Below are 69,020 nucleotides of genomic sequence, written 5' to 3' on the forward strand. Positions count from 1 at the left end.
AATATCCACCAGTCCATATTGATGGAAATAACTGAGTAAATAAATAAACACGAGGAAATAGAGAAATCCCATATGCAGAAAAATGCCAAATAATCTATGTAGATATTTCCTCACTGCCTAAGCATGGGCTGCATATAATGGCTTCCCTTCAAAGAGCACACTACAGAAAAAGAGGGGGAAATAGGAGTAACTTCAGAGTGGACAAATCTGGCAAACACTACTTCAGCTGGATGATCATGGTGAGAAGTCATGTTAAGAGCATGCACCCTTGAGATGATGTAATAAAAACGACACTTTACCTCTGTGGTCTTCTACCCAAGAACCCATACCCCAGCTGAATCATGAGAAAAGTAGGCAAGTCCCAACTGAGAGACAGTCTACAAAATACCTGACCACTCAAAACCAACAAGATCAGAAACAAGGAAAATCTAAGACACTGTCACAGCTAAGAGGACCCCAAGGAAACATGATAACTAAATGGAATGCAGTGTCTTGGATGCGATTCTGAAACAGCAAGGGAATATTAGGTAAAAACGAAGGAGATCTGAATAAAACGTGGACTTGAGTTAATAATAATACATCAGTATTAGCTCATTAATTGTGACAAATGTAAGATGTTAATTACAGGGAAACTGGGTGTGGACATATGGGAACTCTGTTCTAGCTCTTCATTTTTCTGTAAGTCTAAAATTATTCTACAATTAATATTTTATTTTAAAAAGAGAGAAGTCTGTACTTATTTCTTGAAAAGCCCCAAGCTCTCCCTTCCTTCTTCATCCCCTCTCTCAATGCCCACCTCCTTCTCTGCTGGACTTAGAGTCTCCGCCAAAAGCATACCTATAGTTTAATAACCATCAGTGTGACAAACAAGAAAAGTGAAACTGACCACTCACTCCTCACTGCTCTTTACTGTGAAGCTAGAGGGAGTCCGAAGGGAGATAGTATGACAGGTAACCTTAGTCTCTTCAAAGCAGTCAGCCATTAATGTGAGCTGATGCTCTGAAAAAGAGGTTCCAACAGACCCTGTTCTGTACTAACTTCCCACTGAAATAATTGTCTTGATTTAACAACCTCTGTCTTCTTCATTTGGGAGCTCTGGTGGCATGGTGGTTAAGAGCTTGTCTGCTAACCAAAAGATCAGCAGTTCGAATCCACCAGCCACTCCTTGGAAACACTAAAGGGCAGTTCTACTCTGTCCTGTAGGGTTGCTATGAGTCAGAATTGCCTCGATGGCAATGGGTCTTGGGCCTTCACTTGGGGAGTCCTTGGGTAGTGCAAAAGGTTAACATGCTTGACAGATAACCAAAAGGTTGGAGGTTTGAGTCTACCCTGTGAAGCTCTACTCTGACACACATGGGTAGGAATGACTCAGTGGCAATTGGTGGCCTCCATGTGACTATTAGCCATTCTCCCTGATCGATATCTCAGTGACCCCTTCTACATTGGACTCACTGTTCTGGTCCCTTACAGGCTATTGAATCTGATGCTTCACACTTAAATGTCTTCCTCCTCTTAAAAATAAAGATCAAATAAGGGAAGCTCATCTTTTCCTTCAGTACTGCCCTAAATGATGTTTATCCTCCAACCTTGAATTTACCACTTGAAGCCTTCAGATCTACTCTCTGGAAACATTTCAAATGAGCCTGTGGGAGAATTTAACATAAAAAATGCACTAAAACAGTTCAAATCTATGTCAATGGCTAGAAAAAGAGAATTTGAAAATCTCCCAAAAGGTTAAACCTAAAAACAAATGCTGAGTGTTTTTCAGTTTCAAAATAATCTTAAGCGGTTTGTATCAGAGTCGTAGGCTGCACTTTAGAAGAGGTCCTAACGCATTTGAGCAATAACAACCTCGCTAGAGAATATGAGACAATTCAACAGGGAAAACAACAGTGGTCTCTCTGGGTAGGTCTAACAGCATATGGCACCTTGCTCTCAATGTTTGGAGAAAATTCCTGCCGCGGTTTGTTCAAAGTCAAGGTACCAGAGGTCCCTAGAGCTCAGAGCTTTACAAAGCGTTCAACAATGTTTGAGACCTGAGAGGGGAAAATGTATTGGCTTAAAAATATTACAAAATGACTGCAAAACTGAAAAGAAGGATAATTTCAAAAGCAAGATTTAAAAATCTTTATTTTTTGTAATAAAATTTATACTTTTATATTTTATTTAATATGTCTGAAATGATGAGCATCGGGACATAAAAAAAGAGTATGTAGGGTCTTAAGCCAGCCTTAGCCCCTGGAAAGGGTCACTTTTTATCAGCTCTGAGGACTTCAGACCCACCCTGACCTGTGACTGCCACTGAGTCAGGTGGACATTGCAGGTCCCTGAGGATGGCAATGTGAATGCATTTTGTTAATTACCAAAAGCTGAACACAGAAAATACTCTAACCTGTAGAAAGGCCACACAGACTATTAGTTCCTAAAACTGTATGGGGCAGTTCTATTCTGTCCTATAGGGTCACTGTGAGTTAGAATCAACACCACAGCAACGGGTTTGAAATGGGTTTTCTGGTATACATAAACACAGGAGTCCCTGGTTGGCACGAACGGTTAACCACTCAGCTACTAGCTGAAAGGCTGACAGTTTGAACCCACCCAGAGATGCCTCGAAAGAAAGGCCCGGGGATCTGCTTCCATAAGGTCACAGCCTTGGAAACTCCTATGGAGCAGTTCTACTCTGCACACATGGAGTCTGCACAAGTCGAAGTCAACTTGACAGTAACCAATAACAACATACACAAACACAAGTTTCTTGTGAACACGAAGAAATATACCAAGTAATAAATGTTTTCCCAAAGCTTATTCTTCTCCCCAAAGATGCCACTGTTTTCAGTTAGGTGGATATTTTTCCACATCTTTTACTATATATTTACATAAGAAATTTATACTTCTTATACTTTTTTAAATAAAAGGAATCACATCCCACATGTTGTTTTGCAACTTGCTTTTTTACTTCATAATAGGTCATGAAAATCTTTCTATAACAGTATATAAGGCTTTACTTCTTTTTTAAAATTTTTATTAGTATTTTATTTATACACACTTAAATGCACAGATCGTAAGTGTACAGCTCAATGAGTTAATTTTTGCTGGTTTTTTGTCTGTTTGCTGTTTTTGTTTTAATTGAGGCAAATATACGTGCGGCTTAGTGGTAGAATTCTTACTTTCCATGCAGGAGACTCGGGTTTGGGTCCCGGCCAAGGCACCTCATGCCCAGCCACCACTCATCTGTATGTGGAGGCTTGTGTATTGCTCTGATGCTGAACAGGTTTCAGCAGAGCTTCCAGACTAAGACAGACTAGGAAGAAAGGCCTGGAGACCTACTTCCAAAAAAATCAATCCATGGAAATCCTATGGATCACAGTAGTTTGATACAACACACAATAGTTTGATGCATCATGGGGATGGTGCAGGACTGGAGAATACTTTGTTCCGCTGTACGTGGGATTATCACGAGTTAGGGGCCAACTTGACAAGAGCTAACAACAACAACGACAAAAAGTATGTATGTAAAAAAACTATTGCCATTTCGACATTCCTCCCATGTACAATTCAGTAACATTGTGCAACCATCACCGCTGTTTTTCCATCACCCTTAACAGAAGCTCAGGGTCCCCTAAGCAGTAAGTTGTCCTTCTCCACTCCTATCCACCCCCGGTAAATACTAATAAACTTAGGTCTGTATACACTTGCCTATTCTAGGTATCGGGGTTTATTTCACTCAGCATCATGTTTTCAAGGTTCATCCATGTTGTAGCATGGATCAGTACTGCATTCACCTCTTTATTTTAAATGCTACATCCTATGGACATACTACAGTTTAGTCATCCACTCCCCTATTACTGGACACATAGGTTGTCTTCCCGTTGGCTTTTACAAACAAGGCTGCAGCCAAGCACCCTTTACACAAGCGTTTCTGGCACAGATCCCTAGAAATAAATTGCTGGATCAAATCGTGTGCACATTTAAAAGTTTGATTGCTATTGCCAAATATCCCTTCCAATTAATCATATCAATGTGTACTCCTGCAAACAGGGCAGGAAAGCATCTGGTTTTCCCCCCCAACCCAGAGGTTCTGCTACACAGCGGAGCCTCATTCAAGTGCTATGTTCTAAATTGCATGATCTCATCATGAGCGAGCAAATAAGCTTTCATTTCAATATCGGTGCCAATGGATGCTGTCTAAAAATGGTACTAAATTTTGCTTTTGCCTTTTTCAACAAGCTGGAACCTCCACCTTGTTGTCCCAGTCCTCTTTCATACCCTCTTTAATCCTCTCCTCCCATGCCAGCCAGCAACGTGCTGTTTTATAGAGATACCACCATCAGACTGGTAAAAACTCACAGCTGTTTTGGCAGAATTAGCATGGCCCACTTCCCCACCCCACCTCCATCCCGCACTCCTGCCCCAGTTTAACAGCATACAACAGTGTGTGTAAAAGCAGCAGCTTTCGAATGCGGCTGGACATTATCTTAATTACAGTCAACATGTTTATAATGCTAAATACATTTGACCTGAACACTCAGCCTCTAAACAGCATGCATGGGGCTAGATAATCTCCGAACACATTTGTGACATTTGGTTGACATTTCTTCTCTTTCCCGTTAAAAGAGTTGATTGCTACCCATGCATATCGGTATGAGAGAGAGCCCAATATTGCAATTTAAACGCTGCTTCAATCAGTTTCACAAAGGTATTAAACTAAAGGTGACCAATTTCAAAACTTCGATGTAGTAAAATTGGTCACTTTAGTAAGTACAAGTAAACTCATGCTTATCTTACTTACTGGGCAATCTATCCCTGTCAGAGATTGTAAATTTGAAAAGAGGCTTTGATTCTGTCAGAAGATGCTGTGGGGTTCGGCGAGAGACAAATGCCAGCCATACCTAGAAGCAGAATCTTTCATGTGGTGAAAAAACGTGCAATTGTTAGCTGCAGATGATCTGGTAAGCAAGGTAAGCACTGTGCTTACCTTGCTTATTGGATAATCCACCCCTCAAGAGCTTGAGGGAGGCTGACACCTGAGATCTTAAACAGATGAAGACGACAAGGAGGAAAGCTGTCTCCCTGCCCTAATATACCACAGTATATTGGAGAGCAGTAAACAGCGCATAGGAGCCCCTGGGTGGTACAAAGGATTAATGTGCTTGGCTGCTAACCAAACCCAGAGGCACCATGGAAGAAACTCTCGGCGATCTACTTCTGAAAAATCAGCCATTAAAAACCCTATGGAACACAGTTCTACTCTGACACACACAGGGTTGCCATGAGTCAGACTGACTCAACGGCAATTGGCTTGGTTTTAAACAGGTAAGTATGGCTGGAGGAGGAAGTGGGAGGTAGGGAGGGACTTGAGCTTTCACCCAGCAATTATCACACGACCATCTGGTTAATTTTCTTGCTCAGATGCGCTGTCAAAGAATCTTGCAGAGGGTGAAGACCACCCCAGAGCCATTAATTTGACAGCCTGTGGGACCCCTTTTGAGACAGGCCTTCTGTTGTTGTTAGCTGCCATCGAGTTGACTCTGACCCACAACAATCCCATGTATAACAGAACAAAACGTTGCCTGCTCCTGCATCGTTGTCACAATCACCAGCAGGTTTGAGTCCATCATTGCGGCTATTGTGCCAGTCCATCTCACCAAGGGTCTCTCTCACCCTCACTGGCCCTCTGCTTCACCAAACATGGTGTCCTACTCTAGCAACTGATGCCTTCTGATGATATAGCCAAAGCAAGCAAATCAGATAACATTCTGTTGTGATCATTAAGGTTTTCATTCGCTAATTTTTGGAAGTAGGTCACCAGACTCAGACAGATCATAGAAATATTTCAATCCTTAATTAAGCCATCTCCTGGGTTTGTTATCTTTGAACTCCACAAGCCATGTTTTTTGAAATACGAATGTCTTAAAAGTCTCCTTGTCTTAAACCTTGAGCTCTAACCAAAGACATGTACCTCATGTTGTCATTGCTAATACAACTGTTTCAAAGGCCATCAACATTAGTCTTGCTAATTTTTTAAGCCGATGTTTTAACATGAAATGGGCACATGGGGATTCATTATAAAATCCTATTTGCCTTTTTGTATGTGCTTGAAAATGCCAATAATACAAAGCACTTTTTTAATTCACCAACATTTGAGCCGATTTGGAGTCCCCTTTAAGAAGCCACTCATTTGATTAAGGCTATTTCCTGGTAAACACAAGTTCATCATTAAGAGCAGGGCTCTGAACAGTTTTGCTCAGGCTCAAACCCCTGCTGAGAAATGGCATTTCTAACAAGTTCCCAGGCGATGCTAATGCTGCTGCTTAGGGACCAATTCAGAGAACCATCGATAGAGCAGTGGTTCTCAAAATGTATTATACATAAGAATCAGCTGGGGATCTTGTTAATGTGTAGGTTCTGATTCAGTATATCTGAGATGGAAATGAAAATTCTCGACAGGGGTTCGAACAGGAATGAACTGATTCAAAGCTCTGGTTAAGAAAAAAAGGCTGTGAAGTTAGAGAACCCTAGGCTCAAACCTGGGTCCATCACTTACTAGTTGTGTGGCCTCGAACACATTACATTCCCTCTCTCAACCTTAATTATCCTTATCTGTAAAATAGGGATGAAGATAATAGTTCCTACTTCCTAGGTAGGGGTGAGAATGAACTGTGATAATACACGGATAGTGTTGGCATTACCAGACACACAGTTTCTGGGGCTCAATGAAAGGGAGCTATTGGCATTACCTGGACAAAAACAGTTTCCTCCTCTCTATGTTATACTTTTAAAACACTCTTTGGTAGTGGCTTATTTGTACATCTGTCTCCCTCCTTTCTACTCTCTACTATAGCTCCTCGAGACTGGGATGGTTTTTTTTTATTCGTTTCTGTATCCCTAGCATCCAGCACACAGCCTGAATCACAGGAGGTGCTCAGAAAAGATTATTAATGTGCATTAATACATATACAGTGATCTCTCTACCACCATGTTAGACTCCAGGGAACTGCAGGCCTCAGAGACCACACGGAGATTGAACCCAAAGTTGTTACAGACAGCTTAACAGACCCACACAAATATGCCAAGCAACCTAGAAACAAACTTCACTAAAATTGTGGATCCAACATTTCCTGTTTTGACTTGTCCATTCTTTCATTCATTCAATAAATGTTTAATGAGCAACTTCTATAAGCCAGGCAGCATGCTGGGTACTTAGGAATGTATACATATATAGAGAGAGAGAAAATAAAACAGTCTTTGCCCCCAATATGCTCACAATCTAGGGAGAAAGATAAGGAAGTAAGGAGATTATTTCATGACAATGTGAGAAGCCCTTGGCAAGAAATAAAGAGGACGGAGTTGGGGAGAAAGTACCACTGAAGTCTTTTTGACAATTATGCCTGACTGAATCTTAAAGGATGCATCAAAAAAGAAAAAATTTATGGTGACCCTTGTGTTATAGAGTAGAACTACCTCATGGGGTTTTCTTGGCTATAATCTTTATGGAGGCAGATTGCCAGGCCTTTCTTCTGCTGTGTGGTTGGGTGGGTTTGAACTACGAACCTTTAGGCTAGTAGTCAAGTGCAAGCCGTTTGCACCAGGCAGGGACCTTAAAGGATTCACACTGCTGTTGTTGTTGTTGTTGTGTGCCATCAAGTCTATTCCTACTCATAGCGACCCTTATAGGACAGAGTAGAACTGTCCCATAGGGTTTCCAAGGCTGTAGTTTTTACAGAAGCAGACTGCCACATCTTTCTTCCATGGAGCAGCTGGTGGGTTCAAACCACCGACTTTTCACTTAGCAGCCAAGCACTTAACCACTGAGCCACCAGGGTTCCTTTTTAAAGGATTCCTTTTTAAAGGATGCATAGGAGCGGACAAATACAGGCAATAGAGAAGGGTGTCCCAGGCAGAGGGAATGGCATATGCAAAGGTATAGAGACAAGAAAGGACTTTGTACATCCCACAAGCTGCACGAAGTTCTAAATGTCCATACGGATGGGTGCCAGGGGGTAATGGCAATAGGCGAGGTTGCAGGTCATCAGGGGCTAGATCGTGAAGGGCTTTGAATGGGCTTGATATTTTTTCCTGAAAGCGAATGGGAGCCATTGAAGAATATTAAGTGTGGGGATGAAACAGTCATATTTGCATTTGATAAATATCACTCTGTTCACTTTCTAATAGCAAAGAGAATGAGGACTGGGAAACAAATCAGGAGAAAGCTATCAGAATCATATTTTTTCCAGTAAAGGAGCTCATAGTATTTTCAAGTCAGAAAAGACCTTAGAAATTCTTTCATCCAACCCCCTTATTATACAGGTGAAGAAAACTTATTTTCAAGGGATCTAAAGTAGCTTTATCCAAGCTATGCATCCTTTTTAAAAAATGTTTAAATGAAACGAGACACTTCAGCCTACAATTCAGTCTTTCTAGGTCCTACTAAATGCCTAGGGACAGTGGTGGTTCAGTGGTAGAACTCTCGCCTTCCACACAAGAGACCCGGGTTCAATTTCCAGCCAACACGACTCATGCACAGCCACCACCCATCTGTCAGCAGAGGCTCGGGTGTTGCAATGATGCTGAACAGGGTTCAGCAGAGCTTCCAGACTAAGATGGACTAGGGAGAGAGGCTTGGCAATCTACAGACAACGCCCAGGTTGTGAACATCCGACTTATGTACAAGCCATAGTTACAAACCAACCACCATAAAGTCTATTATATTAAAAATTTGAGGTACATACAATGGTTCATAATAAAAAACGAGTGCTACTTTTTGACATGTATCAAAACATTATTATTATATTATTATTATGTTAAAGATGTTTTAGCATATCTGGAAGTGTTTCTTTCATGTTTTTTATGCATAAAAACGTATACTATTCCCTAAGACAAACATTTGGCTAATTGACATTAGATACGAACCATACCTGTTTTGACTTATGTACAAATTTGACTTAAAGACGGACTTAGGAATGGAACTTGTTCATGAGTTAGGGACTGCCTGTACTTTGGAAAACCAGCCAAGGAAAACCCTATGCATGACAAGGATCTGATCTGCAACTGATCATGGAGCTGGTGCAGGACTGGGCAAGGTTTCACTTCATTGTGCATGGGGTCACCGTGAGCCAGGGTGACTCGACGGCAGTGAACAACAACAGTAACAGGCCCCACTACCACCTGCCCCTTTGCTGGCGTTTCTGTCCGTGGATAGCCTTGCTGCTCTGAACATAGTTCAGCGCAAATCCTTTTCAATGGCTGAAAACATTCACCAATTTTGAGAGCTGGAAGAATCCCTATTCTCTGAGCAGAAGAAAAAATTCTAATTGGTTTTATGCATCTTCTCATGGCGATTAGAAAGTTAAACCCTTTTAAATCAGAGATTATTCTTGAGCTTCTCATACTATTTAAATTACAACTCTCAAATCTTGAGTGATGTAATGGACTAAAATCCAGATGGTTTTTTAAGTCTGTACGTTACATGGAAGTTACTTAACGTGACAGAGGCAATGTAGGCCGGTCTGCTTACAAAATGTTCAAGGAGTTCAGTGTTCATCCGCCCCCATCCTCTGTAAAATAAACAGATTGGTTATTGTCATGTTTTCTATCCAGGAAATCTCAGAGAAATCCATAGAGGTGCATCTAATCTGTATAATCCTCTGATCTGCTAATCCACTGGGTGAGTTCTTTCAAATGACCGGGGTAGCCAGATCACACAAAGCAGCTCAGGGTTGGCTGGCCATCTACTCATTATTCCTGAAACAAATTCTGCAAGGTAAGTAGATTTTACCGACTCAGACATTGTGGACATATTTGTTCAGCCAGTCGCTAGTGCTAAATAAAGGAAATTTTCTCAACTATCCAGATGTAAAAAGCCATTTGCTTCTGGGATACCAGATAATCACAGCAAAAGGGAATAGTGTCTGGGAGAATCCCAAGCTACATGTGTTCTACAAGTCATTTCTATTTGCTTCAAGCAAACACTCGAGGAAGTCAAATGCATAGCACGTCCTTTATCATTAATACAATACCTATTAAGTGATCGACAGTTTCAAAACGGCCATCCTGCAAAGAATCAGTGAGTCCAACAGCTCGGTGCTCAGTGTTCTTACAGATTTAGCTTCATTGTACCCTCACCAGAACCTGCATGTTTATTTCCATTTCACAAATGGGCAAACAGGCTCAGAGAGGTAAATACATTTGTTTACTCTCACATAGCTTGAAAGTGATAGCAGCAACGTGAGCCCAAGTTGTCTGACCCTAAGCCTATTTTCTAGGACCCAAACATGGACTGGCTGTTGGGAATGGAAAGATCCAGGGGAGATGCCACCAGTGCAAGCCTGGGAGAAAAATCATGACAGCCCCCAGAGTGGAGAATCTTCAGAAAATCCCTGAAGTTAGACAACATATCAATTTGGTTTTTTGGGTGACCCCTTCATTGAAAAGGGGTTGCCCAAAGGAGTCCCTGGGTGGTGCAAATGGTTAACGCGCTCCACTGCTAATAGAAAGGTTGGCAGTTGAAGTCCGCCCAGAGGTGCCTCAGAAGAAAGGTCTAGTGATCTCCTTCTGAAAAGCCCATCATTGAAACCCTTACAGAGCACAGTTCTGCTCTAACACACATGAGGTTGCCGTAAGTCAGACTGGACTTGACAGCAACTGCTAACTGGTCTACTGAAGAGTTAATGCAGAGGTTTTGCTCCTCCCACTTTGTGGATCAGGACGACTGAGCCTCAGAGATTGTGACTTGCCTAGATCCCAGGAGAAGCCAGGGACTTTCCTGAGGATAATCCCAAAATCTCTGGATTGAAGCCAAGGGCTCAGTTTCCCTTGCTTACAACATCCTATTGTGTCAGTCAACTCCAAGAGATGATATCTATTTGATTAGGAAAGGCATCTTGTTAGGTACAAAAAGGAAAAAAGAACACCTCTTTTCTCTTTCTTACTAAGGTGTTTTACATGTACGTAGCATTACTAAGACTTACTATTGTAAAGATGAAATTAATCATATTATACTTTTGCTTTTCTAGTTGTAAATTAAATTCTCTGAGAGGCCCTTTCAGTAAAGTTAACATTTCATGAGATGCCCTTTATTGATTCAACATCCCAGGAACCCGAAGTATGGTCTCACCCTGCGTATTGAATTGTACAATTATTTAATAGAATTTCTAGACAGATCACTTATTTTTCACTCTTTGGCCAATGAAATAAATGGGGAAGGCTTTTGTGCCATGCTTCATTGATTGTACAACGACAACATGAACATCAGAGCTGGTGTCGCTGGATTTCTAATTTAAGAACAAAATCAAACTGCAAAGAATAAAGATATCCAGAAAGTTCTGAAGCAGCAAGAAAAGCTGTCATGTGTATGGGCATTCAGACTAGATATGTTCATTACATGTGAAAGCCCAGGGAAGGCAAACATGGGGTTTAAAAAGACACCATCTGTTGTGCGATGTTTCAAATTATGAACTTAACCCTTAATGTCTACATCACCTGCTGTTCATCCATGCTCCTTCCTCGGGATGGAAAAAGAAAAGAGAAAAGCCTTAGCACATTAACTAAGTAGGTTTAGCAGGACCTATGGATAAGGCCAGCATCCCACTCTATATTTTCTCTCCAGAGAAAATCACTGCGCGATTTAACTTTTAAAATAACCACCACACTGCAGTGGTTGCCATCAGCTGAGAGTCCACAACAACCCCCTAGCAAGCCACAGTCTTTTCTGTGATTTTTACATTCTTTAAAGTCCCTGGGCTCCTTGGAAGAAAAAGCAGAGCTTTTAGAAAGCTTTCAAATCTGTGTAATGAAAGCTAGAGTAATTCCTCAGGTTAAGAAAAAAAGAATTCAAGACAGACGGAAAATAAGACTATGTAGCCAGAATCAGAAAACATGTTGTGTTTAAATATTCAAAGGCAACACGTGGCATACATAAGAGGAGAAATTTCCATTAAAAAAAAAAAAAACATATATTTGAAAATGCCCATGTTTTCTTACTTGTAGAGCTGAAAATATCCTTATTTTAAAAACACATTTAACAAATGCAACACAGCCCATTCAGGATCTATTTGAGTTCACAAAATAATTTTATTATACATATGAAAGCTTACAGGCAATAAAATTAAGAAAACATTCACAATACATAAATAACACAGACCTGATGCAGGATGTACTTTTCAGTGGGTTTTTTCCCCTGTTACCAATATCATCCAAATGTTAAATAAATTGCTTATCCACAAGAACACTTTGTAAACATTTCAAAGAAACGCTCCTGAAATGCCCTCATTTGAGTTAGTATCTGGCAATGGAGGCTTATGATACTTTTTACAGTCAAAGGGATGACGCAGGGACTGGACTCCAAAGCACAAAGAAAGGACTAGCATTTTTGCAAAAGAAATCCCAATAGCTTTGGGGTCCTTAACACACCCAAAAAGGAAGGGTCCCCTGTTTTTTCCACCAACAGAAGCGTCTTACTCAAGGCTGATAATGAAACACTATTAATTAGTCAACATACCATTAATATTTAAAGACTGAAAAAAATCAATTCTAAGTTCAAACGAAAGCACTACAAAAAGGAGCCCCACTGAGCACTGTGGTTCAGCCCGGGTAAGATGGACACAGAGGGTTTGAGCTTTGTCCACTGGTGAGGCTGTCGTAACACAAGAGTTAATGAACCCCACTGTCTTCACTACACATCTCTAACCAGGACAGCCACTTGTTTGGTTCAGAAAAGCTATCCGACATGGGAAATGAGGAAAGATGGAGAAAGCTGATTATTTTACAGAAATACAACATGACATATACTTATTATTACCACTTAAGATCTTAAATTAGAAGTTAGAGTCTTCTTAAGCTGGTTTTTATTTAAGATATTTACAGAACTACAAATCACTCTCCTGGGAAAGTCTCTGTCATTTAAAAAAAGAAAGAAAAAAAAAACTTTGAATGCAATAGTAGCTATGCTTTTTCAATTTTTTTTTTTTAGTCTTTCTAGAAAATGAAAAGAACATTCATAACATTAGTCAATTCTTGCCTTATTTACCTATGAATTTTAAAGGAATCATCACAACTCAAGTTCACTTCTTACCAGTCTTTGCTGCGTTTCTAGACGTTACACATGAGTACTTAGGACCTCAGAGGGTCTGTGTGTTTGTTTCATTGGCTTATAAAGTGCTAGTTAAATGGGCAAAAATGTGGTTTTAAGGTCTCAGATATCTCATTAGTTTATCCTATTAAATACGATAAATATAGATCTGTTATAATAAATTAAAATATCCATATAATACAATAAATAAATAAAACCAATATCAACAAAGCATCTCTTGACTCTGAAAAAAAAAATCCCCCTTTCTACTCTAAGGCTCAATTATATTTTGTTTTACAAATAACTTATGAAGGCATGCACCTACCTTTTACAATCTGAAAACTCTGCCTGGAACAGTGTTAGCACCTGTTTGTACACTGCAAACTCAACCCTTCTCATTTCCTTCCTGGAAAGATTTAATTTTTAAGCGAAGCTGTTCATTGTTAATCCCCCTCCCTTTGTTTTTTTTAAATCCTAAAATAAGAATCAGCTTCTAAAGACAATTTTGGAGCCAAAGACACATCCTTTGTGAGTGTTAGCTTCACTTGTGTTCCTGTTTGACTCACTAGAACGACACAGAAAATAGACTGGGGTGTATTTTAAAGTATAGTTAGTTGTGTGTTGGAAGCAAGCAGCAGAGGAAGGCTCGCCTGAGACCTTCGAGTCTCACTATACTTCAGTAAATTCTTAACAGCAAGCCCCAGAGAAAGATCCTCTAGCTTTAGGGATGAGCATGTCTAGCAGGATTCGTCTCGGGGTTCAGGTTGGGTGCTGTCCATTTTGCGTGATGGGTTGAATCTTCTCGAGAGAGACATCAGTGTCATAGTCCAATATGACAGATAGGGCGGGGGACAGCTTATCCAAGGGTCTGGCTATTCCACCTGCCTCCTCCTTCTTCAGGTCCTCAGAGGAGTCCACGGCATGTGGGATTAGGTAGACCAGATTGCACTCCTTGGAGATGGAACCTCGTGGCTCATGATGGCTGGAAAACACCACGGCCCCGTTGTTATTGATGCTAACTGTCTCGATGGCATTGTTAGTTGTCGGGCAAAGTCGATAGCATCCTAAGAGGGTTGAAAATGCCTTCCGGAAATCAGCATTAAAGGCATAGATGATGGGATTCAAGGAGGAATTAGCCCATCCAAACCACACAAACACGTCAAAGGTGATAGAATCAATGCAGAAGGGCTTGGTCTCCCCGGACCCACAGAAGGGCACCATGCAGTTCAAGATGAAGAAAGGCAGCCAGCAGCACACAAACACTCCCATGATGACAGACAGGGTCTTCAGAACTTTAGTCTCTCTTTTGAAGGACATCTTAAAGGAGCTTTCTGGTTGGGAGCACTCAGGGGGGTTTCCATTCCCCGTAGTGGTCTGGCAATTCTTGGCATGTACTGCCGCCCTCTCTAAGGCCGAGATGCGCCGTATTTGTTTCTGGGCGATCCTGTAGATCCTGGTATAGGTAACAATCATAATGGCCACAGGGATGTAAAAGCTTATTAGGGAGGACGAGATGGCATATGTTCTGCTCAGGCTGGAATCACAGTTGTCCATGGTCTCATCCAGGGAAGTGGCATTCCCATCTGAGGGACTTGTGGGTTTTGCCTTGTGCCAGCTGAGCTGCACAGGGATGAAAGAGATGAGCACGGACAAGGTCCATGCCAAGCTGATCAGAATGAATGCTGCTCTGGGGGTCATCTTCCTCTCATACCGGAAGGGACTAGAGATAGCCCAGTACCTGTCCACACTGATCACACAGAGATTGAGGATTGATGCAGTGGAGCACATGATGTCAAAGGCCACCCAGATGTTGCAGAAGGACCCAAAGGGCCAGAAGCCAGCAATCTCAGCCACTGCCTTCCAGGGCATGACCAAAACAGCCACCAGGAGGTCTGACACAGCCAAAGAGATGACAAAGAAGTTGGTCACCTTGGACCGCAGATGTCGGAACCTGATGACGGCAGCACAGACCAGTGTGTTCCCCAAAAGTGTGGACAAGATGAGCAAAGACAGGAAGCAGGCTGTGAGGATGCGGAAGGAGAAGGCCCTCTCCACCACCAGCCCAGTCCCGTCCATGGTGGAGGTGTTCAGAGTCCTCATCCTGTCGAGGTAAAGTACATCAGAGACTCTGACACTTCTAAAGCTCCTAAGCAGGGATCAGGGGTCAGTCAGCCTCCAGGAGTCCTCTCTCACCAGGCAGCCCTTTGCACATTAGCCCCAGGTGCTCCTCTGGGTGGAGGACCTCACCAACATTCCATCAGAGGGCTGTAACAACTGGGTGGCAGGGGCCTCCCCTTGGCAAGCCAAGTCAAACCGTGGAAGGTCCCTCTTGCTTGTTACAACTGTCTTCTGATTGTCCTGCTCTCGGTCACTACCACAGGGACCAATTGGCCCCTCACTTTTTGGCATATTCCAAGCTATCAATTCAGAGACTCTGGGCCTCTGCTGAGTTAGTCAATTGCAGTCAGTCATGTTTAAGGGCTGTTGTCTCTCTGGTGGGGACAGAGAATTCTCTCCTGAGGCGGGGCTGAAATTACAAGCCTTGCTCCTCCAAACCCTTAGCTCCTCAGTAGCTCCAAAAGCCCTAAAAAGCAAAGGAAAGACACGGGGGGGTCGTTCGCCAAGACTTCGGTAGATCACGTCTTTACTCAAGTCAACCCCAACCCAACCATGCACTGGGCAAGCTTTCCGGGCCACCTACCTTGTTTTGAGTGGTCTGTCTCAAAACCCCTGGAGCTCTGAAATCGAACTTGGCAAAGGCGCCGCAGCTCCACAACGCCCTAGAGACGCGCCTGGGTCCTGCTGACGCCGCACGCAACCCGGGTTCGGCTCCCAAGGCACAAAAATCGCCAGGTCGGGTTTGTGAAAACGATCCCCGCCAGGGCCCCAAAGGGCCGGCGCCGCGCCGCTGCCTCGAACTGCCTCAAAGCGGACGCGACACTGGCGCTTGGCGCTTATTTGGAAGAGGGCAGCCCCAGGACTGACCACTTCAATGGCTTTTCCTTGCTTCCTTCCTCCAGAAACCTAGCGCCCGGCGCTCCTCAGGAGGCTCCGGCCCCTCGGGGCAGGGCCCCGCGCCTCCCCACAGGACCGCCAGCGACCTCCAGGAGCCTGGGAAACGCAAGGCAGAGAGCCGAGCTGGTACCGGCGGGCGCATGGGCCGGCCCAATTCCCGCGGGGCACAGCCCATCCACCCCCGCGCCCCCTCCCCTGCCCTGGGGGCGGGCTGCGCTTGACAAGCAGAGTTGCAGCGACAGCCGCACGTGGATCCCCTGGAAGGTGCTGAGGGCGCAGAGGGTGGGGGACTCCCAGGTGAGCGCTCCCCCGCCCTGGGTTAACCTGCCAACCCTGGGTCCCCGGACCGTACGCAGCAGGGCCCGCAAGACAAATCCCGAGGTTGCAACCTCAAGCAAAGAGATCCCTGGGCGCACAGACCTGACTCGACATCCAGCGCCTCTTGGCGAGGACCCCAAGCCCTGTACAGAGCCCTGCACGAGCGGGGACCCTCCTAACCCTCCTCAACCTCGTATGCACGCCAATCACTAGAACCGCGGGTTCCTGTCCGACCGCGCTGCCTCCAAGGGCCCCCAACTTGGATGAGACGGGTACTGCGAGCGCCTGTACTCACCGCTTGCGGGGAGGGCTCAGCGCAGGGCGCACCGGACTATGCTCCCCGCTGCGCCCTAAGGGCGCTCACTTCGCGCTCCGCGGGAGCGGCGGGCGCATCCCGGTTGCGGTCAACCCCGGACTGCCGCCTGCGCCCCGAGACCCGCGAGCGCCCCAACCCGAGCGCCCTCTGCGGGCGGCTACGGATCCCAGAGCCCAGGCTGCGTCCGCGCAAGGACCGACTGCGCTCGCACCAGCTCCAGCGCCTAGGCGGGTTGGCTCTCCGTCCCGCCTTTCCTTGTCACAGGCTGCCAGAACCTGGAAAAGGGGAGGCAGAAGCTTTTTCACTCAAGACTTTCTCAATCTGAAATACCGCTAAAAACTGACAAGGATGAAATATTCCTTTTGCTGGCACTGCATTCATTGAACCAATATTTTCTCCTGAGTGTGCCAAGCCCTGGGGTGACAAAGATAAGCAAGGCGCAAGCCTTGTTCTCAGAAACCCGAGGGAACTGGCATTTACTGAGCAGGCTCTGTGTCCCAGGCCCACACGAGCCTTATACCGTTCACCCCTTAAAACAGGCCGTCATCGGCCCGGAAAGGTGTAGGGCCTGCTCAAAGTTACCAGGCTAATGAGGGTACCGGTTGCCTACTCCCAGCCACGTGTTCTTTTCACTTTCATGTCACTGCCTCCCCGCAGATCAGAGTCTAGTGCGGGAGCCAACAAACTAATTAGCTACTGGACTAAAATAAAGGGGATAGAAAGATGGAGAAAGAAAGCCCGATGGAGGAGATGCCCCCTGAGCCCTTCACAGTTGCCCCGACAAGGCCTCCTGGGTCAGAGTTCGCACTCCTTGTGCCTAACTGGCGGCGCCACAGTGCCTTCCTAAACATGTGAAGAGATAAGAAAGAGTCTCTGAAGCCACACTTCAGGCTTCCTATCCCCACCCCACCCTTGCTGGCTATATGCACCCTCTTCCAACTCTGAACACTCTCCTGTCTCTGAATTCGGCTTCTTCCTCTGTAAAATGGTGATGGTCTAACAGGGTTGATTAGAAGTATGGAATGAGATGGTGTTTGCAGAAAGTTTGAGGCAGAGCCTAAGACCTAGACAGCCCCGCATGGGCAGAAACCCCCGGACTCATTAGAAAATTAGTGGACTTATCTCCATGAGAACTGCCAACAACATCAGACACCAGGATTTTCTCTGTAAAAACCCAATCTAAATAATAACCCCATCCAGGTAGTGCAAACAGCAACTCAGTTTTAAGTGAAAGGACGTCCTTGCTCACGTGGGTCCCCCGTGCTTGTGCCTGCAGCTCTGCCCTTCCACTGCCAGTCTCACTGCTGTTGCTGACATTGTCCCGTGGACTGATGGTCAGAGACACAATTTCCACGACACACGTGCTCACAGAGCCACAGTCCTGCAGTGCCTTAAGCCATGCTTCACATAATGTTTCCAGATCGTTTTCCTTGCAGCAGTCATCCCCTGAACATCTTCACTTTATTTCATCTAGCTTCAAATTAAAAGACATACTGACTGGTTTCAGATGGTCACGCGAGCTGAATGCTATCTCCCCATCTTCTGCCCACCCCAGCCTCAAATATTTCCACTGAAATTACCCAGAAATATACAGTGAGGGAAAATTCAGCGTTAGCCCTTGAAAACAGGGAAGAGTAGGATCTTTTTTTTTGCAGACAAAAGGGAAGATGGAACTGGCCTGGAGAAGAATGTACTCTCCTGTGATTCTCCAAATGGGGAGGGGAAGTACCCCTCGGGACTGGGGGAAGAAACCCCAAAGAACACACTAATTCCCTCAGGATCAGGCTGAAGCCAATATAAGGGGTAAAACTGCTATCTAGTGATGCTCTTGGGAAATATCTCAATTCCCAAGTCCCCCCAGAGGAGGCAACTGTGGCAATGCCCACTGCTGTTTAAAATAAAATGGTGGTGACAGCCACAACCACAACACCAGGGCCTCCGGGACCTCATCTGTATAAAGCTGAGTAGCTGATTTAGTCTCAACCAGTGGCCCATTGAAAGAAACACCAGTTTAGCACTTGATAAGAAATTTGATATTTCTTTTGATAAGAAATTTATGTATTTTATAAGAATATATATTTGATAAGAAATTTAAATATTAACCAAAACTTATATGGAGGGAACTGCCATTCATGACACACTTCTTAACATCCTTGATTCTCTCAAGCTTGGAAGCTGCTCCAAAAAATCTCTCTATTTCCTTGAAAAGTCCCCAGAATTCTCTCCAAATTAGACCATGTTGACCTTTGTCTTTCTCTTCCAGCCCATTTACCTGTCAGGTCCAGGTGATCATATTGGCATATATCGCTTTGGTAGTGGTTGAGAGGTATTTCTCCTCCCTGAGTAAATTTCTGCTATTTTGAATGTCAGAACATCAAATATCATCCTTACCCAGCTCAGCAGAAACCCAGTTAGCAAAGAGAAAATCCTCCTAAACCAGTGAAGGAGGAAGAACCTGTGAACACCTGAGAAGGCAATTTTGTTTCCAGCCACCACAAAAACAAGAGAGTGGACAATTGCTCTATGATTCTGTAACTCTGAGATCCCTTTCTAGCCGACCTAGGTTAATAGTGTTTGGACATCATCGCTAAGGGAATAAGAAAAGGTAAATCGTACCTTAAATCCCAGGAATTTTTGAACTTTGCACAGGGTGAATTTCAGAGGAATTTACAGGTTGGCTAGAGGTTTGGAGGGTTTTTCCCCAGGTTTTTCTTTTGTTTGTTTCTTTTTTGTTTTTTCCCTCTCTCTTAAAGCCAAGGTGAAAGAAAGCCTTCCATTTTGTTCTATAGAAATCTCCCCCACATACACTGAGAACACAAATAAAAAAAACAGGTAGATATTAGCATTAGATCATGCTGGGATTGTAAACCCAAACACAAAAGCACCTCTGTTCTGGGTTTGGCATGTCTTTTGAGCTCCACTGTGATTTATGCATTACAGGGAGGAGGAGGTTAAAATGATGCTTTTCAACAAAATTTTGTTTGGAGGTTGCAAAAGTAAATGAATAAAGAAGTCACGCAATCAAATGGGGAGCTTAATCTCGTGAAAGAATAAATAAAACAACTGAACTGTCAAGCAAAACAAATGATATATTAAGTAGGCTTAAGGATTATTAAAGCTGATTTTTGTACCCAAAAGGAGTGTTGTTAATGTCAATGAAAAGAGACAGAGCTTGGCTGACCTTGATCAAGTAGCTGGAATGCTTGTTTCAGACAATAAATATCACGTCTCAGAAATTCCTAATCCCATTTGTATTTTCTGCTCCTTTAGTTATTATAGAGCTCAAAAATCAATACTATTAAAAACTTAAAGATCAGCTTACATCACTTCTGGTGGTGGTTAGAGGTCGTTCAGTGTGTGTAACTTGTTTTCTACTTGTTACATCTGATCTTTGTCTCCTTTTTCCTTTTCCTCTTGTTCTGACTTCTATAGGCTTAACTGAATAGTTTTTATGATTCTATTTTATTACATTTGTTGGCTTATTTTCTGTAATTCTTTTTGTTATTTTTATGGTTGTTTTGTTATTGCTGTTGTTGTTGTTAGCACCTGTCAGCCCCCGACTTAAGGTGACCCCTCTGCGTAATGGGACAAAATGCTGTCCGTGTCCTGCACTAACCCCTAAGATCAATTGCAAATTGGACCATTGCGATCCATAGGATTTTCACTGGCTAATTTTTGGATCACCAGGTCTTCCTTCCTAGTCTGTCTTAGTCCTGAAGCTTCACTGAAACCTGTGCAGCATCATAGGAACAAAGAAGCCTCCACTGACAGACGGATGGTTGGTGTCCACACAGGAGGTTGCTTTAGGGCTTATATTATACATTGTTATGTTATACTTCTCTTTCGCAGTCTACCTCAAGTGATGTTATGCCACTTCATGTATAGTTAAGAATCTTACAATAGTATTCCTCCAAATTCTTCCCTCCCAGTCTTTGTGCTGTTGTTGTCCAACGTTTTACATCTACCGACTCGATGGCAACCAGTTTGCACGAGTGTGTTTATAAAATACCACAATACATTGCTATAATTTTTCTTCTAAAATATTTAAAAATAAAAAATATTATGTATTTACTCATGCAATTACCATTCTGATGCTCTTCATTCCTTTATGCAGATGCATAATTCCATCTGGTGTTATCTTTCTGCCTCAAGGACTATCTTTAACATTTTTGTAGTGCAGATCTGCTGGTGATGAATTTTTTCAGATTTTGTATGTCTGAAAAATCTTAGTTTTGCCTTCACTTTTGAAAGTTGGTTTTTGCTGGGTATGGAATTCTAGCTTGACAGTTTTTTGTTCGTTTGTTTGTTTGTTTTAATGCTTTAAAATGTTGATCCACTGTCTTCTTACTTGCACTGTTTCTAGTGAGAAATCTGCTGTCATCCTTACATGTGCCCCTCTGGACATATCATTTTTTCTCTGTTGCCTTTGAGTTTTTTTCTTTATTACTGGTTTTGAGTAATTCAATCAAGATGTACTTTGATATGGTTTTCTTCAAACCCTTGCCATGCTTGAGATTTGTTGAGTGTCTTGGATCTGTGAGTTTATACTTTTCAACACATTTGGAAAAGCTTTCTTTTCTCCCTGTTTCATTTTGGATGGTTTCTATGGCTGTATCTTCAAGTTCACTAATGTTTTTCTTCTGTGGTGTTTAATCTGTTGCTAATCCCTTCCAGCATATCTTTCATCTCACACATTGTAGTTTTCACCCCTGGAAGTTCAATTTGTGTCTGTTTTACATCTTCTATGTCTGTAAACTTTCTAAATGTATAGAATATAGTTTTCATAACTGGTTCAATGTCCTTCTGTGTTAATTCTAACCTCTGTGTCAAGTCAGTTCAATTCATTGATTTTTCTCTTCATTATAGGCCATATTTTATTTGTATGCCTGATAATTTTTTATTGGATGCCACATATTGAGAAATTTACTTTGTTGGGTCCTGGATCTTTTTATATTCCTACAAATATCCTTGAGTTTTTTTCTGGAACACAGTTAAGTTACTTGAAAACAGTTTGATCCTTTCAGGTCTTTCATTTAAGATTTATTAGGTAAAACTATAATAGTCTTCAGTCTGGAGCTAATTATTTTCCACTGCTGAGGCAAGGATTGCCTAGGTACTCTACCCAATGTCCCATAAATTATGAGGTTTTCCAGTCTGGCTGGTGGCAACAAGCGCTATTCCTGGCTCTGCATGAGCACCAGTTACTCTTCCCTCTAAACCTTTTGGGAGTTTTTTTCCCTGGCTTCAACTAATTTCCTCACATGGAAGTACTGATCAGTTCTCTGCTGAGTACTCAAAAGGGACTCTCTGCAAATCTCTAGAGATCTCTGTGCAACTTTTTCCTCTCCAGGACTCTTCCAAATGCTCTAGCTGCTTTGGTCTCCCTGAATTCTCAGATCTATCTCCTCTATTCAGAGTTCTCCAGACTTCACCTATGTTCCCTTCTCTGCAGCATGGCCTAGAAACTCTCTTGAGCAGTAAGATGGGACAATTGTAGGACTTGCCTCATTTGTTTCCCATCTCTCAGGGATCATTGGCTTTCATGCTTGTCATTTAGTGACTTCAAAGCCTTTTGTTTCATTTTTTTTTTTAATATTATACGCTGTTTCGTGGAAGACAAATTCCAGTTCCTGTTATTCCATATCCAGAAGTAGAGATCTTGGCTTTTAGATTTAAAATCTAAGAAGAAACAGGAAGCAGTGAGTTTATGTTAATGGAGGAGGAGCAACTCAGAAAAGGAGGGTAAGAATGTCACTGAATTATACATGCAGAAATTGTTCGATTGGTGTATGTTTTCCTGTGTATATTCTCAACAACAACAATTTTTTTTTTTTAATCTAAAAAGAAATCTAGGCAGGCAAGGGAAATTGGGGTTGGAAATAGAGATTGGTTCAGCTATACTGGTTTTCTTCTTCTTTTTTTTTTTTTTTTTTTTTTTTTTTGCACTCAATCATACATTGTCTCATGAACTCAAAAGTTTACGTGCACTTGATAGCAAAATCACACCCTAAACTAAGAGAAAAGACAGGCTAATTCACAAAAATTGTTTGTGCTATGTACTATAGAATTTATTTTTCACTTTAGGGAGTCTTCCTTAGGCCAGCTGCAGAAAGCATGAAGCCCAGTTAAGGATGTTTACAGAGGAAATGCTGAAATAGGCTCTGGAGCCTGGAAATCATTGCTCTGTGGAGAAACAAAAGCTGCTAAGTTGCCTTTTGGGCCCATGAGGCAACATATGATTAGAGAACCCCAGAGAGTATCCTTCAAATCTCAAAGGGATTCATGAGCCAAGGCCTCTTCCCCCAGCCCACCTCTGCCATTGGCTAAATCACTTTCCCTCCTTACAATGTAATCATTGTTTACTCTTCACACCCCCCTCCCCCAGCTTCTTGTGTCCTAATTCTGTGAGAAAGTAGTATGGAGCTGCACTGGAAGGAGCATTGAATAGGGCAGATCTAGTTTTGAAGTTTGGCTCCATTAATATCCACTTGGAGCCCTGGTTGCACAGTGGTTAAGAGCTTGGCTTCTAAGCAAAAGTTTGGCAGTTCAAATCTACCAGCTGCTCCTTGGAAACCATATGGGGCAGTTGAGTGGCGCCAATGGTTAACACACTCAGTGAGTCACCCCATCCATATAGACCCTTCAGACCAAGGATTCCTTTGATGGTGCACTCATGTTTTTGTTTTTGGTTCTCTTCAGTATTTTTTCTCTCCTCTAGCCCCCTGGGTAACGTGAACCACAGCCCATGGGCCAGTAAAATCCATTAACCTGCACCAATTCTGATTCTTGGGCATGACATAGGAGCCTGTACCCATCCTGTCTGGATGAGGAAATGATACAGATGTAATTGGTTAAGCACTCACCTGCTAACCAAAAGGTTGGCACTTCTAGTCTACCCAAAGATACCTATGAAGAAAAGCCTGAAGATCTACTTCCAAAAAAAATCAACCTCTGAGAACACTGTGGAGCACAGTTCTACTCTGATGTATGTGGGACTGCCATGAGTCAGAATTGACTCAGCTGCAACTTGTTTGGTTTGAATCTTCATTTTACCCAAGAGTAGAGGCTCAGGAAGGGGAAGTGATTTATCCAAAGTCGTATAATGAAATAAGACTGTGGATCCAAAAATTTTGCCAGAAATCTCCAAAGACCATAATCTCTACATATTGGATGGAGGATGGCTGATAGTCTGTATGTAAGAGGTGTAATGGTTAAGGTTAGGTGTCAACTTGGCCAGGCCATGACTCTCAGTGTCTAGGCAGATATTACATAATCATTCTCCATTTGGTGATCTGATGTGAGCAGCCAACAAGTTAAAAGGTCTGTCAGTCAAAGTGCAATCAGTTGAAAGCCAATCAGTTTCCTTGTGGGGAGGGGGTGTTGCCTGCATCCAGTGTATATGGATATTCTGGCAAAGCTCTCTTTGGGTCCTGATTCTGATTCATCCTCCTCTGATCTCCAATTCTCAGGATGTGAGCCAGCAATCTGCTGCCTGACCTGCAGATGTTGGGATTTGCCAGCTCCCGTAACCCCATGAGCCAGCAGCTTTCTGCCTAATCTGCCACTTTTGGGTTCGTCAGCCTGTGCAACGATGTGAGTCAGGAGAAGCCTCCAGCCTGATGCCTGACCTATGGATTTGGGACTTGCTAGCCTTCACAACTGCATGAACCATTTCCTTGAGATAAATCTCTCTCTTTCTTTCTCTCTCTCTCTATCTGTATATATGTATATGTAAAAAAAAAAAATTTTTTTTTTGTAAGTATATGTATATATATGTCTCATTGGTTCTGTTCCCCTAGAGAATCTAGCCTAAGACAAGAGGTTACTATTGTATCAAACACAGGAAGAACCAGGGATAACTCTTCAAATCACATTCATTAATTTGGGGCTAAGATTCATTATGGTTATTAAAAAAAGAAAAAAAAACCATTTTTCTTTCTACTTAAGGACATGAAAAACAAATTCATAAATTGAAACAAAGCAGTCAGTATATCAACAGATGTCATTTTTTTTAAGCCAGATTCAACACGTTAATTAGAGAATACAAGACATAGTGGCAGAGCCAGAGGTCACCGAAATCCACTTGGGTAAATCACTGTGAAATATAACCAATCCCAAACGAATGGGGTTTCTGAATAAAAGCCAAAAGAAAAATCTCGCTTCGTATTTGCTGCAATATAATAAATGTCATGTTCATGCTCATATGTGCTAAATGAAACAAGGACACAAAATGATAAAAGTGGGAAGAAGACTAATGTTTTTTTAGTGCCATCTATGGGCCAACTCTGATAAAGTTTTATCATCCTTGTTTTAAATTTAAAGAGTCAGTGATATTTGTTAACTTGCCCAAGATCACATATATTAAGAGGCAGGGCTAGGTTTCACACCTAATTCTGTCTGATTGCAAAACCTGGGCCCTTTTCATGTTTCAAGTTTATTTATTCATTCATTTTGTAACAATTTATCAAAAACCTACCATAGGCAAGGCTTCTGTTATATGTGCACACACATATATACACACATGTACCCACACCCCGACACACATATACACATACGTATCCATATATATATATACATATATATATACATATAAGCACACACAAATACGCGGGCTCACATACACACATGTACACAATATACACACTTATATGTACACGTACGTACACACACCCACACACACGTGTGCACATAGTTTTTAAATAAATGTGAGTTAATTTACAATTTCCAATTATAACAAGTACTATAGGGTCACTATGAGTCAGAATTAACTCGATGGCAATGGGTTTGGTTTTTTGGTTTTATAGGAGTCCTGGTGGCACAGTGGTTGAGAGCACTCCGCTGCTAACTGAAAGGTCAGCAGTTTGAACCAACCAGCCATTCAGTGGAAGAAAGGTGTGGTAGTCTGCTTCCATAAAGATTAAACCAAACTTGCTGCCTACCCTCTAGCGACCCTATAGCACTTATAATTGCAAACTGTAAATAACTATAGGACGGAGTAGAACTGCCCCCATGGGTTTTCCAAGGCTGTAATCTTTACAAGGGCAGTCTACTACATCTTTCACCCGCAGAGCAGCTGATGAGTTTGAACCGTCAACCTTCCAGTTAGCAGCCTAGGGCTTTAACCTTTGTGCCACCAGGGTTTGGAAACCCTGTAGGGCAGCTCTACTCTGTCCTGTGCAGTCACTATGAGTTGGAGTCAACTAGATGGCAACAGATTTAGTAAGTACTATATAAGAAAGAAACCCACTGCCATCGAGTCGAAGGCAATGGGTTTTGTTATATAAGAAAGGGAAGCCCTGGTAGAATAGTGGTTAAGTGCTACAGTTGCTAACTAAAAAGGTCGGCAGTTCAAATCCCCCAGGTGCTCCTCAGATACTCTGTGGGGCAGTTCTACTCTATCCTGTAGGGTCTCTCTGAGTTATATAAGAAAGGGAGCCTTGGTGGCACAGTGGTTAAGAGCTCAGGCTGCAAACCAAAAGGTGGCAGTTTGAATCCACCAGCCACTCCTTGGAAACCTTATGGGGGCAGTCCTACTCTGTCCTATAGGGTCGCTATGAGTCAGAATCAACTTGATGGCAATTGATTTGGTTTGGCTTTGGTTTATGTAAGAAAGGAGGACCCCTGATAGTACAGTAGTTAAGCACTAGACTGCTATCTGAAAGATCGGCAGTTGGAACCCACCAACCGCTCCTAGGGAGAAAGATGTAGTAGTCTGCTTCCATAAAAATTATGGCCTTGGAAACCCTATGGGGGCAATTCTGTTCTGTCCTATAGGGTCGCTCTGAGTCAGACTCAGCAGCAATGTGTTGGTATGGAAGAAAGCCAACAAGAGGAACTGAGAGAGAATACAGAATGGGAATGATCTTTAAGGTAGATTGTATTGTTGTTCAAAATACTATGTGCAGCACCACCCTGGGAGAATACTGTACTTCCCCAGCTCATCAGTTTCAGGCTTGGCGTGGAATTTGAGGTGCCGCACCTTATGGGAACATTATACGTCTCCACCCAGTCGATATCAGGAGTGTCCAAGTGGCAATAAAATATGGCTGGAAGTGATGTGTATTGCTGCAGGCAGAAACCTAAAGAGGAATTGGTGGTTCACCATCTGTCCTCTCTGCCGTAAGTCCAGCAGTGTCCCAGGTAGAGGCTATCCATTAGCCTGTGTCCCAGAGTGAAGCTGTCATGGAACAGAGTGGCAGCTGACTCTTGATGGACATGTTGTAAGCCGCTGTGATCTTGGAGCCATTCGTTAGTGCACCATAATGCAGCCAATCCTGACAGATATACCTTCTTAACGCAGGGTGGTTAGCGAAGACCTCTTCAAAGAAGTGACGTTGAGCTGAGGCTTGAACGAAGAGGAGGTTCCAGCTAAGAGAAAAGCAGGGCAAGAGACCTTTCCAGACAGTGCAAAACAGCCAGTGCACCTGCCCCAAGGTGGGAAAGAGCTTATCATTTAAGGTAATGAGCCCCAGGGTGGCTGGAGCTGCTAGGAGTAGCAAGAGATGAAGCTGCAGCTGTGTCTGGGCCTGAGCATAAGTACCTTGAGAGTCACAGTGGAGTTTGGATTTTACTCCATGTGTGATAAGCCATTGAAGGATTCCAAGCAGTGGGATGAAGTGATCAGATTTAAGCATTTAAAAGATCTCCCTGACTTCTGTGTAGTGAGGCAAGAAAGGAAGTAGAAAGACTAACTGGGAGGCTAGTGAGGGTCCAGGCCAGAGACAGTTACTATGGATTGAATTGTGTCACTCCAAAATATATATTGAAATCCTAACCCCTCTACCTATAAATCAGAAACCCTAGTGGCTCAAAGGTTAAGAGTTATGGCTGCCAACCAAAAGATCTGCAGTTTGAATCCACCAGGCACCTCTTGGAAACTCTGTGGGGGCAGTTTTACTCTGTCCTGTAGGGTCATTATGAGTTGGAATTGACTTGATGGCAACGGGTTTTCAACGGAGTACCTATAAATTTGACCCTATTTGTAAATAGGGTTTTTTGTTACTTTAATGAGGTCTTACCAGCAGAGTGGGTCCTAAACCTAATCACTTCTGAGCTACACAAAGACCAGAATAAATAAGCATACACGAGGGGGAAGACAGATGCTATGTGAGGATGTCTATAAGCCAAGGAACCAAGGATCCAGCATCTCCTGGGGCGACAGACAAGTGAGAAATTAACACTGATTTGGAGTTTTAGCCTCTAAAACTGTGAGAATCAGGGATAAATCTCCAAATCATATTCATCAGTTTGGGGCTAGGATTCATAACGGTTATTCAAAAAAAAAAAAAAAAAACTTCATTTTTTAAAAAATAAAAGCATGAAAAACAAATTCATAATTTGAAACAAAGCAGTCAATATATCAACAGACGTCATTTTTTAAAAGCCAGATTCAGCACATTACCTACAGAATATAAGATATAGTGGCAGAACCAGAGGTGACTAAAATCCACTTGGGTTAAATCAGTGTGAAATATAACCCATCCCACTTGTGGCATTTCCGTTATGGCAGTACTAGGAGACTAAGAAAGCAATGTAGCCTTGTACTGGGGTGATAGTATTGGGAGTGGTTAATACAGATTAATTCAAAATTTGTTTTTGAAGGTGGAAATGACAGAATTTGCTATTGAATTAGACATAAATTAAAATGGAAGGGGAGGAATCAAAGAAGAAACCATTGAAATTGTATATCAAGCACTCTGTTCAATGCTTTCATGGATCGATACCTCTTTCATCTTCTCAAAAGCCCTATGTGTCAGTTGGGTCCCCTGGGAAGCAGACACTGACATGAAGTTAGGAATACAAGAGGTTTATTGGGGGTAGAAAGGGGAGGAAGCAGAATTGAACAGCGAAAGGCCTGTGATGCAGATTTGACAAAGTTTTGCTGATTCACCCAACAGGGTGTTCCGGAGCAAAGATTTCCAATCACAACAGTACCACTTTGGACAGAAATAGACAGGCCCTAGTATTCCCACTATGCTTGGTCACCGGCTGTGGGCCACCCAGAAAGTCCTCTGTTGGAAAGTAAAGGCTGTGAGCTAACTGAACTCTTTGCACTGAAACTACAAGTTCTTTCATGAAGGAGGACCCAAGGAGCACACCTCTAAAACCGGATTTTTTTGACATGTTTTACAAATTATGAAACTGAGGCTCTAAAATCCTACTTCAAAACTTTGCCTTGAACGAAAAAACATAGACTCTGGCTCTGATGCTTGAATGGTATAAACCCAAAAGCAAACCCATTGCCATCGAGTCAATTCCAACTCATAGCGACCCTATAGGACAGAGTAGAACTGCCCTATAGAGTTTCCAAGGAGTGCCTGGTGGAAGGAATCAAACTGCCAACCTTTTGGTTAGCAGCTGTAGCACTTAACTACTACGCCAACAGGGTTTCCTTGAATGGCATGGTCACTGCCAAATTTCAGGTTAGTACTTGTTGCAGATTCTGAAAGCTGGTTCACTCGGCACCAATTCCAATTCCAAGTCCCTCCTAATTTGCCTCTCTGTTCTGTCAGGGATGAAAAGTTAAAAACCATATTTCCCAGAATTCCCTGTAGCTAAGGTACAGGTGGGCAACCTGGTTTCAGCCTGTCTGATAAGAGGCCTAGATGAGGCAGCAAGCAATGGGGGGTGAGGCTGCCAGCGGGTGAGTAGATGATCTGGCAGGCTCTCCAAAGGAGACATTTGGTTCCCAGCACTACAGCTGCTGAGCAGCAGGTGGCAACAGCAAAAGTGTTTTTGCTAGAAGAGGCCTTGATATGACTGGCTATTTCTCCCTACTGTGTTCCTGACAATACGCTCCCAAGCCTGGTTCTCAAAACACCCAGGAGATTCTGCAAACTATCTAAAATCCTTTAGCAAATCCCTTTCTGTTTAAAGTAGGAGGAGGGGATTCTGCTGTATGCAACGAAGAACTCTGAGTGTTAAGGTACTGTATATAGTACACTGGGCAGTAACGACACATATGCACCATCAACAGAGAGACAGGCTTTAGACCCCAATATGCTCTCCAAGCTTGGCCACACTTCTGTGTGGCATTTTCCTCCAAGTGAATCAAATACAGTCTGCTCTTTGCAGCATGCAAAAAAAAATCAAAGCCATTGCCCTCACATCAATTACAACTGAAGGTCACCCAATGTAAAAATATCCAAAAAATCAAATATACACCTGAAAGGCAGTGTTTTGGTCATGAAGAGTCTAGATATTTTCAGGTCTGCTAGAAATTGCCTTGAAAGAGCCATAATTTATGACGGTGCAGTAGTTAAAGCTCTTGGCTGCCAACTGAAAGGTCAGTGGTTCAAATCCACCAGCTGCTCCACTGGAGAAAGATGTGGCAACCCGCTTCCATAAAGATCTAGAAACCCTACAGAACAGTTCTACTCTGTCCCATAGGGTCACTATGAGTCAGAATTGACTTGACAGCAGTGAGTTTGGTTTGGTTTCTATGTAAGTTAACCATCAGCATCTTTAAACAAAGAAAAGTAATAGTGCTGAAAATTTTGAGTGCCTTAGCTATAACACAGAAGATCTGTTCATGAGATTTTTTTATTCAAACCCATTAGAAAGCATCCCTTTTCAGTCTTTGATGTAAATCAAAGAACGTGTATGAGTTCCTCTTCCCTACACATCCACCAATAGCAAATCCAAAGCAGTTTTCCTCAAGTGGTTTCCCACACTATACAACAGCAAGAACCTCAAGGACTGGCTCGTGAGCAGAGCCCAGTCACATTCCAGACTCTTTGCCATGCAGGTGGGGATGTTGCAGAGAAGTGTGATAAAGTAACAGAGGGAAAGGAAGAAACTGGACCCAAGTCTTGGCATGCCACACACACACACACACACACGCACACAAAATCCCTGTTGCTGTCAAGTCAGTTCTGACTCATGGCAACCGCATATGTTACAGAGTAGATCTGCGCCGTAGGGTTTTCTTGGATGTAATCTTTATGGAAGCAGATCACCTTGTCTTTCTTCTGCAGCACTGCTGGGGGTGGGGTTCAAACTACCAACGTTTAGGTTAGTAGTCAAGTGCAAGCCATTTGCACCACCCGGGAACGCCAGCCCTGCAACATAAGGCTGACTAGCTCGGAGCAAACTCACCCCCTCCCAAAGCCTCTGTGTCCTCCTCTATAACTGTAACACTCCCCTCGTGGAGTCATTGTCAAGGTTGAATTGGAAAAAAAAAAAAGCCCATAGAGTTGCTGACAAAGCAGGAAGTTAAGACAAGGCGATCTAGAGAGGTCACTGGATTGAAAAAGAGACAAGGTTCAGAGGCCACTTCCACCCGGAGGAGCCTCTGGGCAGAACCACCCCCAGCCCACCAGTTAGACCACACATCTCCAAATCTATCATCAATACATCCCAGAAACAACAGTAAAATCCAAACAACCCCATTGCTATCAAGTCGATTCTGACTCATAGCCACCCTATAGGACACAGTAGTACCACCCCTGGGGTGTCTAAAGAGCAGCTGGTAGATTCGAACTGCCAACCCTCTGGTTAGCAGCTGTAGCTCTTAACCACTGCACCACCAGGGCTCCAGAAACAACAGTACCAGTACCCAAAGGCCTCCTGATCAAAAACTCCTTCCAGTGTGGCCTGTGTTTCAGCACTTCTTGCCTCCTAAACAAACCATGAGATGCTCATACAGTGGAATGCTACTCAACAGTAAAACGGAGTGAAGTATAGATACATGCCACAACATGAATGGACCTCATGGTCATGGTGCTGAGCAAAAGAAGCTGGACTGAGAAGATTTATGCCTTATGATTCCATTTATTTGAAACTCTAGAAAAGGCTGAACTAATTTATAGTTGCGGAAAGCAGATCAGTGATTGTCAAGGGGGTTAAGGATTGATTGCAAAGGGGCACAAGGGAAATTTTTTAGGGCAATGAAAATATTCTGTATCTTGATTATAGCTGTGGATACACAGGTGTGTATACATTGTCAAAACTGAATGAACTGTATACTTACTGTGACTATGCATTTTATTTATATAAATTACCCCTTGATGAAGCCTACTGAAAGATACTATTGGGATAATTAGAACTTTCTACATGAAAACTCCTTTTCTACTTGTACCTCTTCAAATACATGCCCTTGTCACCTTTTTGAAGATATAGTTCCTCTGCCAGCTAAACTTGAATTATAGTTTTCCTTATCACAGACTCAAATCCTGATGGCATAGTGGTTAAGAGCTATGGCTGCTAACCAAAAGGTCAGCAGTTCTAATCCACCAGAAACCCCATGGGACACTTCTACTTTGTCCTATAGGGTCACTATGAGTTGGAATTGACTTAACCTCAACGAGTTCTTTTTTTTTTTTTGGTATCACAAACTCAAGTGTTAAGCTTTTTCTGAAAAAATACATAGGCTCTGCCACTTACTATGTCTGTAACTTTAAGCACGATACTTCACCTCTGAATCTAGGTTTCCACACGTGCAATATGGAAACAGACTGTATGTGCTAGCTGGAGGGCTGACTTCGTTTACCCTCAGCTTCCCTGGGTCTTAGTCTGATCAACATTCTTACCAGAAACTGGCAAGTCAACTGGAAGTTTCCTTTGCAACCTCTGCCTTTAGGACAAGTCTGAGGCAATTTCTCTTGCTCTTCTCTTTGCCTGAAATGATCTCAGATTTCTCCTTGGCTTACTTCCTTCCTTCATCCAGGCCTCTTCTCAAATGTCACCTCTGCAGAGGATCAAGCCCTCCAGAACAGCCTGTCTAAAATAGCTTCCCCAACCCACCTGGCTCTACCCTCGTACCCAGCTCTCTCACTCCAACTCTCACTCCCTGAGATGCTGCGTGAATGGGTTTATTGTCCATCTCCCCCACGGGCACGTAAGCTCCTGGAAGGAAGGGACTCAGCCTCACTCACTGACACGAAGTCTAGCACCAGTACGGAGTAAATACTTGTTGGATAAATGCATGGATTGGATCTAAAGCCCAAGCAGGGCATCATATTCTTCTCAAAAGAATTAAGGAAAGGGAACACTGAGTGCTAAACCAGAGCAAAAAGAAGCATGATCTATTATTTCTTCCTTATTTCTGTGCTATTACATTAAGATTATTTTGAGCTGATTCTTTAAAACCCACCATGGAGTAAATCAGTTTTCTCAGAATAATCAACATTACCTTTAGCCTCTAGGACCTGTTTAAAAGATGTAATCGGCCTCCAAGTGATATTTAGCATTGCTTTATATTTAAACAAAGAGTCAATTCATGATGAATTTTTCAGATGTTTTGTATGTGAGATAAACATGAGGAAGAGCAATCACACCTAAATCCAACAACGTGGATGAATCTCAAAAACATGTTGAGTGAGAGAAGCCAGACACACACAAAAAGTGTGTACGGTATGATTGCATTTATATAAAGCTCTATAACTGATAAAAGTAGTTAGAAATTGGAGCCCTGGTGGCACAGTGGTTAAGAGCTCAGCTCCTAACCAAAAGTTCAGCTATTCAAATTAGAAATCAGTGATAGAAGCCATAGAAAGCAGGCGATGTGATCAGGATAGTATTGCATCTGGAATGGGGGGAGTGTTGTCTGATAAAGAGCTTGAGGGAACTTTCTGGGGTGATCCATTTCCCTATCATATGTGCCTAAGTGGGAGGCAGAGATCATTGGCCTCGCCACAGTGATGCCACTGGCATGTGAGCTCATCTTAGTCAATATAGTGGAAAACTCATTTCAGTGGTGACTACTCAACCAGTTCCAGTAGCAGGAGTGACTCTGGTGCAAGTTGCAGTGTCTGATACTCACTAGCGGAGGCCACAGGCCCTTACCACAGTGGTTCTGTGGTGTGATTGGAGCCTTGAAGGTAAGTGTGGCAGGCTTCAAGGATTAGAGAATGCAGAGGGGGATAAGGCAGAAAGTCCCTGCACTTGTGGTGGAACTTTCTAACTGAAGAGACAGAGGAGAAACTAGTAAACAAATAAGTAAATAAGGTCATTATGGCTAGAAGGCAGTGGTGGTTCAGTGGTAGAATTCTCATCTTCCATGCAAGACAGTTGGGTTCAATTCCCAGCCAATATACTTCATGCACAGCCACCAGCCATCTGTCAGTGGAGGTTTGCATGTTGTTATGATGCTGAACAGGTTTCAGCAGAGCTTCCAGACTAAGACAAACTAGGAAGAAAGGCATGGTGATCCACTTTCAAACATCAACCAATGAAAACCCTATGGCTCAAAACCCTAATTCAAAACTGATCATGGGGATGGTGCAGGACCAGGCAGTGTTTCATTCCACTGTGCATGGGGTCTTCAGGAGTCAGGGGTCAATTCCATGGCAGCTAACAACAATTAGGGATACCAAAAACCAAACTCATTGTCGTTGAGTCAGTTCCTACTTATAGCAATCCTATAGGACGAAATAGAACTTCCCCATAAGGTTTCCAAGGAATTGCCAGTGGACTTGAACTGCCGACCTTTTGGTTAGCAACCAAGCTCTTAAAGTGCAGTAAAAGAAATAAAACAGAGTAATGAGCTCAAGTATGAGTGAAAAGGGCTACTCTAGGCAGGTGAACAAAGAAGACTTCTCTGAGGAGGTGACATTTGACCTGAGATCTGAATATTAACACATAAGGGAAGAGCATTCCAGGCAGAAGAAACAGCATATGCAAAGGCCCTGAGGAGAAGAATAAGTTGGCCTGTTCAGAAGTCAAAAGTTTGGCAATATTAAAATGAAAAAAGGGGGAATAGCATATCATGAAATTGGAGAAATAGGCCTCAGGGAAGAGCTCATATTTTATTGATGTAAAACTGAAAGCCACTGGAGGTGTTTAAGCAGGGGACAACATGAACTAATTCACATTTTCAGAATACTGGGGAACGGAGTGTAGGAGGCCAGTGTGGAAGTGGAGACGTAAAATCAGGAGAAGAGTAGTTACCTGTGTTAGGCTGAGTTCTCTGGAGAAGCAAACCAGCAAAGTGTAAATAGGTAGAGAGAAAGAAGAGACTGATCTCAAGGAAATGGTTCATGTAGGTACAGAGGCTGGCAAGTCCCAGGTTTATGGGTCATGCGTCAAGCTACAGTTTTCTCCTGACTCACGTAGCTTCACAGCCTAATGAACACAAAATTGGCAGGTCAGATGTCATGACACTGGCTCACAGGCTACAGAGTTTGACAAATGCAAGATCAGCAGGTCAGACAGTAGGCTGCTGGCTCACAGCCTGCAGAGCCTGATGAATCCCGAGATCATCAGTCTCAGGTCCCAAGAACAGGTCAGATGATGATGAGCTGGATGCAGGATCCAGAGCAAGCAAGTGAGCTTTGCCAGATATCCATATATTTACTGGATGTAGGCCACATCCCCAAGGAAATTCCCCTCACAACTGATTGGCTGATCATATCAGATCACATCATGGAGGAGGACTACATCATTACATAACTGCCAAATCATATCATTACACAACAGCCAAACTACATGATTACATAACTGCCAAACCACTGGGAATCATAGCCCAGCCAAGTTGACACACAACCTTAACCATCAAAGTCCACCCCTTGTCAACTTGGCATCTTTACATACTTACTTAAACCATACACTGTCTCTAAATAAAGAAAATTACAGTCATACTTGTACCTAACACAATACAATTAACATGCATACAACTGAAATAGCACTAGCCCTATTTACATATTTTGTAACTGAAGAAAACAAAAATATTTGATACACACATACAAGGGAGAAATACCCCTAATGATTACAGTCCTCATTCCTGCAACTGTTCATGTGGTCATAGCTGGCATTTAGAACTACCTTCTTCCACCACCCATTCCATATTTCCTTTACCCTCAGAAAGCACTTCAACTGGTCGTGGTTATTTGCCTGGTGGGATGATCCAAACCTTCATTTCTGAAGGATCTGGGCCATTAGTTGTCGTGTCACAACTGGGTTGCTATAGTTTTCCATCGACTTTAATCACAGGGCATGGTAGTACTACAAGACATCTTAAAGGATTTCCTATATTTCAGACACACTTGTTTTTACCTCCATTATGCATCATCAGTCTAATTTCCTTTGGTAGTCAGGGTCAATCACACAAGTTAATATGGTAACACCTTTCTTTGCCTGTTGATCCAGGGTCATGAGAAGCCCAAAGTGGCCAGATGGCATTCTCGACCTTGGAGCCAGTTCCGACTCATAGCAGCCCCACACATGACAGAACAAAACACTGCCAGGCACTGCGCCATCTTCACAATTGTTGCTACGTTGAGCCCATTGTTGCAGCCACTGTGTCAATCCATATGGTTGAGGGCCTTCCTCTTTTTTGCTAACCCTCTACCAAGTATGATATCCTTCTGCAATGACTAGTCCCTCCTGATAACATGTCCAAAGTATGTGAGATGAAGTCTTACCATTCTCACTTCTAATGAGCATTCTGGCTGTACTTTTTCCAAGACAGGTTTGTTCTTTGGCAGTTCCTGGTATATTCAGTGTTCTTCGCCAACACCATAATTCAAAGGCATCAACTCTTCTTCAGTGCCCCTTTTTCATTGTTCAGCTTTCACATGTGTATGAGGTGATTGAAAACATCATGGCTTGGGTCAGGTCCAGCTTAGTCCTTAAAGTGACATCTTTGCTTTTTAACACTTTAAAGAGGTCTTTTGAGCAGATTTATCCAATGCAATGTGTCTTTTGATTCCTTGACTGCTCCTTCCATGGGCGTTGATTATGGATCCAAGCAGTGAAATACTTGACAACATCAATCTTTTCTCCATTTATCATGATGTTGCTTATTGGTCCAGTTTTGAGGATTTTTGTTTTCTTTATGTTGAAGTATAATCCATGCTGAAGGCTGTAGTCTTTGATCTCCATCAGTAAGTGCTTCAAGTTCTCTCCAATTTCAGCAAGCAAGATTGTGCCATCTGCATATCATAGCTTTTTAATGGGCCTTCCTCCAATCCTGATTCTCCATTCTTCTTCGTATAGTTCAGCTCCTTGGGTTATTTGCTCAGCATACAGACTGAGTAAGTATTGTGAAAGGATACAACCCTGACACACACCTTTCCTGACATTAAGCCATGCAGTATCTCCTTGTTATGTTCAAACAACTGCCTCTTGGTCTAAGTACAGGTTCCCCATGAGCACAATTAAGTGCTCTGGAATTTCCATTCTTCTCAACATTATGTGTAATTTGTTATGATCCACACGGTCAAATGCCTTTGCATAGTCAGTAAAACACAGGTAAACATCTTTCTGGTATTCTTTGCTTTCAGCCATAATCCATTTGACATCAGCAATGATAGTCTTTGTTCCCTGTCCTCTTCTGAACGTGGCTTGAATTTCTGGAAGTTCCCTGCAATATACTGCTGCAACCACTTTTAGATGATTTTCAGCAAAATTTTACTTGTTTTTGTGATATTAATGATACTGTTCAAAAATTCTGCATTCTGTTGGGCCACCTTTTTTTGGAGTGGGTACAAATATGGATCTCTTCCAGGTGGTTGGCCAGGTAGCTGTCTTCCAAATTTCTTGGCATAGGCAAGTGAGTACTTCCAGCACTGCATCAGTTTCTTGAAACCTCTCAATTGGCATTCCATCAATTCCTGTAGCCTTGTTTTTTGCCAATGCCTCCAGTGCAGCTGGGACTTCTTACTTCAGTACCATCAGTTTGTTTTTTTTTTTTAATAATTTTTATTGTGCTTTAAGTGAAAGTTTACAAATCAAGTCAGTCTCTCACACAAAAACCCATATACACCTTGATACACACTCCCAATTACTCTCCCCCTAATGAGACAGCCTGCTTTCTCCCTCCACTCTCTCTTTTCATGCCCTTTTTGCCAGCTTCTAACCCCCTCCACCCTCTCATCTCCAGGCAGGAGATGCCAACATAGTCTCAAGTGTCCACCTGATCCAAGAAGCTCACTCCTCACCAGCACCCCTCTCCAACCCATTGTCCAGTCCAATCCATGTCTGAAGAGTTGGCTTCAGGAATGGTTCCTGTCCTGGGCCAACAGGAGGTCTGGGGGCATGACTGCTGGGGTCCTTCCAGTCTCAGTCAGACCATTAAATCTGGTCTTATGAGAGTTTGGGGTCTGCGTCCCACCGCTCTCCTGCTCCCTCAGGGGTTCTCTGTTGTGTTCCCTGTCAGGGCAGTCATCAGTTGTAGCCGGGCAGCATCTAGTTCTTCTGGTCTCAGGATGATGTAGTCGCTGGTTCATGTGGCCTTTTCTGTCTCTTGGGCTCGTAATCACCTTGCGTCCTTGGTGTTCTTCATTCTCCTTTGATCCAGGTGGGTTGAGACCAATTGATGCATCTTAGATGGCTGCTTGCTAGCGTTTAAGACTCCAGACACAACTCTTCAAAGTGGGATGCAGAATGTTTTCTTAACAGATTTTATTATGCCCGTTGACTTAGATGTCCCCTGAAACCATGGTCCCCAGACCTCTGCCCCTGCTACGCTGGCCTTCGAAGCATTCAATTTATTCAGGAAACTTCTTTGTTTTTGGTTTAGTCCAATTGTGCTGACCTCCCCTGTACTGTGTGCTGTCTATCCCTTCACCTAAAGTAGTTCTTACCTACTATCTAATTAGTGAATGCCCCCTCCCACCTCCCCTCCCTCCCCCCTCTTGTAACCACAAAAGAATGTTTTCTTCTCAGTTTAAACTATTTCTCAAGTTCTTATAATAGTGGTCTTATGCAATATTTGTCCTTTTGCAACTGACTAATTTCACTCAGCATAATGCCTTCCAGGTTCCTCCATGTTATGAAATGTTTCTCAGATTCCTCACGGTTCTTTATCGATGCGCAGCATTCCATTGTGTGAATATGCCTTAATTTATTTATCCATTCATCCGTTGATGGGCACCTCAATTGCTTCTGTGTTTTTGCTATTGTAAACAGTGCTACAGTAAACATGGGTGTGCATATATCTGTTCGTATAAAGGCTCTTATTTCTCTAGGATATATTCCAAGGAGTGGGATTGCTGGATGGTATGGTAGTTCTATTTCTGGCTTTTTAAGGAAGCACCAAATCGATTTCCAAAGTGGTTGTACCATTTGACATTCCCACCAGCAGTGTAGAAGTGTTCCAATCTCTCCACAGCCTCTCCAACATTTATTATTTTGTGTTTTTTGGATTAATGCCAGCCTTGTTGGAGTGAGATAATCTCATCTTAGTTTTGATCTGCGTTTCTCTAATGGCTAATGATCATGAACATTTCCTCATGTATCTGTTAGCTACCTGAATGTCTTCTTAGTGAAGTATCTATTCATATCTTTTGCCCGTTTTTTACTTGGGTTATTTGCCTTTTTGCAGTTGAGTTTTTGTGGTACCATGTAGATTTTAGAGATCAGGAGCTAATCAGAAATGTCATAGCTAAAAGCTTTTTCCCAGTCTGTAGGTAGTCTTTTTACTCTTTTGGTGAAGTGTTTGGATGAGCATAAGTGTTTGATTTTTAGGAGCTCCCAGTTATTTAGTTTTTCTTCTACATTCTTTATAATGTTTTCTATACTGTTTATGCCATATATTAGGGCTCCTAACATTGTCTGTATTTTTTCTTCCATGATCTTTATCATTTTAGTTTTTATATTTCAGTCTTTGATCCATTTTGAGTTCGTTTTTGTGCATGGAGTGAGGTATGGGTCTTGTTTAATTTTTTTGTCGATGGATATCCAGTTATGCCAGCACCATTTGTTAAAAAGACTATCTTTTCCCCATTTAACTGTTTTGGGGCCTTTGTCAAATATCAGCTGCTCATATGTGGATGGATTTATGTCTGGATTCTCAATTCTGTTCCATTGGTCCATGTATCTGTTGTTGTGCCAATACCAGGCTGTTTTGACTACTGTGGAGGTATAATAGGCTCTAAAATCAGGTAAAGTAAGGCCTCCTACTTTGTTCTTCTTTTTCAGTAATGCCTTATTTATCCGCGGCCTCTTTCCCTTCCATATGAAATTGGTGATTTGTTTTTCCATCTCATTTAAGAATGTCGTTGGAATTTGGATCGGAATTGCGTTAAACGTATAGATCGCTTTTGGTAGAACAGACATTTTTATAATGTTAAGTCTTCCTATCCATGAGCAAGGTATGTTCTTCCACTTATGTAAGTCTCTTTTGGTTTCTTGCTGAAGTGTACTGTAGTTTTCCTTGTCTAAGTCTTTTACATCTCTGGTAAGATTTATTCCTAAGTATTTTATCTTCTTGGGGGCTACTGTAAATGGCATTGATTTGGTGATTTCCTCTTCGATGTTCTTTTTGTTGGTGTAAAGGAATCCAACTGATTTTTGTACATTTATCTTGTATCCCAATACTCTGCTGAACTCTTCTATTAGTTTCAGTAGTTTTCTGGAGGATTCATTAGGGTTTTCTGTGTATAAGATCATACCCAGTACCCAGTGCCATCAAGTCGATTCCGACTCCTAGCGAACCTATAGGACAGAGTAGAGCTGCCCCATAGAGTTTACAAGGAGCACAGTCAACTGCAAATAGAAATACTTTTACTTCTTGCTTGCCAATCTGCATGCCCTTTATTTCTTTACCTAGCCTAATTGCTCTGGCCAGGACTTCCAGCACAATGTTGAATAAGAGTGGTGATAAAGGGCATCCTTGTCTGGTTCCCGATCTCAGTGGGAATGTTTTCAGGCTCTTTCCATTTAGGGTGATGTTGGCTGTTGGCTTTGTATAAATGCCCTTTATTATGTTGAGAGATTTTTCTTCTATTCCTATTTTGCTGAGAGTTTTTATCATGAATGAGTGTTGAACTTTGTCAAATGCCTTTTCTGCATCAATTGATAAAATCGTGTGATTCTTGTCTTTTGTTTTATTTATGTGGTGGATTACATTAATTGTTTTTCTAATGTTGAATCATCCCTGCATACCTGGTATGAATCCCGCTTGGTCATGGTGAATTATTTTTCTGATATGTTGTTGAATTCTATTGGCTAGAATTTTGTTGAGGATTTTTGCATCTACATTCATGAGGGATATAGGTCTACAATTTTCTTTTCTTGTGGTGTTTGGTACCTGGTTTGGGTATCCGGGATATGGTGGCTTCACAGAATGAATTTGGTAGTATTCCATCCTTTTCTATGCTCTGAAACACCTTTAGTAGTAGTGGTGTTAACTCTTCTCTGAAAGTTTAATAGAGCTCTGCAGTGAAGCCGTCGGGACCAGGGCTTTTTTTTTGTTGGGAGTTTTTTGATTACCCTTTCAATCTCTTCTTTTGTTATGGGTCTATTTAGTTGTTCTACCTCTGTTTGTATTAGTTTAGGTAGGTAGTGTATTTCTAGGAATTCATCCATTTCTTCTAGGTTTTCAAATTTGTTTAAGTATAGTTTTTCATAGTAATCTGATATGATTCTTTTAATTTCAGTTGGGTCTGTTGTAATATCGCCTGTCTCATTTCTTATTCAGGTTATTTGCTTCCTCTCCTGTTTTTCTGTTGTCAGTTTGGCCAATGGTTTATCAATTTTGTTGAGTTTTTCAAAAAACCAGCTTTTGGTCTTGTTAATTCTTTCAATTGTTTTTCTGTTTTCTATTTCATTTAGTTCAGCTCTAGTTTTTATTATTTGTTTTCTTCTGGCACCTGTGGGTTTCTTTCATTGGTCTCTTTCTGTTTGTTCAAGTTGTAGGGATAGTTCTTTGATTTTGGCCCTTTCTTCTTTTTGGATGTGTGCATTTATTGATATAAATTGGCCTCTGAGCACTGCTTTTGCTGTGTACCAAAGGTTCTGATAGGAAGTGTTTTCATTCTCATTGGATTCTCTGAATTTCTTTATTCCATCCTTAATGTCTTCTATAATCCAGTCTTTTTTGAGCAGGTTATTGTTCAGTTTCCAAGTGTTTGATTTCCTTTCCCTGCTTTTCTTGTTATTGATTTCCACTTTTATGGCCTTAGGTCAGAGAACATGCTTTGTAATATTTCAATGTTTTGGATTCTGCTAAGGCTTGCTTTATGACCTAATATGTGGTCTATTCTAGAGAATGTTCCATGTGCACTAGAAAAGAAAGTATAGTTGGTTGCTGTTGGGTGGAGTGTTCTGTATATGTCTACGAGGTCAAGTTGGTTGATTGTGGCATTTAGATCTTCCATGTCTTTATTGAGCTTTTTTCTGGATGTCCCGTCCTTCACCGAAAGTTGTGTGTTGAAACCTACTACTATTATTGTGGAGCTGTCTATCTCACTTTTCAATGCTGATAGAGTTTTCTTTTATGTATCTTGCAGCCCTGTCATTGGGTGCATAAATATTTAATATGGTTATATCTTCTTGGTGTATTGTCCCTTTAATCATTATATAGTGTCCTTCCTTATCCTTTATGATGGATTTAACTTTAAAGTCTAATTTGCCAGAAATTAGTATTGCTACTCCTGCTCTTTTTTGATTGCTGTTTGCCAGATATATTTTTTTCCATCCTTTGAGTTTTAGTTTGTTTGTGTCTCTAAGTCTAAGGCGTGTCTCTTGTAGGCAGCGTATAGACGGATCTTGTTTTTTAATCCATTCTGCCACTCTCTGTCTCTTTATTGGTGCATTTAGTCCATTCACATTCAGGGTAATTATAGATAGGTAGGAATTTAGTGCTATCATTTTGATGTCTTTTTTTGTGTGTTGACAGCTTCTTTTTCCCACTTGATTTTATGTGCCGAGTAGATTTTCTTTACACAGTATCCTTTCCTCATATTTGTTGTTGTTGATTTTGTTTCTGCTGAGTCTGTATTTTTCCCTTGTATTTTATTTTGATGAGTAGGATAGTTTGTCTCCTTTGTGGTTACCTTATTATTTATCCTTATTTTTCTAAATTTATAACTAACTTTTATTTCTTTGTATCGCCGTATCTTCCCCTCCATAAGGAAGGTGTATGATTACATTTCTTAGTCCCTGTTTATTATTTTAATGTTGTCTTCTTTTATAAATAACATTGCCGTTACCCTGTGTAGAGCTTTTTTTTTTTTTTAATCTTGCTTTGGTTGTTGTTTTTTTTTTTTATTTCCCTGTCTGGGTTGACTTCTGGTTGCTCTGCCCAGTGTTCTAGTCTTGGGTCGATGCTGATATTACTGATTTTCTAACCAAAGAACTCCCTTTAGTATTTCTTGTAGTTTTCGTTTGGTTTTTATGAATTCCCTCAACTTGTGTTTATCTGGAAATGTCTTAATTTCACCTTCATATTTAAGAGACAGTTTTACTGGATATGTGATTCTTGGCAGGCAATTTTTTCCTTCAATTTTTTTAAATATGTCATCCTATTGCCTTCTTGCCTACATGGTTTCTGCCAAGTAGTCCGAGCTTATTCTTATTGGCTCTCACTTGCAGGTGACTTTTCTTTTATCCCTCGCTGCTCTTATAATTGTCTCCTTATCTTTGGTTTTGGTAAGCTTGATTATAATATGTCTTGGTGACTTTCTTTTAAGATTTACCTTATGTGGAGTTCGATGAGCATCTTGGATAGATATCTTCTCATCTTTCACAATATCAGGGAAGTTTTCTGCCAACAAATCCTCAACAATTTTCTCTGTATTTTCTGTTATCCCTCCCTGTTCTGGTACTCCTATCACTCATAGGTTGTTTCTCTTGATACAGTCCCACATGATTCTTAAGGTTTCTTCATTTTTTAAAATTCTTTTATCTGATTTTTCTTCAAATATATTAGTGCTGAGTGATTTATCTTTGAGTTCAGAAATTCTAGCTTCTACTTGCTCAATTCTGCTCCTCTGACCTTCTATTGAGTTACCTAATTCTGTAATTTTAGTGTTAATCTTCTGAATTTCTGATTGCTGTCTGTCTCTGGATTTTCCCAGCTTATTAAACTTTCATTATGTTCCTGAATAATCTTTCTGAGTTCTTCAGTTGCTTTATCTGTGTGTTCCTTGGCTTGTTCTGCATATTGCCTCATTTCCTTCCTCATGTCTTGAAGGGTTCTGTATATTAAACTTTTGTATTCTGCATCTGGTAATTCTAGGAATGCACTTTCATCTAAAAGATCCCTGAATTCTTTGTTTTGAAAGCCTGTTGTGGTGATCATGGCCTATTTCTTTATGTAACTTGATATTGACTGTTGTCTCCAAGCCATCTATAAGTTATTGTATTAGTTTATGCTTGCTTACTGTGTCGTAGCTGCTTGCTTTGTTTTGTTTTGGTATACCCCTATGGGTTGCTTGAGTGAGCTAGCTTGATTATTTTCGCCTTTCGAGCTGTGGTGTCCTGTCCCCAGCTGGCTAGAGCTGTTATCAGATATATCAGTTTAGGAGTCCATTCAGTTTTCTTGTATGAATTCAGCTCGGGTTTCCAGGTAGTTGATATCAAGTGTGTGGTACAGGCTCTGCCCTACAGCCTTAGAGGGGCAGGGGTGATTGGCGTGTATACCCGTACCTGATTGCAGCAGGGGTCACGCTCTGAACAGGGCAGTGGGCTGAGAACTGACCCCCAAGTGTCTCTGAGGAAAACGCATCTCTGTTCCCTAGAGTGTGCTGGTGGGTGGGCTCTGCAGAGGGACCATGGGCACCCAAAGGTTTTGTTGTAAGAACTGGGAGGTACCAGTTATCCCTGGGCCCCTGTCGCAGGTGGCTGGGTGACCCAAGTGGAGCCACCAGTCCTTAGGTCCCTGTTGTGGGTAGGTGAGAACATTGTTTAATAGGAAAGCAATCTCAAACGTCAAACACCCACCTCTCCACTGCACCACTGAAATGGTCGGATTTTGCCAACAAGGGCCTATTCTCCTGAAGTAGGCCCACACAGGTCCATGCAGAAGGGAAAAGTGCTCAAGGTCCATGGACGGTTTATGTCTGGACAGGAGCCACTTCTGTCCTGAGCTCCCCCAGTTAATGGAGCTAGCAAATTATCTCTTGCCCCCATTTGGAAATTTTTTCCCTCCCCAAGGCTGGGAGGACGGCTCCAGGTGCTCACCAGGGTCTATCTCAGGCCTAGGGATTCAGCCACTGAAGCTGGGTTGGGGTGGGGGGGGCGGTAAAATATACACAAGTACTTAGCTTTTGCAGAGAGCACCCTTCTCCTCAGGTTCTGGAGGTGTGAGTGGGCTGTGTGGCTGGCTGCTTCTCCCTAAGGAAACTGCGGCCCAATGCTAGGACCAGCCCGTTGCCACCGCTGCCACCACTGCCCCAGCCGTTCCCAGAATGGTGCCTGAGGGCTCCCAGATTCAGGTCCGGCAACTTCTCTCCACTTCTGAACTGTCTCTTCCTTCCCCTGCCCCTCAGTTCATTGTCTAAGCTTGCCTTTGATGCTCAGGCCTCCCAGCTTGTCACAAATATACTCGTTTCACTTGTTTTTTTGGGTCTTTGTTGTAAAGAGGGCTCGAGGGAAGCTTCTGATTATTCTGCCATCTTGGCTCTGCCTCCACCATCAGTTCTTGATCATCTGCATCTTGATCATATGAAATGGTTGAATGTCTACAATTTTTTTTTTTTTTTTTTTTGGTACAATAAGTCTGTGCATTCCTTCCATCTTCTTTTGGTGCTTCCTGTGTGATTCAATATTTTGCCCACAGAATTCTTCAAAATTTCAACTCAAGACTGAGTTTTCTGTCTCCATGTCCTTGGCACATCTCATTATAATATTTACTTTTTCTTCTTGAGCTGCCCTTTGAAATCTTCTGCTCAGCTCTTTTATGTAATCTTTTCTTCCTTTCGCTTTAGCTACTCTGCATTCAAGAGCAACTTTCAGAGTCTCTTCTGACATCCATTTTGGTGTTTTCTTTCTTTCCTGTCTTTTTAATAACCTCTTGCTTTCTTCATTTATAATGTCCTTGATATCATTCCACAACTCATCAGCTCTTCATTCATTAGAGTGCAATGCATCAAATCTATTCTTGATATGGTCTCTAAATTCAGGTGGGATATACCCAAGATCATATACACACACACACACACATATATATATATACACTAGAGATCATACATATATATATCTTAATCTCTAGTTCAATGACATCCAAGTTGTGTCTCCAGGTGGGAGCATTACTCCTTTGGAACTAAGACCTCTAGACCCACAGAGCATAAGGTCATGGGACAGGAAGCAAAAATTTTGCAAGTGGGTCACTAAAGGTATTAGTGAGTGATGCCGGTCCCATCTCTACCACCTGATTCCTGGAACAGTGAATCCTGGCTATTGGAAAAGCATCACCATATATTGGATGCTGGTTTAAAGCATATACAGTCTCCTGGAGAACATTGCCACAACCCTACAAAGTGTTGCTACCTAGCAGGTGTTGCAATTGTGTCTTTAGAAGGCCATCCCATTGTTCTATCAAGCCCATTGCTTCAGAATAATGGAGAACAGGGTAAAACCAGTGATTCCATGAGCATGGATCCATTGTCATACTTCATTTGCTGTGAAGTGAGTTCCTTGATCTGAGGCAATGCTGTGTGGGATACCATGACAGTGGGTAAGACATTCCATGAGTCCTGGATGGTGGTTTTAGCAGAGGCATTGCTTGAAGGGAAGACAAATCCATATCCAGAGTAAATGTCAATTCCAGTAAGAAAGAAATGTTGCCCTTTCCATGATGGAAGCACTCCAATGTAATCAACCTGCCACCAGTTTTCTGGCCAATCACCTTGAGGAATAGTGCCATATTGGGGAGGCAGCGCCAAGATGGCAGAGTAGTCAGACACTTCCTGTGGTACCTCTTACAACAAAGACCTGAAAAAACAAGTGAATCAATTGCATATGATAAGCTAAAAGCCCTGAACATCAAAGGCAAAGTTGAGGAATCAGACTGAGTAGCATGGGGAGAGATAAGTGGTTCAGTAGCAGCTAGGAGTTGCCAGATCTGACCCAGCAGGAACCCGCACCCTGCAGGTGTGAACGCCATGAAACAAACAGTGGCATTCAGGATGCGTTTTCCATATTCAGAAAGAACGAGCAATGGAGAATCTGCTCAACCCTCCAGAAAAAAGTGAGAAGCAACCCTCAATTGGCAAATAGATAAGTACCTGTGTTTAACCTACCTTGAGGATCCAAAAATACCCCTACGGGAAAAGCCTCTCCCCTACTTATCTGCTCCCTTCCCGCTCTGCACAGGGACCCAGTTGGCTGCATCCCCTGGGCAGGAAGAATGACCCTGCACTCACCCTGATCCATTCTCCCAGCCTTGGAGAGGGAACAGGTGAAAAAATAATCTGCTGGCTCCCCTAAGCCAGAAACTCAGGGCAGAAACACCTCCTTTGCCAAGGCACAGGCATGAGGGGTCCACGGACTTTGAATGCTTTTCACCCCTGCACCAGCCTGGGTAGGCCCATTTCAACAGTGTAGGCCCTCATTAGCATAGTATGACATGGTATATACCTGAAGTCTAACTTCAACTGTTTCAGCTACATGGTGGAGAGGCAGGTACGTGACATTTGACACTGCTCTGCCTATTAATCAGGATCCTCACTTACCCACAACAGGGGCCTGAGGACTGGTGGCACCATACATGACACCTGGCCACCCATGACAATAGTCCAAGAAAAAGAGGTGCCTCCCAGTCCTTACAGACAACAGCGTTGGGAGTCCATAGTCCACCTGCAAAACTCACCCACCTATGCACTCTAGGGAACAGGGGCACACTTTCCTCACAGATACTCAAGGGCAGTTGTCAACCCCATGCCTTCCTCAGTGCATGAACCCCTACTCCAGCCAGATACCTGTGTCTAAATCAATCACCCATGCTTACTTAGGACTGTAGGTGAGAGCTTGCACCACACACTTGGTGACTGACTATCTGGACACCTGAGCTGAATCCATGCCAGACAAGTGAATGGACTCTTGGGCCCATATACCATAGTAACAGCTCTCACCACCTGGTGACAAAAACATTAAGCTTCAAAGGTGTCAATAATCAAACTAACTCACTCAAGCAACCTATTTGGCATATCAAAACAAAACAAAACAAAACAAGAAGCTAGGACACAGTAAGCAAACATAAAATAAATAAACTTAATAATTTATAAATGGCTTGGAGACAACGGTCAATATCAAATTACATAAAGAGGCAGGCCAAAATTGCTTAAGGAAGCTCCCAAAACAGAGAATCAAGAAATCTTCCAGATGAAGACAACTTCCTGGAATTACCAGAAGTAGAATACAGAAGATTAATATACAGAACTCTTCAAGAGAACAGGAAGGAAATCAAGCAAAACACAGAACAATCCAAGCAGCACACAGACAAAATGTTAGAAGAAATTAAACAGATTAGACAGAGCATAGAGAGAGAGAGCAAACAGAAATTCAGAAGATTAACAAATAAAATTTCAGAATTAGACAATTCATTAGAAAGTCATAAGAGCAGAATTGAGGTAATGGAAGTCAGTATTAGTGAGATTGAAGATAAAGCATCAAAAAATGATGAAACACTAAGAATTATGGGGGACTCTGTCAAGAGTGATTGGAGTACCACAACAGAGGGGGATAACAGAAAATACAGAGAGAATTGTTGAAGAATTGCTGGCAGAAAACTTCCCTGATATCTTGAAAAATGAGAAGATATCTACCCAAGATGCTCTTTGAACCCCACATAAGGCAGATCCCAAAAGAAAGCCACCAAAACATATTATAATCAAATTTGCCAAAACCAAAGATAAAGAGAGAATTTTAGGAGTGGCTAGGGATAAACGAAAAGTCACCTACAAAGGAGGGTCAGTAAAACCAAGCTCAGACTACTCAGTAGAACCATGCAGGCAAGAAGGCAATGGGATGACATACATAAAGCCTTGAAGGAAAAATATTGTCAGCCAAGGATTATATATCCTGCAAAATTGTCTCTCAAATATGATGGCAAAATTAGGAAATTTCTGGACAAAAATAAAAGTTTAGGGAATTTGCATAAACCAAACCAAAATTACAAGAAATACTAAAGGGAATCCTCCAGTTAGAAAGTCAATAACATCAGATAACAACCCAAAATTAGAACACAGGACAGAGCAACCAGATATCAACACAGATAGGGAAATCACAAAAATAAATCAAAGCTTTAAAACACTCAAAACAGGAAACATAGATATCATTATGTAAAAGATGGCAACATTAAAAGAAAAAAAGGGGGAATAAAAAATGTAGTCATAGATCTTTCAGATGGAGAGGAAGTTAAGGCAATATAGATACATAAAAGATTGGTTTAAACTTAGAAAAGTAGAGATAAATATTAAGGTAACCACAAAGAAGACTAACAATCCCACACATCAAAATTAAAAAAAAAAGAAGAAAAACATAAAGACTCTGCAAATGCAAAATCAACAACAATGAAAAAGAGGAAAAGAAAATATATGAAGAAAAATGACTCAGCACAGAAAATTAAGTGGAACAAAGAAACTGTCAACAACACACACACACACACAAAGCATCAAAATGACAGCACTAAACTCATAAAAAAAACTCATACTTATCAATAATTACGCTGAAAGTAAATGGACTAAATGCAGCAATAAACAGAGAGTGGCAAAATGCATTAAAAAAAATGATCCATTTACACGCTGCCTACAAGAGACACATCTTAGAGTTAAAGACAAAAACAAACTAAAACTCAAATGATGGAAAAAAATATATCAAGCAAACAACAGTCAAAAAAAAAGCAGGCATGAGAATTTTAATCTCTGACAAAATAGACTTTAAAGAAAAATCCACCACAAAGGCTAAGGAAGGATCAATACACCAGGTGGACATAACCATAATAAATATTTGCCAAGAAAAGGACTCCAAAATACATAATATAAACTCTAACAGCATTGAAAAAAGAGATGACAGATCCACAATAATACGAGACTTAGACACACCACTTTCCGTGAAGGACAGAATATCCAGAAGGAAGCTCAATAAAGACATGGAAAATCAAAATGCCACAATCAAACAACTTCACCTCTTGGGCCTATACAGAACACTCCAACCAACAGCAGCCAAGTATGCTTTCTTTTCCAACATGCAAGGAACATTCTCCAGAATAGACCACATATTAGGCCATAAAGCAAACCTTAACAGAATCCAAAACATCAAAACATTACAAAGCATCTTTTCCTGACCATAAAGCCATTAAAGTAGAAATCAATAACAGAAAAAGCAAGGGAAAAAAAACAAATGCATGGAAACTGAAAAACACCTTGCTAAAAACTATTGGGTTATAGAAGAAATTAAGAACAGAATGAATAAATGCATAGACTCAAATGAGAATGAAAACACATCCTACCAGAACCTTTGGAACACAGCAAAAGCAGTGCTCAGGGGTCAATTTATAGCAATAAATGCACACATCCAAAAAGAAGAAAGGGCCAAAATCAAAGAATTAGACATATAACTCTAACAAATAGGGAACAGCAAAAGAAGCCCTTGGGCACCGGAAGAAAACAAATAATAAATATTAGAACAGAATTAAATTAAACAGAGACTAGAAAAACAATCGAAAGAGTTAACAAGACCAAAAGCTGGTTCTTTGAAAAGATCAATAACATCAATAAACCATTGACCGAACTAACAAAAGAAAAACATGACAGGACGCAAATAGCCCAAGTAAGAAATAAGATGGATGATATCACACAAACCCAACTGAAATTTCAAAGAATCATAACAAAATACTATAAAAAATTGTACTCCAACAAATTTGAAAACCTAGAGGAAATGGACAAATTTGTAGAAATGCACTTCCTGTCTAAACTAACACAAACAGAGGTAGAACAACTAAATAAACCTGTAACAAAAGAAGAGATTGAAAAGGTAATTTTAGAATTACCAAAAACAAGGAAAAAAAGGCCTGGCCTGATGGCTTCACTGGAGAATTCTATGAAACTTTCAGAGAACAGCTAACAGCACAACTACTAAAGGTATTTCAGAGCATAGAAAAGGATGGCATACTCCCAAACTCATTCTATGAAGCCAGCATATCCCTGATGCCAAAACCAGGTAAAGACATCACACAAAAAAGAAAATTACAGACCTATATCCCTCATGAACTTAGATGCAAAAATTGTCAATAAAATTGTAGCCAATAGAATTCAACAACATATCAAAAAAATAATTCACCATGACCAAGTAGGATTCATACCAGGTATGCAGGGACAGTTCAACATTAGAAAAGCAATCAAAGTAACCCATCACATAAATAAAAGACAAAAACAACATAATCTTATCAATTGATGCAGAAAAGGCATTTGACAAAGTCCAACACCCAATCATGATAAAAACTTTCAGCAAAATAGGAATAGAAGGAAAATTCCTCAACATAACACAGGGCATTTATACAAAGCCAACAGCCAACATCATCCTAAGTGGAGAGAGTCTGAAATTATTCCCCTTGAGATTGGGAACCAGACAAGGATGCCCTTTATCACCACTCTTTTACAACACTCTGCTGGAGGTCCTAGCCAGAGCAATTAGGCTAGAAAAAGAAATAAAGGGCATCCAAATGGTAAGGAAGAAGTAAAAGTATTTCTATTTGCAGATGATATGATCTTATACACAGAAAACCCTAAAGAATCCTCAAGAAAACTACTGCAAGTAATAGAAGATTTCAGCAAATTATCAGGGTACAAGGTAAACATACAAAAATTAGTTGGGACTTCCGGCCAACTTGGCACCATAAACAGAAGCACTACACTGTCCCATCCACAGCAAAGACCTGAAAATTTTAGTAAAACAGAGAAAAACATCAGGTCTGGAACCTGAAGTGTCAAATGAAAAGATAAAGAATTTGGCCAAGCAACGATTGGAATAAGAAACTGACAGAGAACAGAGAATGAGGAGAGATACATGTGGAGGCCCCATATCAACTAGCGCAAGGATTCACCAACTTGGATTCCTGTCTAAGATCAGTGCACAGGGAGCAAGGGAAAGCAGCTTCACGGACCTCCCAGCAGGAGACAGAGCATCTGGTAATCAGCAATACATGCTTTTTCACCACCCATCCTCTCCGCACTGCTCTACCTCTGTGCTTCCTGGTTGTCAGCAGTGGCTTGGCCAGCCAGGAATTGAAGGTTCTGTGCCGCTTGGATTCACCTCACCCACATTGGAAATCAGTGGACAGGGAGTACAGGAAAGTAGCTTCACGAAGTCCCCAGCAGTTGACAGAGCACCCAGTAACCAGAGATATACCCTTTCCTAACCCCCAACCTTCTTCCCTCCCCTGCACTGCCACCTCTGCTTCCTGCCAGCCACAGTCTCCTGGCCAGGAGGCAACTGCTTCAGCTGGTGACTGTTTGGATTCACCCCACCCACGCTGGCGGGCTCCCTGAGTGCCATTTCTCTGTTGCTGTTATTGCTTTTTTTCCATTTCTTTGGTTTCTTCCATGCTTGCCACCACCTCCCCCTCCTTTCTCTCCAATGCCTGGCTCCATGTGCCATCTTTACTTCCTCTTGAAAGGTCATGAAGTGCCACTCAACTGGGGAACCACTCCCCCAGCCCAAGACACCAAGCTGGTGAAATCACTGGGGCTTTTTTTTTTTTTTTTTTTTGCCATGTTTTGTTCTGCTTTGTTTGCTTGTTCATTTTCTTTTTCTTTTCGTGGCTTGCAAGCCCCTTCTAGCTGGGCTGCACTGCATGACTTAGGAGCCACTCCCCCAATCTGTGCAGCCACATCGGTGGGATCCCTGGGCTCATTTCTTTTTTTCTTTCTCTTTTTTCCCTTTCTATTTTTCTTCACGTCTCAGTTCGTATCTCTCTGTACTTATCTGCTTTTCCTGTCTCCTGAATAGGTGCTGCTGTGTGACATCATCTATACCACCTCTAGATAGGCTGTACGGCACAGCCTGGCAGCCACTTCTCTGATATTTGCAGCCCCATTAGTGGGATCCCTGGGGGCTTTTCTTTTTTTTTTTTTCTTCAAATTTTTAACAAGTGATTGTTTTTTTTCTTTTTCCCTTTTGTTTTTCTCCATTTATCAGTTCCTCATCTCTGCATCCCAACAGCAAGCTCCCTTAGGGCCCTTTTTTGTTTGTTTGTTTTTGGATCTTGTTTCTCTCTCCTTTCTCTCCTCTTTCCCCTACAAATATAAGCTCCACACATCACAACCTCCCCCCTCCTGCTTGCCTACATGTACCATGCACTGAACATCACACCCCCAAGCAGCACAGGCATGGCCTGCCCTTCAATTTCCCAGCCCACTCTGTTGACCCTAGTGCATACCACAAACAACCCATCCTAGCCCCTCCCCTTCAGCTGAGCCTGCCTTGCTGCACCATAGCTGAGCAACTGGTTCTGCCCATTGGACAAGGAGGTGAAAACTATCGTGACCACAGACAAGTAAGCAACAAAGAACACACAGCCTCACTCCTCAGACATAACCAAATAAAACAAAAAAGCAGGGTGAAACAAACAGAGGTACAATGAATAAATGAAGAAAATAACTACTGAATGTCCCAAAGACAACAGACAATATAAAAAATAAAAAATAGACAGTATGTTTCCAGTAGGCATCCAAAATAAAACACCAGATGACTTTCCAGTAGAAGAAAAGACACTAGAGCCACATGATAGGGAACTCAAATCTCTAATATTCAGAGCTACCCAGGAGTTGAAATAAAAATCAGACAAAAATGAGGAAAAAATAGAGAAAGTCAAGAAAAAGTCAGGAAAATTCATGGAAAATACAGACCAAAAAAAAATGGAAGATTTCAGCAAAATAATACAGGAACAAAAAGCCAAAATAAATTCACAGCTTGAAATCATACAAAAACAATAATTAGAAATCCAAAGATAAACAGCAAGATTTCAGAAATGGACAGTGTCATAGAAGGGCTGGAGAGTAGGTTTGAAATGATGGGAGACAGAATCAGCAAAACTGAAGACAAACACTTGGATACAACTCTGTTTGAGGAAAAACCAGAAAAAAAGAATGAAGAACCCCGGAGAATTTTGTGGGATACAATCAAAAGCAAAAACTTGCAAGTGATCTGAGTTCCAGGACAGGGGGAGAAAACGGAAAACACAGAGAGGATCATGGAAGAATTGTTGACAGAAAACTTCCCTAATATCAAGAAAGATGAAAAGCTGACCATCCAAGAAGCTCAACGAACCCCATATAGGATAGACCCCAAAAGAAAATCACCAAGGCATATCATAATCACACTTGCTAAAACCAAAGATGAAGGAAAAAATCCTCCTGGCAGCTCAAGAAAAACAAAAACTCACAAAAGGAGGAGAAACAATAAGACTACGATTATTCAGCAGAAACCATGCAGGCAAAAAGGCAAAGGGAGGACATATATAAAACTTGGAAAGAAAAAAGTTGCCAACCATGAATAAAGTATCCCGCAAAACTCTCATTCAAATATGATTGTGAAATTAGGACATTTCCAGACAAACAAAAATTAGGAAATATGTAAAAACCAAACCAAACTTACAAGAATTATTGAAGGGAGTCCTTCGGTCAGAGAATAAACAACATCAGACCACAGCCTGAATCTAGGATGCAAGATTGTACCAGCCAGGTGCCAACATAGGAAATTAGTTCTCAAGGGCTATCCAAACCAAACAAAATACAGTAAGGAACCCAAGAGGTTACTGTGTACATGACAACAACATCAGAGTAATAAAAAAAGGGAATAAACTGTGTAGGTACAGAACATTCTAAGGGAGAGGAAGAAAAAGTGATACCTAGGTTCAAACCTAGGAAGATAAGGGTAAATTTCAAGGTAACCACAAAGAAAGTTAACAAACCTACTCATCAAAATAAAGAAGAAAAACATAAAGTCTCAATTTAAAAAAAAATCTACAAAAACAAAAGAAATAAAAAAGAAATCCACAAACAAAAGGAACTCAGCACAAGAGAGTACAAGGAACAAAGAAAATGTTAAACCCAGTGCCATCAAGTTGATCCCAACTCATAGCGACCCTATAAGACAGAGTAGAAAACAAAAGGAATACAAAATGTCAGCAATAAACTCACACCTACCAATAATTACACTGAATGTAAATGGCCTAAATGCACCCATAAGGAGACATAGAGTAACAGAATGGATTTAAAAAAAAAAGAAAACAAGATCCATCAATATGCTGTCTACAAGAGACAAAGACATAAATTTTTTAAAAATCAAAAGGATAGAAAAAATATATATCAAGTAAATAACTACCAAAAAAGAGCAGGAGTGGCAATACTAATTTCAGATAGAATGGACTTTTTAAAAAATCCACCATGAAAGACAAAGAAGGGCACTATATAATGATTAAAGGGATGATCAATCATGAAGACTTAACCATAATAAACAGCTACATGCCCAATGACAGGGCTCCAAGATACATAAAACAAACTCTAAGAACACTGAATAGAGAAATTGACTGTTCCACAATAACAGAAGGAGTCTTCAACACACCACTCTCAGTAAAGGATAGAATATCTGGAAAGAAACTCAAAGATACAGAAGAGCTAAGAGCACAATCAGCCAACTTGGCCTCATAGACATATATAGAACACTCCACCCAACAGCTGCAAAGTACACATTCTTTTCCAATGCACATGGAACGTTCTCCAGAATAGAACAAATCTTAGACCACAGAGCAACCTTCGACAAAATATAAAACATTGAAATAATACAAAGCATCTTCTCTAACCATAATACCATTAAAGTAGAAATTAACAACAGGAAAAGTAAGGAAAAAAAAGTCAATTCCATGGAAACCGAATAACACCCTGCTTAAAAACCACTGGGTAACAGAAGAAATCAGAGATGGAATAAAAAAATTCTTAGAATCAAATAAGAATGAAATCACATTATATCAAAAGCTTTGAGACACAGCAAAGGCAGTCCTCAGAGGTCAATTTATAGCAATAGAAGCACACATCAAAAAAGAATAGTGGGACAAAATCAAAACATTTTCTACACAACTTGAACAAATAGAAAGAGAACAGCAAAAGAAGCCCACAGCCACCAGAAGAAAGGAAATAATAAAATCAGAGCAGAAATAAATGAAAGAGAGAATAGAAAAACAGTAGAATCAACAAAACCCCAAGTTAGTTCTTTGAAATGATCCACAAAATCAACCATCCATGGACCAAACTGACAAAAGAAAAACAGGAGAGGACACAAATAACCCAAATAGGAAATGAAATGAGGGACATTACAACAGGCCCAGCTGAAATAAAAAGAATCATAACAGATATTATGAAAAACTATCCTCCAACAAATTTTAAAACCTAGAGGAAATGGACAAATTTTTAGAAACATGCTACCTAACCAAACTAACACAAAATGATGTTGACAATCTGAACAGACCCAAAACAAGAAGCCCTGGCCCTGATGGCTTCACTGGAGAATTCTACCAAACATTCGGAGAAGAGCTTACACCAGCACTACTCAAACTATTTCAGAACATAGAAAAGGAAGCGATGCTTCTGAATTCATTCTATGAAGCCAGCATAACCCTGATACTAAAACCAGGCAAAGACACCACAAAAAAAGAATATTATAGACCAATGTCTCTCATGAATATAGATGCAAAAAATTCTCAACAAAATTCTAGCCAATAGAATTCAGCATCGTATCAAAGAAATAATAAACCATGACTAAGTAGGGTTCAAACCAGGTATGCAAGGATGGTTCAATATCAGAAAATCAACCAATGTAATCCACCATATAAACAAAAGGAAAGAAAAGAATCACATGATCATCTCAATAAAGCAGAAAAGGCATTTGGCAAAGTCCAACACCCATTCCTGATTAAAAAAACTCTCAATAATATAGGTATAGAAGGGACATTTCTCAACATAATAAAGGGCATCTATGCAAAACCAACGGTCTAATCATTCTCAATGGAGAGAGGCTGAAAACATTCCCCTTGAGAACAGGAACAAGGATGCCCTTTATCACTACTCCTGTTTAACAATATGTGGAAATCCTACCTAGAGCAATAAGGAAAGAAACAGAAATGAAGAGCATTCGAATCGGTGATGAAGAAATTAAACTTCCCCTGTTTGCAGATGATATGATACTATATGCAGAGAACCCAAAAGACCCCATGAGAAAACTACTGGAACTAATAGATTCAGCAGAGTAGCAAGATGCAAGATAAGCATACAAAAATCATTCAGATTCTTATATACCTATAAAAAGAATGATGAAAAGGAAATCAGGAGAACAATATCATTTAAAATAACCCCTAAAAAATAAAATACTTAGGAATAAATTTAACCAGAGATATAAAAGACCTATACAAAGAAAAGTACAAAACACTACTGCAAGAAACCAAAAGAGATCTATGTAGAAAAACATGCCATGCTCATGAATAGGTAGACTCAACATTGTGAAAATGACAATTCTACCCAAAGCAATTTACAAATACAATGCAATCTCGATCCAAATACCAGCAACATTCATTCTTTAAAGAGATGGAAAATCTTATCATTAATTTTATATGGAAAGGGGAGAAGCCCTGGATAAGTAAAGCACTATTGAAGAAGAATATAGTAGGAGGACTCGCACCTGACCTCAGAACCTACTATACCGCTACAGTAGTAGAAACGGCCTGGTACTTGTACAGCGACACATACATTGACCGATGGAACAGAATTGAGAACTCAGTTGTAAACCATCCACCTATCATTACCTGATCTTTGACAACAGCCCAAAGTACAACAAATGGTGAAAAGACTTTTTTTTAACAAATGGTGCTGGCAAAACTGGATGTCCATCTGCAAAGAAATGAAACAGGACCCATACCTTACACCATATACAAAAACTGATTCAAAATACGTCAAAGGCCTAACTATAAAGCCAAAAACTATGAAGTTCATAGGAAAAAATAGGATCAACACTAGAGGCATTAACAGGATAAAAACCACAACCAACAACACACAAGCTCCAGAAGATAAGCTAGATAACCGGGATCTTCTAAAAATTAAACACTTACACTCATCAAAAGACTTCACCAAAAAGGGAACCTACAGACTTGGGAAAAAATTTTGCTATTACAAGTCAGACAAAGGTCTAATCTCTAAAATCTAAAAGAAAGTCCAACACTTCTACAACAAAAAGACAATCCAATTTTAAAAAATGGCAAAGGAAATGAACAGACACTTTACCAAAGAAGACATTCAAGCAGCTAACAGACACATGAGGAAAAGCTCGAGATCACTAGCCATTAGAGAAATGGAAATCAAAACCACAATGAGATACCATCTCACCCCGGCATTACTGGCACGAATCAAAAAAACAAGAAATAACAAATGTTGGGGAGGCTGCAGGGAGATTGGAACTCTTATACATCCATCGCCGGTGGGAAAGCAAAATGATACAGCCATTTTGGAAAATGATATGGCACTTCCTTAGAAAGCTAGAAATAGAAACATCATATGATTCAGCAATCCCACTCCTAGGAATATATCCTAGAGAAGTAAGAGTTGTCACACGAATAGACAAATGCACACCCACATTCATTGCAACATTGTTCACAATAGCAAAAAAGATGGAAACAACCTAGATACTCATCAACAGATGAATGGATAAACAAACTGTGGTACATACACACAATGGAGTATTACACAATGATAACTAACAACAATGAATCTGTGAAGCATCTCATAACATGGGTGAATCTGGAGGGCATTATGCTGAGTGATATAAGTCAATCACAAAGGGACAAATATTGCATGAGACCACTATACTGAACAGGTTTACACACAAAAAGAAATAATCTTTGACGGTTACAAGGTGGGGGGGAGGAGTGGGGATGGGAAAACACCAAATAGAAAATATAAATGGTAACTCTGGTAAACAGTAAGACAGTGCACAATACTGGGGAAGCCAAGGCAACTTGTACAAGGCAATGTCATGGAAGCTCCACAGACACATCCAAACTCCCTGAGGGACCGAATCTCTCTGCTGAGGGCGGTGGGGACCATGGTCTCGGGAAACATCTAGCTCAACTGGCATAACATAGTTTACAAAGAAAATATTCTACATTCTACTTTGGTGAGTAGTGGGGTCTTAAAAGCCTGTGCACAGCCATCTGGGATATCCCACTGCTCTCACGCTTTCGGGAGCAAGGAGAATGACGAAAACTAAAGATACAAGGCAAAGATTAGTCCAAAGGACTAATGGACCACATCTACCAAGGCCTCCACCAGACTAAGCCCAGTACAACTGGATGATGCCCGGCTACCACCACTGCCTGCTCTGACAGGGATCACAATAGAGGGTCCTGGACAGAGCTGGAAAAAAATGTAGAACAAAATTATAACTCAGAAAGACAAGACTAGCTGGCCTGACAGAGACTGGAGAAACCCTGAGAGTAGGGCCCACGGGCACCCTTTCAGCTCAGTAATGAAGTCACTCCTGAGGTTCACCCTTCACCCAAAGATTGAACAGGCCCATAAAACAAAATGAGACTAAAGGTGCACACCACCCCTAGGGCAAGGACTGGAAGACTGGAGGGGACAGGAAAGTTGACAATAGGGAACCCAAGATGGAGAAGAGAGAGTGCTGACATGTCATGGGGTTATTAACCAACGTCATAAAACAATATCTGTACTAACTTTTTAAAGAGAAGCTAGTTCGTTCTGGAAACATTCATCTAAAGTACAATAAAAGTAAATAAATAAAAATAACTTCACCTCCATATGCCCCTACTCTGACTGGTGGGACACAATGATGTTTTGGGTCTCCTGGAATTAGTATCTGTTCAGAGCCAGTCTCCAAAAGTCCCAAAAGTCTGATTACTTCCTTTTCCCCAGTGAACAGTCCCCCAAAAGTCTGATTACTTCCTTTTCCCCAGTGAACAGTCACTCTCATAAAAGGCCATAGATCCTTTTGTGGAAGGCTGGGAGAAAGATGAACAGTATAAATTTTTGGCAGTGTAGTGGGATCTTTCCTCAGGGGGACTGGCCTCCCTTCATTCAAGGGGTTGTGAGCCTGTAAACTGGTTCAAGTCTGGGAATTGATTGAGTGACCACAACCCTCCATTCTGGCCATTTGAGTTAGACTGCCATTCACTTGACCTAGAATTCTCCCACTTGTGCAGATTAGGTAAACATTTAGTAGATTTCCCATCTATTTCACTCCTAGGTACACCATGACTAAGTAGCCAACTCCATAAGTTTATGCAAATCAGCCTATTTTGATTACTGCTTTGACTCTGCTGTCCATTACAGTCACCACACCCACCTTGTCTTTGTCGATTGAGTGCAGCACTTAGCCCCTACAACTACCGGGTCAAATCAGCCCCATTGTAGGTAGGTGTCTTAATTCAGTTAGGGCAATTTTCCACTGCCAAAACTGACTTTTATAAAATAGCAATCCAGCAGTCTTCAAGGATGCTGGGACTCCCTTCACAAATTTGTTCCTTGCCATCATGGTAAAAGCTGTGTCCTCCATGTGTGGGCACTCCATGTGTGGATCTGTGGGTCTAACCTGATAAATCCGCTCTTACATGCCAATTTCCCTAAGCTTTTGGATACTTTCTTCTACAGTATAAGGCAGGTCTGGTACTTCAGCTTGATTTAGTGTAGGCTGTCATGTAATCCATGCTTCAGCAAACCAATGAAATAAACTATGAGATCTTTTCCTAACTTCTCAAGCTAAAACATTTAATGAAGAATCTGTGCTTAGTGGGCCCATATCAATAAATGCAGATTGATCCAACTTTATGTTCCTTGCACCATTATCCCACACCCTTAATAACCATTCTCATACTTACTTCCCAGGTTTCTGGTTGTGCTTATTAGAAAAGTTGAGCAGTTCTTTGGGAGTGTAGCGTACCTCTTCCTGGGTCACACATTGGGGCTTGCTGGGACTCAGTCTAGTTATAGGTCTGGAAGCAATATTGGGTGTTGGAGTGGGTCCTGGCAGGATTCTGCTGTGTCTTGTAAGGTATCTGCCCCAGGCAATGCCACAGGCACCACCCCAGGGAATATCTCAAAGAATCTTTAGGCACAGCTGGGTTTATCTCATCAGATGAGGGTGGAAAGGATAATGGTTTTATCGGGGAGATTTGGCTTAGCAGACAAAGATGGAGAGATCTCTTCAGATGCGAGTAAAAGGGTTGGTTCTGTTGGTAGGAGTGATTCAACTGAATTTAGGCACTCAGCGTCCCCAGCTTCCTGATTATCTGCCTGTATGTCCCCAACCCAAGTTTCAAGATCCCATTTCTTCCCAATGAATGTCCTCACTTTTACTTCAGACACCATTCAAGGTTGGGGATTCAAGTGGTGTGTAATTCAGCCACCCCTAAGATAAAACTCTGGATCTGGTTTTCAGCAACATCAGCTCAGTTACTACAAGAAATAAGACTTTTTTTCAGGGCACAAGCAGTAGCTTTCAGATCTTTTATGTTGTGCTTGATCTGTGACTCTGAAGCCCTGATTTCATCTCTTTTTTTGTCTTGTGAAAGTAAGACCAGCCAACCAGATTCCCTGTGCTTCTTGTTCTGACAAAAGTGTAGAAAAGTATCAAACATATGAACACCTATAGCCTCACCTCTCACCAATACTTGATCTATTGGTGTGATCCTTTGCATATTAATAGTGCCACTTCATGTTATAGATTAGCAGCACCTTCTTTACTACTGGAGGCAGAGTCCATCAGTGCCTTTAAGACTAGTCAGGCTCGAGGACCAACTTAGAACACTCATCCTTATGATTTTGTTTCTCTAGAACCACTCTCAGTACCTCTAGGCTAGGTTCTCCAGAGAAGCAAAACCAGTGAAACATATATAGAGAGAGAGATTTAACTCAGGAAAATGGCTCATGCAGTTGTAGAGGCTGGGTAGTCCCACGTTTGTGGTTCAGGCATCAGGCTGGAGGCTTCTCCTAACTCAAGTAGCTGCCAGGCTGAAGAATCCAAGATCAGCAGGCAATATGGCAGGCCACTGGCTTACTTCCCAGAAACCAGATTAGATGATGACGAGCTGTATGCAGGGTCCAGAACAAGCAAGCAAGCTTTGCTAGAATGTCCATATATATTGGATGCAGGCCACACCCACAAGGAAACTTCCCTCACCACTGATTGGCTGATCACATCAGATCACATCATGGAGGGTGACTACATCATTACATAACTGCCAAACTACATCATTACATAACTGCAAACCACTGAGAATCACAGCCCAGCCAAGTTGACATACCTTAACTATCACATTACCCCTTAGGGATCCAGTGAGGATTACAGAGGATGTTTGTCAAAGTGACTAGTACATACCCAACTCACAGGAGGCACCATCTACTATTCTTCCCCCACCTCCCTGCTTTTATAAGGCTCTACTGAGATGCTGGACCCAGAATCTCCAACACTTCACCTCTCCTGAGATTAAAACACACTGAAAACATACTGCATTAAACATGCATGAGTTGATAGTGTGGCAAGATGACCCTTACCAAGTTAAGTGGCTAATGATACAGCCACTCAGTGGAATGTTCTACAGGTCATTCAACTGAGAAACGGCACCTTCCTCAGAGGCCTTCCCTCACCACACTCTTGCCACCCTTCTCTGCCTTATTTATTTATAGCACTTACCGCCTTCCAGCATGCTCTATGTTTTACTTATTCATCATGTTTACTATCTGTCTTCCACTGCTAGAATGTCAGCTGCACGAGGGGAGGGAACTAAGTTTGTTCAATTCAGTGTACAATCCCCAGAACCTGGAACAATTGCTAATCTACAATCAGTGTTTAATAAATGAGTGGTGCAAACAGTTAAGTGCTCAGCTACTAACCAAAAGGTTGGTAGTTTGAATCAACCCAGAGGTGCCTCGGGAGAAAGGTGTGGTGATCTATGTATAAAAGATCACCAAAAACCCCAGACTGGCCGTTGTTGAGTCATTCTGATTCATGGCAATCCCATGTGTTTCAGAGTAGAATTGTGTTTCGTAGAGTTTTCAATGGCAGTGACCTTTCGGATGTAGATCACCAGGCTTTTCTTCTGAGGCATCTCTAGACAGACTCAAACAGCCAACCTTTTAATTAGTAGCCAACCATTTACCGTTTATGTCACCCAGGGACTCCTTCCCCAAAAAGCAGAACATAAAAGATGTGCACTATGATTCCAACAACATATTTAGCAAATAAATGTCAAGTGTCAGACATTGTGCTAGGCACTGGGAATTGAAAATCGAATAAGACAGAGTTTCTTATTTCAAAGGGTCCATGGTCTAGAGATAAGCTACTAGTTGCCAATGACTAGACTCTGACTCCTGGAGACCCCTTCTGTGTCACAGTAGAACTGTGCTCCATAGGGTTTTCAATGGCCAATTTTCTTAGCAGCCAAGCGTGTTAACCATTTGCACCACCCAAGAACTCCCTAGAGAGAAGACAGGACTGTAAAAAACATGGTAAAATACAATGTTGTAAGCACCAGCAGAGAGATTTAGAAGTGCTATAGGACCTGGAGACTTGGTGGCATAATGGTTAAGTGCTTGGCTGCTAATCAAAAGGTCGGCAGTTCTAATCCACCAGTCGCTCCTTGAAAGCCATATGGCACAGTTCTACTCTGTCCTATAGGGTCACTATGAATCGGAATCAACTCTATGGCAACAGGTATAGGTGCTGGAATGAGCCCTGATGGTGCAAATGCTCAAGTGCTTGGCTGCTAACTGAAAGGCTGGCAGTTCAAACCTACCCAGAGGCTCTGCAGGAGAAAGGCCTGGCAATCTCCTTCCAGAAGAATTATAGCCAAGAAAAACTGATGCAGTTCTACTCTGTCACATGGAGTTTCTATGAGTCGAAATCAACTCAACAGCACCTAACAACAACACAAGAACTGGAAAGCTGGAACACTGATAATAACCCAACCAAAAAAACCAAACCCATTGCTGTCGAGTTGAATTCCAACTCAGCGTGAACCTTTAGGACAGAGTAGAAGTGCCACATAGGGTTTCCAAGGCTGTAAATCTTTACAGAAGCAGATTGCCACATCTCTCTCCCATGGAGTGGTTAGTAGGTTTAAACTGCCAACCTTTTGGTTAGCAGTCGAGCACTTACCCGCTGTACCAATGGCTCTCCATTACTGAGGCTCGCGGAGGGCCTGGTGCTATGCTAATCTCTGTACATACATAATTTCATGTAAACTTCACAACAGCCTCTGAGATAGGAGTTATCTTTATCCACACCTTAGAGGTGAAGAAGGGAAGGCACAGAGAGGTTAAGAAATGAATAATTTGTTTAGAGTCACATAGCCAGTAAGGCAGAGATGGAAAGAGAACTCAAGTTGGCCTGGCCCCAGAATCTGCCATCTTCAGCACTGGGCCATGTACTTCCTGATCACAGTTCACAGAGAACTGAAACTCTATCCCAAGAAAAAGAGAAGTTTGATGGGGCAGAAAAGAGAAGGAAGCACTGGAAGGAAATAACAGTAAAGCTTGCAGAAGCCAGAATCTGTGTAAAATGGAATCCTGCCAGAGAAGGGAAACTCAAATATTTTCAACAAAAAGGATAGAAAAGAGGTAAGACTGAACCCCGGGCAGTGTGAAGGATCACTTTTTTTTTTTTTTTTAATAATTTTTATTGTGCTTTAAGTGAAAGTTTACAAATCCAGTCAGTCTGTCACATATAAGCTTATATACACCTTACTCCGTACTCCCACTTACTCTCGCCCAATGAGTCAGCCCTCTCCCTCCTTCCAGTCTCTCCTTTGATGACAATTTTGCCAGTTTCTAACCCTCTCTACCCTCCTATCTCCCCTCCAGACAGGAGATACCAACACAGTCTCAAGTGTCCACCTGATACTAGTAGCTCACTCTTCGTCAGCATCTCTCCAACCCATTGTCCAGTCCCTTCCATGTCTGATGAGTTGTCTTCGGGAATGGTTCCTGTCCTGGGCCAACAGAAGGTTTGGGGACCATGACCACTGGGATTCTTCTAGTCTCAGTCAGACCATTAAGTCTGGTCTTTTTATGAGAATTTGGGGACTGCATCCCACTGTTCTCCTGCTCCCTCAGGGGTTCTCTGTTGTGCTCCCTGTCAGGGCAGTCATCGGTTGTGGCCGAGCACCATCTAGTTCTTCTGGTCTCAGGATGATGTAAGTCTCTGGTTCATGGGGCCCTTTCTGTCTCTTGGGCTCATAGTTATCGTGTGACCTTGGTGTTCTTCATTCTCCTTTGATCCAGGTGGATTGAGACCAATTGATGCATCTTAGATGGCCACTTGTTAGCATTTAAGACCCCAGATGCCACATTTCAAAGTGGGATGCAGAATGTTTTCATAATAGAATTATTTTGCCAATTGACTTAGAAGTCCCCTTAAGCCATAGTCCCCAACCCCGCCGCCCTTGCTCTGCTGACCTTTGAAGCATTCAGTTTATCCCAGAAACTTCTTTGCTTTTGGTCTAGTCCAGTCGAGCTGACAAAGGATCACTTTTATGTGGTCTTTCTTGCCAACTGTATCCTGAGGATTCCTGAAGGGAGTTGTAACCTGTTAGTTCCCTAGTAAATCCCACAATCGTGAGTAGTTTCTGTGAGTTCTGTGTGGCCATTGCATTCACTTAGGTGAGACTGTGCAAATAAGGCAACTGTGGCCCACCAAGGGGACTGGTCAGTTTTGCCCTCCCACTAGGCTTAAAAAAGAGCCAGTTTTGGGGCAGAGAGAGGATCCCATCAAGCAAGGAGAACCAAGAGTAGAGCATGTCCTTTGGACCCAGAATTCCTGCACTAAGAAGCTCCTGGAACCAGGGAACCAAAAGAGAGTGAGAGCTGTAACACTGAAGACATTGACAAGCGGTGGCAGAGAAATGGCGGCAGGAGAGACTGGCAGGAGATGGCATAGTGGTCTCCCCAGCCCATGGAGAGAGAAAGCTGAGTGCCTTTGGGCAGTTGGCTTGCTGGCTGCATATAGTATCTTGGGGCACTTAAAGAGCTTTGTAACACCTGCCTCAGCAGGGCAGAGGCCCAGGGCCAGAAATAGGAATGCCTGGGAGCATGGCTGGAAAGAGGCTGTCCTGATGGAAGAACTGTATCCTGAGTGTTCCTGAACCTGAATTGTAACCTGTTACTTCCCTAATAAACCCAATAATTGTGGGTATTCTCTGTGAGTTTTGTGTGGCCATTGCAAGGAATTATTGAACCCAGCAGAGAAGGAGAGTGCCGAGGGAGGACAGTTGGTGTAAGAATTGGTAAAGATGGTGGGGAGAGGAGCCATGCCTGACCTCGGCTTCCTTGGGCTGTCGATCTTGATTCTCCATCTCTCTTGTGAAGTTAGAGGAGATAAGACACCACCTCCACACCATTTTTACACCCTGTTGAAGGCAGAAAACTTGTGAGACCTGGAAAACCAAGGCAGTCCAGTTGAGTTCTGGCTCTCACAGGTTTCACTGTATACTAAAAATCTAACAGGGAGACCGGGGAGGGGTAGCTTTGAGTGAATGCATGTACTTTTCTGTACATTTCAAATTCATACAGTGATTATGCATGTCTTTTATGATCAAAAATATCTTTGCTGGTATAATCTGGAAATGTAAAGTTTTCATGAAAAAGTTAACTTAAAAGTGAAAGAAGCTAATTCCCACCAGATTTCCTGTTGCACCATGAGGATGAGAATCTTGCAATATACTCGGCAAGATCTTTCTTCAGCTCATTGGACTTGGACTATGCTCAGAAATGTCCTCCCATCTTTGCTGACTTGAGCTTTGTTCTGTTTTTGACATGCCCAGAACAGGTCAAAGTCCATAAAATGTGAAGGTTTTGCAACCTTGGTTGATGCAAGCCTAGCAAAAATTCCCAAGCACTTGACTTCGTTATCAACAAAGCTGGAAAACAGCACTTTAGCCTCAAGGAAGCTGTTTCTGAAAGACCTTTATTTAAAATGATGCTAGAAACATAATGTAGGTACCAGCTTTCATTTTTAATTCCTAGTCTCATTTCTTCTTTCTTTGTCCACCTACTTTTTCCTGGTTTTCCATATTCAGTTGCACTCAGCTCAAATATCTTCTCCTCTGTAACCACAGAGTCCAACTCAAAAGAGCTTGATTTTTTAAGTGTGTGTATTGGGGTAGGGGGTTATTGGCTCCCATAACTGGAGAGCCAGGCAGTAGATGCAGCTTCAGGCTTGGGCTGAACCCAGGGGCTGAAATGATGTCATCTGAACTCTGACTCTCTCACATCTTTCAGCTCTGTTTTACTTTTGCAGACTGGCAAAAAAGACAACCCTGAAAGCCACTGTTCCCCATTCTCCCAGCTTAGCAGCCCCAGTGGAAACAAAATAAAGCACACAATGACTTTTCTTTTCCAGTGTCTATATATAAATTCAGGGCAGGATGCCGTTTGGGCCAGCTTGGGTCATGGTATCCACGACTGTGGCAGGTACGGGAAGATAAAGTCCTGTGATTGACAATCTGACCACATCCAAAGAAGTGAGGGAGTGGCAGCTTCTCAAAAGAAATTGGGATGCTGGGCAGGCAAAAACTACAAGTGACAGAATCTTTGGAATAATCTCCTCAATTCTCCACCTCTCGGTATACCCACACCCTTTTACAATGTCCCTTTGCCTCAAGGGGGTAGCCTGTCTCCCCATTCCCTGAATCTGGACTAGTCTTGTGATTTGCTTTGGCCAACAGGATTCAGTAAAAGAAAAGGTGTGCCGGTTCCAAACTTCTGTCTCTCTCTCCCTCCCTCCCTCCTTCCCTACTTTCCTTTATCTTCCCTCCCTTCATTTCTTCTGCCTTTGCCACTTGAACATGCCAGGACTAGCTTGCTACAGCAATGAGATGTGGAGCAGAGCCAAGCCAGCCCAGTTGTCCCCTCTGAGCCCCAGACACCTGAGAGAGCCAAGCCAAGATCAACAAAGCCACCTCCCACCCAGGGCTGACCACAGACATGTGAGTAAGCTCTGCAGAGCCCAGCTCAGAAAAGCAGGAAACCCAGCCAACCTATAGACTCATGAGCAAAAATAAATGCCTATTTTTGCATGTCCCTGAGGTTTTGTGATTGTTTATGATGTATCATTATTGTGGCAGCAGATAACTGATACACTTTGTATCTGGTATACCTCCGTTGCATTCCCATTCACAAGGTAGAGCTACTCTCTTAGCACTTAGTTGTATAGCCCACATTATAGTGTTGCAATTTTTCATTGAATTGTAATTATACATTGTAATTACTTGTTTACATGTCTATGTGTCTATCTCCTCTCCTTGCCCACAAGCTCTTTGAAGGGAGTAACTTCTTTGTTTTTAATCTTTTTTGAGCCCAGCACTTAGCACAGGGCATGGTAAAGAGCAAAGGTTGGTTACGCATTCATAGGAATTCTGAGGATGAGGAGTACCACCCAAAAACTATCTGTGAAACCTGTGCTGAGTGCCAAAATTTACTAGTCAGGTTGACTATCTTTTCTTCTGCTTCTGGATGGTTTTCTGTGAATTACCTGTCTTGTATTTTGCATATTTTTCTCTTGGGTTGTTTCTCTTATTAATTTGTAAACTTTAAAAAATAGTTTCCAGATATGTATCCTTTACCAGATAAATGTGTCGAAAACATTTTCTCCCAGTCTGAGAACTACCATTTTTACTACGGCACCATTGATGAGTGTGAGATCTGAGTTTCAGTGAGGTCTAACTTATCAATCTTTCCTTTACATTTTGTAATTTTTGTTTTTATTTAAGAACGCCTGCTCTATCCCAAAGTCACAAACATATCCTCCTATATTGTGTGCTAAAAACTTGGAAGCTTTCCCTCCCTCTCCCCTCGCCCCCCACATTTCTGTCTTTAATCCACCTACAGTTGAGTTTTGCGTATGGTATAAGGTAGGGATCCAGTTGTCCCAGTACTGATTAATGGATATATAACCTTTGTCCCTTGATCTGTGATGCCAGCTTATACCAGGTTTCTGTTTATGCAGAGATTCATATCCGGTAACTCTATTTGGTTCCATTAGGCCCTTTGTTTATTCCTGCAGAAACACACTACCTCTCTTATTTACCATTTCTTTACAAGTTTTGTGCCTTATAGGGTGAGTCATTCCACCTTGCTCTTTTTCTTCAAAATTGTTTTAACTATTTCTGGCTCTTTATTTTCCCATATACATTTTATAGTCAGCTTATCAAGTCATGCACACAGTTTCATACACACTTGTTGTTGTTAGGAGCTATTTAGTTGCCCCCAACTCATGGCCGCCCCATGCACAGTGGAAAGAAATGCTGCCTGTTCCTGCACTACCTTCATGATCAGTTTTGGATCAGACCATTACGAGTCATAGGGTTTTCATTGTTTGACTTTTCAGAAGAAGATTGCCAGGCCTTTCCTCCTAGTCTGTCTAAGTCTAGAAGCTCCACTAAAACTTATTCAGCATTACAGCAAATCTAAGCTTCCATTGTCAGAGAGGTGATGGCAGCACATGAAGTTCATCGGCCGGGAATGGAACCTGTGTCTGTCACATGGAAGGCGAGAATTCTAGCACCAAACCAGTGCTGTCAGAATTTCGTTTAGAGTTCCATTACATTTATAGGTTAATCTGGGAAGGATTTGTATATTTTAC

At 41.8% G+C, this 69,020-nt stretch overlaps 1 protein-coding gene and 1 long non-coding RNA gene across 3 annotated transcripts; both read right to left on the bottom strand.

Annotated features, from left to right (window-relative positions):
• Window positions 1–9,200: 9,200 nt before the first annotated feature.
• Window positions 9,201–16,807, bottom strand: DRD1 (dopamine receptor D1). Of its 2 annotated transcripts, none has more exons than XM_064279156.1 (2): window positions 16,695–16,807; window positions 9,201–15,650 (listed from the first exon to the last, which is right to left on the bottom strand). In XM_064279156.1, the coding sequence occupies exon 2, from the start codon at window positions 15,164–15,166 to the stop codon at window positions 13,826–13,828; it is 1,341 nt and encodes a 446-aa protein (XP_064135226.1). In that variant the 5' UTR covers window positions 15,167–15,650; window positions 16,695–16,807; the 3' UTR covers window positions 9,201–13,825. The 2 variants fall into 2 exon arrangements, with proteins under 2 accessions (XP_064135226.1, XP_064135225.1); XM_064279155.1 differs by lacking the exon at window positions 16,695–16,807 and adding an exon at window positions 15,768–16,683.
• An 11-nt stretch (window positions 16,808–16,818) lies between these two features.
• On the bottom strand, window positions 16,819–54,474 carry LOC135230295 (uncharacterized). Its single transcript, XR_010320943.1, has 3 exons — window positions 51,561–54,474; window positions 20,800–46,313; window positions 16,819–16,990 (listed from the first exon to the last, which is right to left on the bottom strand). It is a non-coding gene; the product is annotated as an uncharacterized LOC135230295 (long non-coding RNA).
• Between the last annotated feature and the right edge of the window lie 14,546 nt (window positions 54,475–69,020).

This window comes from Loxodonta africana, chromosome 2 (genome assembly GCF_030014295.1).
Source record: "Loxodonta africana isolate mLoxAfr1 chromosome 2, mLoxAfr1.hap2, whole genome shotgun sequence".
In the NCBI taxonomy this organism is placed as follows: domain Eukaryota; kingdom Metazoa; phylum Chordata; class Mammalia; order Proboscidea; family Elephantidae; genus Loxodonta; species Loxodonta africana.

Coding starts and splice junctions, on each gene's coding strand:
- DRD1 (XM_064279156.1), bottom strand. CDS start 15,166: ATGAGGACTCTGAACACCTCCACCATGGACGGGACTGGGCTGGTGGTG.